Raw genomic sequence first — 62147 nt, forward strand, 5'->3', positions numbered from 1 at the left:
CCTTTTATCAAGTCATATTTTAATGAGTGCTCACAATTACAAAAGATGTCCAAGATAGTATATTTATATGTGAAATCTCTCTTCCTTCAATATTCTTTCATGAATTGTTCAAGTGACCAATTCTACGTTTGCTAACTTTCAATGAGTTTACTACCTATACTTATTATGTGTGAAGTCATTACTCCCCATGTTATAAGCATATGAATTCGGTTTTATGACATTCAATTCAATCACCCATTTACTCATAGGATATTCGTGAAGCACATGGGTAAATGACAAACTACTCTAAAAGATATAAGTGAAGAACACTGAGTAGTCAAATAATTAACTAGCCATGGGAGGATTCTTTTCATTCAATAATTCAGATCCAATGATTTTATTCAAACAGCAAGTAAAATTGAAAATACGCTCCAAGCAAAACACATATCATGTGACGAATAAAAATATAGCTCCGAGTAAGGTATACCGATAGTTTTGAAGACGAAAGAGGGGATGCCTTCCGGGGCATCCCCAAGCTTAGGTGCTTGAGTATTCCTTGAATATTACCCTGGGGTGCCTTGGGCATCCCCAAGCTTAGGTTCTTTCCACTCCTTATTCTCCCCATATCGATATCTCTCCCAAAGCTTGAAAACTTCAATCACACAAAACTTAACGGAACTTCGTGAGATAGGTTAGTATGATAAAGAGCAAACCATTCACTTTGGTACTGTCGAAGACAAGGTTCATAGTTGTTCTCACACAATTCCTACTGTACTTTATCATTTCTACAATTTATATGGAGAAATATAAGCCATAGAAACTATAAAACAAGCAAACTATGCAATGAAAACAGAATCTGTCAGAAACAGAACAGTCTGTAATGATCTGAACAGCAACCATACTTCTGCTACTCCAAAAATTATGAAATAAATTGGTGGACGTGGGGAATTTGTCAATTAATCGTTTGCAAAAAGAATGAACTTAAAATCGCTGTTCTGTAAAAAAAAAATGGCAGCTAATCTCGTGAGTGCAAAGTTTCTGTTTTTTACAGCAAGATCACATTAACTTTCACCCAAGTCTTCCCAAAGGTCTTACTTGGCACTTTATTCAAACAAAAGCTATAAAACATGATTACTACAGTAGCTTAATCATGTAGACACACAAAAATAGTAAGGGTAAATATTGGGTTGTCTCCCAACAAGCGCTTTTCTTTAATGCCTTTTAGCTAAGCATGATGATTTCAATGATGCTCACATAAAAGATAGGAATTGAAACATAAAGAGAGCATCATGAAGAATATGACTAGCATATTCAAATCTAACCCACTTCCTATGCCTAGAGATTTTGTGAGCACATAATTTATAGTAACAAGAATCAACTAGCATAGGAAGGCAAAACAAGTATAACTTCAAAACTTTAAGCACATAGAGAGGAAACTTGATATTATTGCAACTCCTATAAGCATATATTACTCCCTCATAATAGTTTTCAGTAGCATCATGAATGAATTCAACACTATACCCATCACATAAGGCATTCTTTTCATGATCTACATGCATATAAATTTTTCTACTCTCCACATAAGCAAAATTCTTCTCATTCGGAATAGTGGGAACACTAATTCCTAAAGTTGACACTCTTCCAAACCCACTTAAGATGATAGTATTATTCATACTCCAAAAGATATAAGTGAAGTTCATGGAGCATTCTTTAATTAATATATACTAACCAATATCCAAGCTCAAAATGTGTAAGTGAAGCACACGAAGCATTCTATAAAACCATACTCAAAAGATTTAAGTGAAGCACAAAGAGCAATTCTATAAGATCATACTTAAAAGATATAAGTGAAGCACATGAAGTGTTCTATAAATTTATGAAGGGACATATCATACTAGCATGGTTCTTAAAGAAAAAGAAAAACACAAAGGACACAAATCATGTGAACAAAACAAAAACCGAGGTATACCGATAATTGTTGAAGAAGAAAGATGGGATGCCAACCGGGGCATCCCCAAGCTTAGATGCTTGAGTATCCTTGGAATATTTACTTGGGGTGCCTTGGGCATCCCCAAGCTTGAACTCTTGCCTCTCTTTATTCTTCTCACATCGGTAACTCCTCGTTCTTCGAACACTTCATCCACACAAAACTTTAACAAAAACTTTGTGAGATCCGTTAGTGTAATAAAGCAAACTACCACTTTAAGGTACTGTAATGAACTCATTCTTTATTTATAATTGTCTTAAACCTACTGTATTCCAACTTCTCTATGGTTCATAAACTCCATTACTAGCCATAGATTCATCAAAATAAGCAAACAACACACGAAGAACAGAATCTGTCAAAAACAGGACAGTCTGTAGTAATCTGGAAGTTTAGTAAACTTCTGTAAGTCCTAAAATTATGAAATAGATTTGACAATTTGAAAATTTTGTACAGAAGTAATGTGCAAAAAGTTTCAGACCCATTTGACCTTCCAGTAAAAAAATGTAAATTCATGCACTACAGCCAAAGTTTCTCTTTTTGTTCTGCACATAGTAAATTAACAATCTAATCATCCTAAAACCAAAGCTTGGCTCATTATTTTTATAATACACAAGGGCATAATTATTTACAGAGAAACTTCCATGAAAAATTCTACATTGTTTCCGTGAGCATGAACACAAGTGCTCAAGGTCGACCCTCACTTCTTCAATGCATAACTTTCCAATCACTTCTCTTTTTGAAAAACTTTTTAGGCATGAGAGGCAAATAAAAAAATTTGTATTTTTATTATTTAAGAAAATTGTATGTTTCACCCACAACTAAACAGAAACAAAAAGGAAAAACCAAATCTGCTTAGTGGAGAAAGCAAACAAGCACACACGAGAATATCAACCCCACGCTATTGCTCCCCGACAACGGCGCCAGAAAAGAGCTTGATAATCCCCAAGTGCAGGGAATCATCGTAGCAATTTCCAAAGGTGGAAGTGATAAGTATGGAGTGTCGAACCCACAAGGAGCTAAAGGTAAGATCAATATTCTCTCAAGCCCTATCTGCCACTGATACGACTCTACGTACACTGAACGTTTGCTTCCAACTAGAAACGAGAAATAAAACTACATTGTGGGTATGAAGAGGATAACTTTGCATGGTATCGGAGAGCTAAAATATAAAAGCAGGTACTGTTATCATAAAGTTAAAATATATTACTAAATATTATAAATAGCGAGTGTGGAATAATGATGGATCGTTGTGCGGAATTGTCCTAGGCTACTGTTAACAAGACCGGTAGTCGTCATTGCAATTTCATATGAGGGAGAGGCATAACCTAACATACTCTCTCTACTTGGATCATATGCACTTATGATTGGAACTCTAGCAAGCATCCGCAACTACTAAAGATCATTAAGGTAAAACCCAACCATAGCATTAAAGCATCAAGTCCTCTTTATTCCCATACGCAACAACCCCCTTACTCGGGTTTGTGTTTCAGTCAGTCCCCAACCCACTATAAGCGAATCATGAACGTATTGCAACACCCTACAGCGGGAATCCCTCACGCTTGCGCGACACGGAGGGCACCATAGGACAGCACCAAAATAAAACATACAACTCATACCAATCTAGATCATCAATCAACCCAAAGACAAAGGATATCTACTCAAAACATCATAGGATGGCAACACATCATTGGATCATAATATGTGGCATAAAGCACCATGTTCAAGTTGGGATTACAGCGGGTTGCGGGAGAGTGGACCGCGTAAAAGAGATGAGGATGGTGATGGTGATGTTGATGAAGACGATCACCGCGGCGATGATTCCCCTCTCGATGGCACTCCGGTGCCACCAAGACAGAGGAGGAGAGGTTCTCCCCTTGTGCTTCCTCCTCCATGGCCTCCCCCTGGATGGGGAGAGGTTCTCCCTCTGGTCCATGGCCTTCATGGCGATGATGGCCTCTCCGGGATCCTCCTCCATGGCCACCGGTGATGATGGCCCCCTCCGGCAGGGTGCCAGAGAGGGCCTAGATTGATTTCTCATGGCTACAGAGGCTTGCGGCGACGAAACTTCCGATCTAGGTTTCTTTCTGGAAGTTTGGGTATATATGAGAGGTGTTGGCGTCGAGAACAAGTCAGTGGGGTCTCCGGGCTGTCCACGAGGCAGGGAGGCACGCCCAGGGGGGTGGGCGCGCTCCCACCCTCGTGGCAGCCCGGGACACTTCTGGCCCAACTCTTTGACACCTTGGCCTTCTTCTGGTCCAAAAATAAGCTCCGTCAAGTTTCAGGTCAATTGGACTCCGTTTGGTTTTCCTTTTCTGTGATACTCTAAAACAAGGAGAAAACAGAAACTGGCACTGGGCTCTAGGTTAATAGGTTAGTCCCAAAAATCATATAAAATAGCATATAAATGCATATAAAACATCCAAGGTTGATAATATAATAGCATGAAGACTTCATAAATTATAGATACGTTGGAGACATATCAGCATCCCCAAGCTTAATTCCTGTTCGTCCTCAAGTAGGTAAATGATAAAAGAAATAATTTATGAAGTGTGAATGCTAGCAAGTGCACAAGTTTGATCAATGATAATTTCAATCACTTTTTCTAGCATCAATACATGTCATAACAGTAGCTCATCTCGTAAAACTTTTCATGATCAAGTAACAAGCTATTCACATGTTAAAGTATAGATCATAAACTTTCTTGAAAACTAACAAACAGTGCTCTTAGTCATCAAACAATTGCAATTCATCTTATTTTCAGGAAGGGTCTATGTCAGAGCTTTGATTCAGCAAACTCCACATACTCAACTATCACTTAATCTTTCACAATTGCTAACACTCATGTGATATTTATGGGTTCAAAGTTTTAATCGGACACGGAGAAAGATAGGGGCTTATAGTTTCGCTTCCCAACCTTTTACCTCAAGGGTAATGTCAACAATAATAGTTCATGATAATTTATATCCAATTGGATATATATATCGGGATCTTTCCAACACAATGTGCTTGCCAAAGGATAAAATGTAAAAAGGAAAGATGAAGAACACCATGACTCTTGCATAAGGTAGAAGATAAAAGTAAAAGATAGGCCCTTCGCAGAGAGAAGCAGAGGTTGTCATGCGCTTTTAAGGCTGGATGCACAAAATCTTAATGCAAAAGAACGTCACTTTATATTGCCACTTGTGATATGGGCCTTTATTATGCAGTCTGTCGCTTTTATTTCTTCCACATCACAAGATCGTATAAAGCTTATTTTCTCAACATTAATAGATCATACATATTTAGAGGGCAATTTTTATTGCATGCAGCGATGACAACTTATTTGAAGGATCTTACTCAATCCATAGGTAGGTATGGTGGACTCTCATGGCAAAACTTGTTTTAAGGGATGTTTGGAAGCACAAGTAGTATCTCTACTTGGTGCAAAGAATTTGGCTAGCATGAGAGGGAAAGGCAAGCTCAGCATGTTGGATGATCCATGACAATATACTTTATTTCGGATATAAGAAAACATAACCCATTAAGTTTTCTTCCTTGTCCAACATCAACCTTTTATCAAGTCATATTTTAATGAGTGCTCACAATTACAAAAGATGTCCAAGATAGTATATTTATATGTGAAATCTCTCTTCCTTCAATATTCTTTCATGAATTGTTCAAGTGACCAATTCTACGTTTGCTAACTTTCAATGAGTTTACTACCTATACTTATTATGTGTGAAGTCATTACTCCCCATGTTATAAGCATATGAATTCGGTTTTATGACATTCAATTCAATCACCCATTTACTCATAGGATATTCGTGAAGCACATGGGTAAATGACAAACTACTCTAAAAGATATAAGTGAAGAACACTGAGTAGTCAAATAATTAACTAGCCATGGGAGGATTCTTTTCATTCAGTAATTCAGATCCAATGATTTTATTCAAACAGCAAGTAAAATTGAAAATACGCTCCAAGCAAAACACATATCATGTGACGAATAAAAATATAGCTCCGAGTAAGGTATACCGATAGTTTTGAAGACGAAAGAGGGGATGCCTTCCGGGGCATCCCCAAGCTTAGGTGCTTGAGTATTCCTTGAATATTACCCTGGGGTGCCTTGGGCATCCCCAAGCTTAGGTTCTTTCCACTCCTTATTCTCCCCATATCGATATCTCTCCCAAAGCTTGAAAACTTCAATCACACAAAACTTAACGGAACTTCGTGAGATAGGTTAGTATGATAAAGAGCAAACCATTCACTTTGGTACTGTCGAAGACAAGGTTCATAGTTGTTCTCACACAATTCCTACTGTACTTTATCATTTCTACAATTTATATGGAGAAATATAAGCCATAGAAACTATAAAACAAGCAAACTATGCAATGAAAACAGAATCTGTCAGAAACAGAACAGTCTGTAATGATCTGAACAGCAACCATACTTCTGCTACTCCAAAAATTATGAAATAAATTGGTGGACGTGGGGAATTTGTCAATTAATCGTTTGCAAAAAGAATGAACTTAAAATCGCTGTTCTGTAAAAAAAATGGCAGCTAATCTCGTGAGTGCAAAGTTTCTGTTTTTTACAGCAAGATCACATTAACTTTCACCCAAGTCTTCCCAAAGGTCTTACTTGGCACTTTATTCAAACAAAAGCTATAAAACATGATTACTACAGTAGCTTAATCATGTAGACACACAAAAATAGTAAGGGTAAATATTGGGTTGTCTCCCAACAAGCGCTTTTCTTTAATGCCTTTTAGCTAAGCATGATGATTTCAATGATGCTCACATAAAAGATAGGAATTGAAACATAAAGAGAGCATCATGAAGAATATGACTAGCATATTCAAATCTAACCCACTTCCTATGCCTAGAGATTTTGTGAGCACATAATTTATAGTAACAAGAATCAACTAGCATAGGAAGGCAAAACAAGTATAACTTCAAAACTTTAAGCACATAGAGAGGAAACTTGATATTATTGCAACTCCTATAAGCATATATTACTCCCTCATAATAGTTTTCAGTAGCATCATGAATGAATTCAACACTATACCCATCACATAAGGCATTCTTTTCATGATCTACATGCATATAAATTTTTCTACTCTCCACATAAGCAAAATTCTTCTCATTCGGAATAGTGGGAACACTAATTCCTAAAGTTGACACTCTTCCAAACCCACTTAAGATGATAGTATTATTCATACTCCAAAAGATATAAGTGAAGTTCATGGAGCATTCTTTAATTAATATATACTAACCAATATCCAAGCTCAAAATGTGTAAGTGAAGCACACGAAGCATTCTATAAAACCATACTCAAAAGATTTAAGTGAAGCACAAAGAGCAATTCTATAAGATCATACTTAAAAGATATAAGTGAAGCACATGAAGTGTTCTATAAATTTATGAAGGGACATATCATACTAGCATGGTTCTTAAAGAAAAAGAAAAACACAAAGGACACAAATCATGTGAACAAAACAAAAACCGAGGTATACCGATAATTGTTGAAGAAGAAAGATGGGATGCCAACCGGGGCATCCCCAAGCTTAGATGCTTGAGTATCCTTGGAATATTTACTTGGGGTGCCTTGGGCATCCCCAAGCTTGAACTCTTGCCTCTCTTTATTCTTCTCACATCGGTAACTCCTCGTTCTTCGAACACTTCATCCACACAAAACTTTAACAAAAACTTTGTGAGATCTGTTAGTGTAATAAAGCAAACTACCACTTTAAGGTACTGTAATGAACTCATTCTTTATTTATAATTGTCTTAAACCTACTGTATTCCAACTTCTCTATGGTTCATAAACTCCATTACTAGCCATAGATTCATCAAAATAAGCAAACAACACACGAAGAACAGAATCTGTCAAAAACAGGACAGTCTGTAGTAATCTGGAAGTTTAGTAAACTTCTGTAAGTCCTAAAATTATGAAATAAATTTGACAATTTGAAAATTTTGTACAGAAGTAATGTGCAAAAAGTTTCAGACCCATTTGACCTTCCAGTAAAAAAATGTAAATTCATGCACTACAGCCAAAGTTTCTCTTTTTGTTCTGCACATAGTAAATTAACAATCTAATCATCCTAAAACCAAAGCTTGGCTCATTATTTTTATAATACACAAGGGCATAATTATTTACAGAGAAACTTCCATGAAAAATTCTACATTGTTTCCGTGAGCATGAACACAAGTGCTCAAGGTCGACCCTCACTTCTTCAATGCATAACTTTCCAATCACTTCTCTTTTTGAAAAACTTTTTAGGCATGAGAGGCAAATAAAAAAAATTGTATTTTTATTATTTAAGAAAATTGTATGTTTCACCCACAACTAAACAGAAACAAAAAGGAAAAACCAAATCTGCTTAGTGGAGAAAGCAAACAAGCACACACGAGAATATCAACCCCACGCTATTGCTCCCCGACAACGGCGCCAGAAAAGAGCTTGATAATCCCCAAGTGCAGGGAATCATCGTAGCAATTTCCAAAGGTGGAAGTGATAAGTATGGAGTGTCGAACCCACAAGGAGCTAAAGGTAAGATCAATATTCTCTCAAGCCCTATCTGCCACTGATACGACTCTACGTACACTGAACGTTTGCTTCCAACTAGAAACGAGAAACAAAACTACGTTGTGGGTATGAAGAGGATAACTTTGCATGGTATCGGAGAGCTAAAATATAAAAGCAGGTACTGTTATCATGTAAAATATATTACTAAATATTATAAATAGCGAGTGTGGAATAATGATGGATCGTTGTGCGGAATTGTCCTAGGCTATTGTTAACAAGACCGATAGTCATCATTGCAATTTCATATGAGGGAGAGGCATAACCTACCATACTTTCTCTACTTGGTTCATATGCACTTATGATTGGAACTCTAGCAAGCATCCGCAACTACTAAAGTTCATTAAGGTAAAACCCAACCATAGCATTAAAGCATCAAGTCCTCTTTATTCACATACGCAACAACCCCCTTACTCGGGTTTGTTTTTCAGTCAGTCCCCAACCCACTATAAGCGAATCATGAACGTATTGCAACACCCTACAGCGGGAATCCCTCACGCTTGCGCGACACGGAGGGCACCATAGGACAGCACCAAAATAAAACATACAACTCATACCAATCTAGATCATCAATCAACCCAAAGACAAAGGATATCTACTCAAAACATCATAGGATGGCAACACATCATTGGATCATAATATGTGGCATAAAGCACCATGTTCAAGTAGGGATTACAGCGGGGTGCGGGAGAGTGGACCGCGTAAAAGAGATGAGGATGGTGATGGTGATGTTGATGGAGACGATCACCGCGGCGATGATTCCCCTCTCGATGGCACTCCGGTGCCACCAAGACAGACGAGGAGAGGTTCTCTCCCTTGTGCTTCCTCCTCCATGGCCTCCCCCCTAGAGGGTAGAGGTTCTCCCTCTGGTCCTTGGCCTTCATTGCGATGATGGCCTCTCCGGGATCCTCCTCCATGGCCACCGGTGATGGCCCCCTCCGGCAGGGTGCCAGAGAGGGCCTAGATTGATTTCTCGTGGCTATAGAGGCTTGCGGCGGTGGAACTTCCGATCTAGGTTTCTTTCTGGAAGTTTGGGTATATATGAGAGGTGTTGGCGTCGAGAACAAGTCAGGGGGGTCTTCAGGCTGTCCACGAGGCAGGGAGGCGCGCCCAGGGGGGTGGGCGCGCCCCCCACCCTCGTGGGCAGCCCGGGACTCTTCTAGCCCAACTCTTTGACTCCTTGGCCTTCTTCTGGTCCAAAAATAAGCTCCGTCAAGTTTCAGGTCAATTGGACTCCGTTTGGTTTTCCTTTTCTGCGATACTCTAAAACAAGGAGAAAACAGAAACTGGCACTGGGCTCTAGGTTAATAGGTTAGTCCCAAAAATCATATAAAATAGCATATAAATGCATAAAAAACATCCAAGGTTGATAATATAATAGCATGAAGACTTCATAAATTATAGATACGTTGGAGACGTATCACCAGCGCTCATGTAAATGGAGAGGCAACGAACGGCAGCAATAACGTCCTGTTCATCGACAGCCAACCGGCCGAGTCGGAATGGAGAAACTGTGCCGTGTTCATCGGGAGGCAACGAAATGCGTCCTGTTCATCGAGAGCCAATCATCTTGGACGGAACAGCCGAAACGGAGCCTGGCGTACCGCAGACGAAGGAAACGGCCTTCTGTTCGACCGCCTACGATCGAAATGGGATCCTATTCATCAGGAGGGGTCTGTGGTACCACAAAACGGAGGAAACAGACTTCTGTTCGAGCGCCTACGGTCGAAACGGGGTCATGTTGATCAGGAGGGGTCTGGCATACCGCAAAATGGAGGAAACAGACTTCTGTTGGAGTGCCTACGGACGGAGCGTGGTCCTGTTCATCGTGAGGGGTGTGGCGTACCGTAAAACGGGACTCCATGGGATACTGTTCATCCATCGTCTATACTGCCTCTCGCTCCAGCCTCCACGGGGTATTGTTCATCCACTGTCGTCCTCCAGGCTCCACCGGCTACTGTTCATAGAGCCTCCACGGGGTCCCTGTTCATCTACCCCCAACTGGCTAGGGTGTGGCGGCCTCCTCGGGGTCCTGTTCATCCAACGGCAACCACCTACTACCACGGGGTCCTGTTCATGCAACCCCCACCGGCTGGGGTGGGACGTACACGTACGTATGAGCGGGCGGCAGCAATGGGAACTATTCATCCACAGCCAACCAACCGGCTGGACTCACCACATGTCTCAACTCGTTTCTACGTATCGCGCGCGCGCCAGCAATGGGCACTGTTCATCTAGAGGCAACCCAACACACCGGCTGGCGACATCTCAATCGCACGGGGGCTCGATCGGCTTCACTAAGTAGCAAGAAGGATCGATCGGATTCAATTAGCAGCGAAGGAATCAGTCGGCTTCAGTTAGCAGCGAAAGAATCGCTCGGGTTCAGTTAGCAGCGAAGGTATGGATCGATCGGCTTCAGTACATAGTGGAATCGATCGCTCGTGTTCAGTACATAGCTAGCTAGTGCAATCGCTCGGGTTTAGTAAGTGAACGCCTCGCAAGGGTTCAGTTAGCGAGAGCCTCGCGCACATGCGCGTATGAGAGAAACGCGCAAACCACACTGCATCGCTCGGTAGCGACCACCCACCGTAACCAGGAAATCTCAATATTTTCCTCGCCCTCACTTCTACCGTGATTTTGTATGTCATGAAAGGCCCAAAGAATGTCATGCAGGTGCGTCTCCGGCTGGCCCAAGGCGAAAAGCCCATTTTCTGTCATGATTTTGTCAAAGAAGTATGAGCCCACCACATCAATGATGATACATGTTTTTGTCACAATTATCGTCATAGAAGTGTCATAACCATGACAGAAAAAATTGCATAATGTCACGGATGTGTCTTTTTTGGAGTGTAACGACTTACAGTTTCCGTTCATACATTCATTCCAATTGCTCTTGTTATTACAAGATACCCCAAGATACTCTTTGATATTCCGGGAATCCATTATGCCTATTGCCTTGCAGCTCCTTCCTGCATGAATACATCTATGAAAAATTCCTCGCACTTACCGGGGATTCGTTCATCCCTAGTTGGTCATGTGTTTTGCATAATTCTTAATAATGCTATCCGATCTTCCGAGAATCCTCTGCAGCCTATTGCTCTGGAAGGTCATGCCTGCCTGCATTATGGTTAATTCTATATGCCTAGCAGTATTCACTAATGTCCTTGGTCATTATCATCTTGAGTCCCTCGATTCAATATGTGTGTGATAATCCCCAAGTGCAAGGAATCATCGTAGCAATTTCCAAAGATGGAAGTGATAAGTATGGAGTGTTGAACCCACAAGGAGCTAAAGGTAAGATCAATATTCTCTCAAGTCCTATCTGCCACCGATACAACTCTACATACACCGAGCGTTTGCTTTCATCTAGAAACGAGAAATAAAACTATGTTGTGGGTATAAAGAGGATAGCTTTGCATGATATCGGAGAGCTAAAATATAAAAATAGGTGATGTTAACATAAAGTTAGAATATATTATAATATATTACAAAAAGCGAGTGTGGAATAATGATGGAACGGTGTGTGGAATTGTCCTAGGCAATTGTTAACAAGATCGGTAATCATTATTGCAATTTTATATGAGGGAGAGGCATAAGCTAACATACTTTCTCTACTTGGATCATATGCACTTATGATTGGAACTCTAGCAAGAATCCGCACCTACTAAAGATCATTAATTTAAAACCCAACCATAGCATTAAAGTATCAAGTCCTCTTTGCTCCCATACGCAAACAACCCCCTTACTCGGGTTTAAGCTTCTGTCACTCTAGCAACCCACAATAAGCGAATCATGAACATATTGCAAACCGTACAGCGGGAATCCCTCATGTGTGCACGGCACGGAGGGCACCATAGGACATCACCAAAATAAAACATACAACTTAAACCAAACTAGATCATCAATCAACCTAAAAGACAAAAGAAATCTACTCAAAACATCATAGGATGGCAACACATCATTGGATCATAATATGTGGCATAAAGCACCATGTTTAAGTAGGGGATTATAGCGGGGTGCGGGAGAGTGGACTGCTTAAAAGAGATGAGGAAGGTGATGAAGAAGGTGATGTTGATGAGACGATCATCACGGTGATGGTTCCCCCGGCGGCACTCCGGCGCCACCGAGAGAGAGGGGGAGAGAGTCTCCCCCTTGTGCTTCCTCCTCCATGGCCTCCCCCTAGATGGGGAGAGGTTCTCCCTCTGTTCCTTGGCCTCCATGGTGACGATGGCCACCTCCGGCTTCCTCCTCCATGGCCTCCGGTGATGATGGCCCCCTCCGGCAGGGTGCTGGAGAGGGCCTAGATTGATTTTTTGTGGCTACAGAGGCTTGCGGCGGCGGAACTTCCGATCTAGGGTTCTTTTCAGAGATTTGGGTATTTATAAGAACTTTTGGCATCGGTCTCACGTCAAGGGGGTGCCCGAGGGGCCCACAAGCCGTAGGGGTGCGCCCTACCCCCCAGGGCGCGCCCTGGCGGCTTGTGGCCACCTCGATCACTTCCTGGCCCAGCTCTGGTTCTTCGGGGGTCTCTTTTGGTCAATAAAAAATCACGTTAAATTTTAAGCCCATTCCGAGAACTTTTATTTCTGCACAAAAAACGACACCACGGTAGTTCTGGTGAAAACAGCGTCAGTCTGGGTTAGTTCTAATCAAATCATACCAAAACCATATAAAATTGTTGTAAACATGGCATGAATACTTCATAAACTATAGATGCGTTGGAGACGTATCAGTGTGTGAATGCTCACAATCATCAGTTGATCCTTAGGAATTATCTTTCTGGCTCAGACGTCATTCCGGATATGAGCTGATTTTCAGCCAATCAAAATTTGACTGATTGTGCCTCTAAGTCTATTCAACTTACTCGTATTTGATCAGAGCATCTATTCCTGATACACCGATCTGGAAATCATAATTTCTTTGTATTTAAACATCAACATATTCTGATGTTTCTATAATCCGATGCCTTTGCATCCTTTCTTCCTCTGATTGAGTATCGATACTCACATCAGATCCTTTTGTGGACCGCCAGATCCTTTTTTGGATTAATATCCTACCATGTCCTTCATATTCAATAACCTTGTGAGTTCTTCCCCTGATACATAATGCCTTTGATAAATTGTATCATCTGCTTTTGTCAACCATGCTCTACTATCGAGCTTGTGTATCTTACTCTTGAAGATTGTGGTATATGTTCCTAAGGTTCCCCGATAGGTTGAACCTATGCCTTCTCCAATCCGTGTGAAACCGAAAGTTTTCATGAGTCATACTCTTCTACTGTTTCGCCAGATAAAATTTCAACACTACAACTTCTTCGAAAACGAGAAATGAATGAAAGGTTATGTATTGAAGAAGTGGGAGTCGACCTTGAACCTTTGTGTTCATGCCCACGGGCATGATGTAGATCTTATCATGGAAGCTACTCGTAAAAATAATTATTCAGTTGGTATAAATTCATCTTGTATCCGTGATTTTGTCCTTTGCGATCGTGGTTCCAACCAGGTTGTTCTCCTTTGATTCCATTTCTCGCACAAGTTAAAGTGCTTGTATTTTGTAGATCAATACGCCTGTCCAACCTCTATTCTGATTTACCTTCGAGTATCGCCCCCTGTTATCTCGAGGATATTGTGCCATTGCACTATCTTATGAATTCTTGTTGGAATAATACTCTCACTGTTTTAGTCACTCCGCATGCTTTCATTGTCCATCACTCCAGAACTCTGACAAGTGACTCGAATCCACACTGTGATTCAGTACTCCTAGTACTTTGTTGTTGGGAAGTTTAATACTCCATCACGTCTTTCCTAGCCTGATCAGCTACCTCACTATCGTGCAAATTTTAACTATGCTACCTGGTCCTTCTTCCCGCTGCACATTTTTGAAAATGAGCTAAGCTTGTGCCAAACTTTCATCATCATATCATTTTGCTTACACAATATGATGTAATCCGAGCTTGCGTCATATCCGTGGTTCCATTGACCTTTAGCTTCACCATTCCATCTGCTTTGATCATCTTACTGATCGATTACTTCTTTCATGAAACCTCTCGACAAAATGTGTCTTGATCATCATCAAAATTTTGACTTCTTCCAATAGGTCGATTGAATTCATGATGAAAAATACCATCCTTGCTCTCGATGATTTGTGTTATCATCGACAACATTCTGGCCTTCCCTCCAACACAAAATTGTTCATGTTTTGTGTTGTCCTTGAGTTCCTTGCTATCCAGCTCATGTTATGTTCTACCTTGGAGTATTACCATCTTTTATGTCAAGGATATTGTGAGAATTGCTCCACCTCTTAATAATTCTTGATATAGTAATACTTCTCGCCATCTCCATTCATTTCTTGGTCCTCGTGTTGTTTCTAACCGGAATACCGACAAATGAACTATGATGTGTGAATTCAAAACTTCTAGCAGCCCTATTGCTTTGAAGTTAATGGTCGATAGCTTCATTCTAAGTCTGTTGGTTATTGAATCACCATTCTAACATTGACGTTCTACTTAGTCCATATTTCCGGGTGCACTGTCTATCAATGTTTAATTGTGGATGTTCTCCTCGAACATACTTCATTATATACTTTGGTGTGTCCATTGCTATCACCTTGTTCACTTAATTGTGGAAATCCATGTTTATGGAAATCTCGATGAATTGTTGCTAAGCCCATCGGCCACATCCTCATCTTATCCATGGTTCATGATGAACATTTAAGCTAGTGTTGGAAACTTTTGAAAGCATTATCTTTGTGCCTAGCTCATGAAGAATATGTTTGATACAAGAAGTGTCTTCTCTAAGTTCATGTGCATTTGATGCAAGTTTCCACCGTGAATATGAGAAAGTTTGTTTCGCTTCCCCTTGAATCATCCCAAATCAAGCCACTGGTTGATTTGTTCGAGGAAAAGGAGTTCATTCGTAAGAGATAATCCGGACTTACAAATGGACTTTAATATCCTCGATGATGGTTCCTAACCAGAACTCAGTTGCCTTTTCGCTGTAAGACTTCCATGTGGTCATGATTGTCTTGGGCGGTGTGCTCATGTGTGTCTTGCAATCCAGCTCATGTTTCGGAACTTGCTTCCATAGTTCATTTCCCAAGAACCTTGCAACGTCATCTCGTCAATTTGTGTTGCACCTTTTTCTTCTCAGGCATACTGAGTCTGAGGTATCGTGACACCAATAAGATCTGAATCTCAGGCAGATATGATGGTTGGAACATCTTCCAAGAATTATAACATTGGTCTTTATGTAACCCAGTAAGGTGATGTCATGTCTAGAACACGTGCCCAGAGGACCTATTATTATAGTATCTTCTTTACCAAGGTTAGCCATTCTTCCATGAGAAAATTGTATGACTTCTTTTATAAGTAGTTCCTGGTGGATCCTTTGTGTATCCAAAGTCTAATCTTTACGTGATGACCATGTCAATGCTATCCCGAAGCATGTCTGTGGTACTCCGATCATCAGCAAGAACATTGGAAGCGCAATGCAAAATGTTTCTTGATCGATGATCCAAACAGCGTTGTATGGGTAACATCATGAATTCCCTCACCCCTTTACCTAATTGGTTATCTACTTGCTATCCCGCCATGGATGGGAAGGAAATACTCATAATACTTGTGTTTAAACACATTTTCCTTTCCATTGGCCCGTGTAAATCTAATAATCACATTTTTTTCCTTTCCATTGTTTTGTTTAACCTTTCTTGTGATTTATATGACCTAACCAGTAATATCTCCCAGCTTATGTAGACACCTTGGTGTACAACTTTGTCAATAAGACCCTGTTACTATTGTTGCTGACATTCCGGAAACACCGGTGGGCAAGAACTTTGCCTATTGGTCAGCCTCGTTTCAATGAGAGGGAAAATGGTTCTCTTCGTTCCCCGCCCTTGGTACCGACGTTGTTGCCGACATAGCTGACAAGCTATCCTCTGACATGCCATGCTATCATCATCATGCAAGATGTCACCATTCTTCCTACTTTTAATCCACACTAACCACAGTTCCACGGGATTGAAACCTGACTCCCCTGTGCATCCCTGTTTCTAAAGTTATTCCACCTGCTTGGCTTCGTATGAGATTCACGAACCACCTTCCTAGAGATCTATTCTGGTATCAGATGCAATATTATTCCCGGTTGCTCTGAGCCCTCTTCACACTCTAGTTTAGGCATCGAATGACTGCCCCCTCCCTCCCGCTTGAAACTTCTTATTATACCTTCTTACTTCGCTCTCAATGTTTTCTTAAGTTCAATCGAGAGATACTTTCTGCCACATTCCCTGAGCTATCTACCAGATAATCAACCTTGTAAGGTCCGTTCTTTCGAAGTTACCCCTTGCCCTATTCGTAAGTACGATGGGGTTCCTGGAGAAAGGATGACGACTTCAACATGATGACCTGAAGTAGAGTATTGAAGACAACAACAAAAAGGACCAACCTCTTCGGGAAGAGCAACCAAGACCGAGAAGATTCGTTAGAATTTCGTAACCAGAACTTCCCCCCTTATTCTACCTCTTAATTCTCGGGACGAGAATTTGTTTTAGAGGAGGAGAGTTGTAACACCCCCATGTATTAAGCTACAGTAATCCATCTTGGTTATGCTATGACACTGTGATTTGCAATGCCTAATCACTTGGGTTCAAATCTCATTTCAAATTCCACCTCTGAAATCAATTCAAATTTAAAGTGAGAAATTAAGTTCACAAACATGGTGGGAAAATAGTTCACCATTTAGCAAATATACCAAAACAAATTATGGTTGAGGAAACCAACATCACTTGTTTGCTAAAATGAGCCCTAGCTTTTAAAACAGTGCCAAAACAATATTTTAAGTGCTTTTCTAAAATATGAAAAATCCAAACTATTTTAAATAGTTCCCATACTTTTTGTGGCATTGTCTAAATTTGCAATGTAATTTATGGACCAAGTTCCATATTTTACAAAACCTATTTGCTATTAAAAATAAAAGCAAAACAGAAACAAATAAAAGAAAACAGAAAAGGAAATAAAAGAAAAGAAAAGGCAAAACTGGCACTGTGCCACGGCCCAGCCGCGGCAAAAGTGCCAGGTCGGCCCATCTAGCCATCATCCCCCTTCCTCTTGTTCACATGGGGGATCGTGGCAGAGATCCCCCTACCATGGCCGGGGCATGTCGCCGTGGCGGCCATCCTCGCCTCCCCGACGGTTATTAGACCCCCCCGGACGCCCTCGCCTCTTCCCCCGAAACCCTAGCGCACCCGCTCCCCTTCCCCTCGCCTCTCCCCCTCGTCTCCCTCAAAACCGAGTGCCACCATGGGAGAGCTCCAATGAAACTCGCGGCCACCGCCATCCCCGCGCCTGGCCAACGCGTACACGGGCTCCGCCGAGCTCCTCTACGCCCCCTGGAGCCACTCATTAGAGCCAGGAGACACCGCGTCGACCACTATGTTGTCGTCTTCCTCCTCGGGCACCGCCGCCCTCACCATCGATTCCGTTAGTCCCAGGCCCTCCCCGAGCTAGCTTTGCACCACTACCAACTCACTGTGAGCTCCCGCTCCCCCCTCTCCGTTTATTCACGCGCTTCCCGTAGCCGCCACTGCCACCGTCATTGAAGCCCACCGCCACCCGCTCCGTCGCCGCCGTAGCTAGGGCCGCCATCGCCCGCGTCCCAGCACGCCGGAGTGCTCCTAGCGCTGCTAGGAGGCCGCCGAACCCTCCAGCTCCTCTCCCCGCGCCCCCAGCCTCCATTTCCATGTTCGCCTGAACGCCGCCGCCGCATCTGCTCAACACCGCTGCCGTTTTCGGCAGCCCCCGCTCCGGCCGACAGCACTACTTGATGCGGGACCCTCTTCCCGTTCGAACGTGACCCCTCGCGCTCGATTTGGTGGCCTCTAGCCAAATCCCGCAGCCTCCCGTGCGTCGCCGCCGTGTTTGTGGACGGCGGTGACGAACCACCGGCCGCTGCTGACATGGCTGGCCTAGGGTCCACCCCTGGGTCACTGCCAGTGGGTCCCAAGGGCTCATTTGGCCATGTTGACCTGGTCAATTGTGCTGCCCGGGCTGGGTCTAGTCACTGACGTGCAGGCCCCACCGCCTAGTTAACTAAATGTTAATTAATTTAATTAGTTTAGTTTAATATCACACTGACATGTGGGCCCTGCCCCCTTAATTAATCAAAGTTTATATTTAAACAGAGGGATTATCCCTAGACGCTGACATGTGGGCCTTGTCCACTGTTCCAGTGGATAAGGTTGACCCAGTCAGCCTGCTGACTGGGCAACTGGCCCCACTAGTCAGCCTCTGCTGACTGGGCTGTTGACCCAGTCAACTGGGCCCACCGGTCAGTCCCTGTGTGTGCTGACTGGGTACAACTCTGGGTGCACTTAGCATTTATTGTTTTGGATAATTCGAATTTAATAATTAAAATAAATTCAGAAAAATGTTTAAAACTTTGAAATTTCATATAAAATAATGTATAACTCGAATGAAAATAATTTATATATGAAAGTTGCTCAAAAAATGTGACGAATCCGAGTATGCTATCCACTCATCTGTCACATGCCTCTAACATGATGAACATGGATCCTTCCCCTTCGTTTCATTTGTCCGATAACCGCCGAAAGGCAGGAAAACCTTCCCAGATGTTTTCCCGCTCCGTCTGTAATGCGTAGCACTGCAATAGGTCGCCGCTAGCACAACATATTGCCATGTCATGCATCATGATGCATTTGTTTGCTTTATATTTATTGTTTCTTCCCCCTCTTCTCTCCGGTAGACCCCGAGACCGACGCTACTCCCGAGTACGACTACACCTCTGACGTACAGCCACTTGCAGTAAAGCTTCCAGGCAAGCAAAACCCCCTTGATCATCCATATATCGCCCATTCCTTCTCCTCATGCTTGCATTAGATTTTGCTACTGTTGTTCGATAGTTCATACTCTGATGCATAGCCTGCTTTTGTAACCTGCTATTGTTACCTTACCTGTTATCCTATATGCTTAGTATAGGTTGGTTAGTGATCCATCGGAGACTGCTCACCTTGTCCCTGTTGCCCCCGCTGTATTACCGGATGACTCGATCAACGTGATCGAAGTGCTGAGACCCTCACATCACCGACACCCCCTTAGTTGTACGACTCTGCAGAGTTACTATCGAGTGCCGAGGATACCTCGTAACACACTCCTAATGATATCTCTATAGTGTAGCTGATCGGTCGTGGATTACGGAGGGTGATTTCCTCCTTCACCACTCCGACAACGACTCTGTCATGCAACACCTCAAGTGTCAACCCTTCGAGGGTGATTCCTCCAAGGCCACCTTGACAGTTGCATCGAGTGGGAATCGGTGATTCCTCAGATTTCCCCCTTGATGTTATGGACACACGGATACCTTGACTTTACCTCATTTCCTTGTTGAAGTCGGGTCGGCCCAGAGGGGTACCCACGAGAGATACTGGAGTTGGGTTGACCAGGAGGGTACCCGAGAGATAATTACGCGGCACGACTGGCAGTCTTGGCCCTTGCCGTAAGTCCATGCGATGGGGCGACGGGACCACAGATCATGGATCATTGATCGTCTCCGCGCGCTCCCAAGGCACTAACGTGTTTGGATATGTGATCCGAGTAGGCCTCTGGCCTTTTCGCACTAACCACCACGCGGGAATAAGTATGGGCAGTCGGCGTCGTATGATTCTTCTGAAAGCTCACTAACGTCAGGAGTTTAGCGGCACGCGCCGGGGTGGTCCACGTAAGCACCTGCTTTGTATAAAGAGGTAGACAGGACTGATCCCAGCCGTCCTCGCAACGCGCAGGATTGCAAAGGACGATTGGCCCATGACCCTTTCGCATTTAGGATGTAGACCGGCGTGCTGACCTCTCTGTTGAGCCTAGGTAGGACTACGGTGTGTCGATCAACCGGGGTCGGGCATGACCTAGAAAAGTGTGTTCGGCCGGAGTTAATCGAGCGTGTTGGGTAAGTTGGTGCACCCCTATAGCGAAGTATATGATCTATTCGAATAGCCGTGTCCACGGTAACGGACGCTCGGAGTTGTATCCCGATCTATTACAACTAGAACTGGATACTGGAGACACTATATGGATATGATGGCTCCGGGATTGCTTTCTCGCAGGGAGTCGAGGAAGGATCTCTGGGAGTTGCTGCAACATACTTATTACTTACATTATGCTAATCTGCACTCTTCTAATGCTGCAAGATGCTAGTCTTCGATAGGCTAGGTATTCCCTTCTATTCTGACATTTCTGCAGTCTAGTCCAAAGATATAGCCCCATGCCTTTGATACCGATGCATACTTAGTATAGATCTGATGTAAGTCTTGCGAGTACTTTGGATGAGTACTCATGGTTGCTTTGCTACCTCTTTTTCCCTCTACCCGATTGTTGCGATCAGATGACGGAGCCCAGAAGCCAGATGTTCCCGCCAACGACTACTACTATCCCGACGGAGCCTACTACTACGTGGAGACCGCCGACGACCAGGAGTAGTTAGGAGGCTCCCAGGCAGGAGGCATGTGCCTTTTCGATCCAATTATCATTGTTATGCTAGCCTTCTTAAGGCAGACTTGTTTACTTATGTCTGTACTCAAATATTGTTGCTTCCGCTGACTCTTGTGTATTCGAGCCCTCGAGGCCCCTGGCTTGTAATAAAAAGTTTGTATTATTTTATTTGTGTCTAGAGTTGTGTTGTGATATCTTCCCGTGAGTCTCTGATCTCGATCGTGCGCATTTGCGTGTATGATTAGTGCACGATTAAGTCGGGGGCGTCACAAGGCGGGGTGCTGGATCTTGGTCGACACGCCTGTCGCACTGCTCTCTCTTGAGTATGGATTCTCTCCCCAACCTATGGGGTACCGGCTTCTTTCCCCATGGGAACAGCGTGGGTCGTGGTAGGGTTACCCCCGATCTGATCCAACCAAATGTCTCGGCCAGTCTCCCTAGGCCAACCCAACCCGTGGTTCTTCGACTCGGGGAAATAGCAGGGATCCCCCTGGGATCCTCCCTTGCAACCAAACAAAGCCCAAAAGAGCAATAAAGCCTTGAGATATGCAATAACCACACATAGCAAGGGCTATAATTGCAAGTTATCCATGAACAAGGGCATGATTGAGAATCAGAAGAAGGAAAATAGCATACGGTGGTTCCTATAACGAAGGGGCATAATGGTAATCTTGTTCCCGCAACAGTCCAATGGAAGCGATCGATGATTCGCAGCCCCTCCCTCCCTGCCCCCGTGTTCTATAACTCCACGGAATCGCGCTCCACCGCCGGCCGGACACCTCGCGCCGCCGCCGCCTGAGTGCGATCCATGGACGCCGAGGCCGGCGCCGCCGCCGCCCAGCAGCTTCCGGTACGCGCCCCCGCGGCTCCCTCCCTCTCGTCTCCCCCCGCTCTCAACATTTCTCTCCGCATTGCTCGTTGGCGCTGATTGGACCCGACGCGAACCGGGCGGAGCCCTAAATCAGGGCGCTCTCCCGGTTTCTCCTGCGCCTGGAATGGTTCCGGGGGTGAGATGTGGCGGGCCTGATGTGGATCAGGGATTCCGCGGCTCCTACGGAAGATCTTATGTCTTCGTTCATCCATCCATCCATCCATTTCGATTTAATCTTTCCAGGGGTTCGATTGGAATGGGTTCGCTGCAGCTAGCGTTTCGTTCTTTGTTTTAATCTTTCTCGACTAGATTTGGGTTTGGCATTCTTGTTTTTGCTGTGAATGAATGGTATGGGTTAGTGTTCACCACCTTTTGCAGAAGCAAATTATTTTGGGCAAGATTTGATTCTACAAGTGAGGAATGCCATTTCTATGACGAACCAAATGCCTCTGTGGGTTAGCAATCTCTTTGTAATCATAGTGAGGGTCTGATTGCCATCAGTATAGAAGAATGATTAAAAATACAGAGAAGTGGCAGTTTCCATATCTTCAGGCAGGACATTTATTCTTTTTAAGTCCCAGATGATAGAAAAGAAGATTTATGATCTCGCATATTGTAGTTATCAATCAAGGATAACTCATCTGAATCTATACTCTGCCACAAAATGATTTTTTTAACTGCTCTGTCATGCATTTTTTCAGTGGAGGCAGCACTACAGGAATCTACTACTGCTAGCATACCAGAGCTTCGGTGTTGTTTATGGGGACCTAAGCACATCACCTCTGTATGTGTATAAAAGTACATTCTCAGGAAGGCTCCGGCAGTACCAAGATGAACAGACAGTATATGGTGTACTTTCCCTGATATTTTGGACCTTCACACTTGTTCCTTTGCTCAAGTATGTCATTATCGTATTGAGCGCTGATGACAATGGCGAAGGTACACCATAATTCCTTTGTAAGAAGTTGTTTCTCTTTTATGCCTGTCATCGTGAAGTTCATATTGTTGTAGCTGGTTGGCAAATTTCTATAAACATGCTCACATGGAGATCATAATAAATCACCTTATGAACAAAAAATATTTAATCCATTTACACTTTTGTAGGTGGGCCATTTGCTCTGTATTCGCTCCTCTGCAGGCATGCAAAGCTTAGCTTGATTCCGAATCAACAAGCAGCGGATGAGGAGTTATCTACATACTACAGAGATGGGTTCGCAGCTCAGCATGAATCTTCACCCTGGCTAAGAAGGTTTCTAGAGAAGCACAAAATTGTCAAAACTGGACTTCTTGTTGTAGTTCTCTGTGCTGCTAGCATGGTGATCGGTGATGGTGTCCTTACTCCAGCAATCTCAGGTGGATACTACCATCATCTGTTGGTTACCTTCCGTGTCGATGCATGATTCTGATTATTAACCTCTGTGTATGCTTAGCGTGTTTTTTTGTGCTCCTTTCCTTGCAGTCCTGTCATCTATGTCTGGGCTGCAAGTTCGAGCTACTGGTTTACAGGAACGTAAGTACAACTCGTCTCTTTGAAATGTGAACTCGTAAGGCACAGTATTAGACACATGTGCTTGTGTGGAGTATTATGAGATATGGTACATGCACTTCCTTTGGTTATATTTCTGTATTACTACATATTTTGTCATTTGGTTGCACTTGATGTGCTACCCATAGCACATCATGTCTACAGCACGATGCACTGTATGGTGGAAAATTTAAGGTCTACTGTATTGCATATGTGCTGTGAGCAGGTGGCTGTCTCTTCAAATATACATTGTACATATATCTTTAGTTTTCAAATACTAGTCTGTGTATTTCAAAAACATTTTGTGTAATATATCTGGACATTAGATTCTGTTATTGTATAGTCAGATTATGCATCCTTATTTTCCAAACACTTCGTGGGAACTTTGGGCTTATTATATTCTTAGGCTTAACTGCTATAATCGCAATTTATTTCTATACAGGTTCTGTGGTGCTTCTTTCATGCATTGTATTGGTTGGTTTATTTTCCTTGCAACACCGAGGTACTCAGAAGGTAGCATTCATGTTCGCACCAATTGTCATCATCTGGCTCTTTTGCATTGGTGGAATTGGATTGTACAACATAGTTCATTGGAACCCAAACATATACCAAGCAATCTCTCCATATTACATTGTTAAGTTCTTTAGGACAACCGGTACAGATGGCTGGATTGCTCTAGGAGGAATACTACTTTCTATGACAGGTTAGTGACTGTCAACATATACAAGGGGTAAAATTGTGCGTCGCTTGTAACAATTTATGTTTTCTTTCCCCTTACAGGCAGTGAAGCTATGTTTGCTGACCTCGGTCATTTTACAAGTGCATCTGTCAGGGTAAGTTGAACTAGTGATGATCTTCTATCTATTAATTTCTGCAGTGAAAACTTCCCACTGAATGTATAGATCCTTTTATGTTTATAATTATATTTGGGTGTGGTGCTGTGTGACAAAGCAGCCATGAGGAAATAACTCTGGGAAAATATTTTTGCCAAATGCTTTAAGCTTAAAAGCAGCAGAAAAGTTTGTAATATCAAACAGCCTTTCTGTGAAAAGAGATTGATTTAACCTGCATATTTTAAAGAATGGATGACATTTCCCAAAGAACCTAGTTAAGTTCTTTGTTGTGTACCAAAAAATTGTTGCTTTCATCTAATGCTTTTGTGATGCTCTAATCGATTCCATGACGTTAAAGCATTGAAACCGCCTGGATAATACTAATGCCTGTCTTATTATACTCATAATTTACAATTTCTATTTGCTTAAACTATACCTGCCCTACTGGCACACTTTGCTGTTGAACCTGTATCTTTTTGGAGACATAACCTGGGTTTCTCCTTGTTGCAGCTAGCTTTTATTACCATCATATATCCATGTCTTATATTGCAATATATGGGCCAAGCAGCATTTTTATCAAAGAACATGTTTCACACGCGCACAAGTTTTTATGACTCCATCCCAGGTTTTTGAACTTGTCTCTCACTCATCTCCCTCACCTCCGCTCCATCCTCTCTCCAATGTTATTAAAGTTTCAGTTGTCATCCAGGACCTGTATTTTGGCCTGTATTTGTGGTGGCCACTCTTGCTGCAGTTGTTGGAAGCCAGGCTGTCATTTCAGCAACATTCTCTATTGTAAAGCAATGCCATGCTTTGGGATGTTTCCCACGAGTGAAGATTGTTCACACATCGAGGTGGATCCATGGGCAGATATACATTCCTGAAATAAATTGGATCCTTATGGTGCTATGTGTAGCTGTCACAGTTGCATTCGGTGATACAACCCTTATCGGAAATGCCTATGGTAAGCTTGTAATAACAGTTGACGAGATTAAGATCTTTCTTGCACATAGACCTTTTGATTTTTCCAGCATTCTCATTTACTGATAATCTAACCGTTGTCCATGGTTTATAATTTCAGGTATTGCTTGCATGACTGTTATGCTTGTTACAACATTCTTGATGTCATTTATCGTCATCTTTGTTTGGCAAAAGAACATAATATTTGCCTTGTTGTTTCTATTATTCTTCGGATCCATTGAAACCGTGTATCTTTCCTCATCCCTCATGAAGGTTCATCAGGGAGGATGGGTGCCTCTTGTGCTTGCTTTCATATTCATGTCTGTCATGTTCGTTTGGCACTATGGAACAAAGAAGAAGTACCAGTTTGATCTTCAGAACAAAGTGTCAATGAGATCAATCCTGTCTCTAGGTCCAAACCTCGGCATAGTTCGGGTTCCGGGAATTGGACTGATTTACACAGAACTGGTGACTGGTGTGCCTGCCGTCTTCACACATTTTGTCACTAATCTCCCTGCCTTTCATGAAGTCCTAGTGTTTCTTTGTGTTAAGTCAGTACCAGTGCCGTATGTTCAACCAGATGAGCGATACCTTGTTGGTAGGATTGGACCTAAAGCGTATCGGATGTACCGTTGCATTGTCAGGTACGGTTACAAGGATGTGCAGAGAGATGATGAAAATTTTGAGAACATGTTAGTTATGAGCATTGCAAGGTTCATTATGATGGAAGCTGAGGATGTCTCGTCTTCAGCAAGTTATGATATTGCTAACGAGGGAAGAATGGCTGTGATAAGAACCACCGACGATGCTGGCACCCCACTGGGCATGAGAGATCTGGGTGGCCTAGCTGAGTCCATTTCTACCACGAGGAGCAGCAAATCCGAGAGCCTTCGAAGCTTGCAGTCCTCTTATGAGCAGGAATCACCGAGTGCAGGCCGGAGGCGCCGTGTTCGCTTCGAGCTGCCAAATGAGGACGCTATGGATCAGCAGGTGAAAGATGAGTTATTGGCACTCGTGGAGGCGAAACACGCAGGGGTTGCGTATATCATGGGCCATTCTTACATCAAAGCTAGGAGGAGCTCCAATTTCGTGAAGAAGTTTGCGATCGATGTTGCCTACTCTTTCCTCCGGAAGAACTGCAGAGGCCCATCAGTCTCACTGCATATCCCTCATATTAGTCTGATAGAAGTTGGTATGATCTACTATGTGTAGCCTGGTGCTCTTTTGTTCACAATGTGGGCATTCGGTGGCAACAAAGCATGGTGAGTTTGCTAGTCACCGGTTAAAACTGACTAGTTTCCTACTCAGATACCATTTGGATAATGCCTTTTTTTTTGGGGGGGGGGGGGGGGGGGGGGGGGGGGAATCCATGTCATTGCTAAGATGCTTAATGTTTATGTTCCATCCCAAGGGTCATAAAACATCCTTTATGCCATTGTCATCTCCCTCCACTAGTTTCATCTGTCATTATTCCCCTTGCTTTTTGAAGTTATATTGGACATAAATTGTACTGTAAACTTTTGGCTCCCTGGAGCATGTGTTGCTTGGATGAAAAGGTAGCCTGGAAATATACTTTCTAATGTGAAAACATTGAGAAAAAGGTCACCTGCAGATGTTCAGTGCTTTATACATGTGTTAATTCTCATGGTGAAGAAGTAATATTTCTGTGTTCCTGTCCAAAAAGCAAACTAGTTGGAAGTCAAAAAAAAGCAACTATGTTGCCCCTAAATTTGCGTTTCCTCTCACTAAGTACTTTTAGTAAAAATCTGTAGGTATACTATGCTAGGTGCTCAAACAATTATATGTCTCGATATTCTAGAATATTCTAGACTCTGTGACTTTTGTTTCTTGTACCTGAGAACATGTGTTCCCGGTGCCCCTTTTCGACTCGTGATTTCGTAGTCAGATGATTGTCATTTCGGATATTGCTGTTGCTTTTGAAAGTATTGTCATTCTGGCACTGTTTCTTCTTTCTTGAACTGAATTGAAGGTGTCTGATTAGAAATATTTTCCTCCCTTTTCCAGTGCTACCTGTGAAGCCCTATTGCTTTATGTCTGGAGTTCAAGCTGCAATCTCTAGGATGGAATGCTGCACTGCATCTAGCTGTCCAAATGGTCTCAGTTTCAGTCTGGTGGAGATGAAGGCGCTGTGCATGTTAATATCACTTGTCAGCCCTAATAAAACGCCATACTCCTAACAGTGATCGTAGCTTCTTTTTTTTTTTGTTATATTTACTGTTTTACATACTTGTACTTCTTTTGTACTTCTTTTTTGGGAACGATGTGAAGTAAATCGATTTTGTCGCATAAATTTTGCCGCTTTCCCCCTTAATCTGTATAAATTTTGCCGATTTCCCTGTAACCTATCTGCGATGAGAAGCCTAGAATGGTGTCATCCAAATTCCAGTGAAACCATTCACCGTACTGTCTTTTATTCTATCCTTTATTTATAAAGTGTCATGTATACAAAACAAAGCCTCCCCGTGCAAACATATGAAATGCATGCACACAAGTGTGTGACGTACAAGTCTAGCCTTGTATCTTACTGGGAACATCTATATACAACTGCCAACTGAAAGGTCTCGAGAGCTTTGTCGATATGGCACACACATGAACTACATAAGCTCTGCAAAGATGTAAATGTCGACACAAACTTGAGGGAACAGACTGTTAGTAACATGCAGCAAGGCGGCGGAGCATCAAACAGCTGAACCCGCAGCAGCCACCGTCTTGCTGAGCAGCTCACGGAGCGCGCCAGGAGAGGTCACCGGAGGACTGCACTTGAACTCTTGGCACACATGCGCCACCGCTGGCTTCCCCGATGGGCTGCTCCGTGCCATCTGCGCGATGTTCGCGTTGTTGCTCTCCCAGAATGCCATCTCTTCCATGTTGCTGGCATCTATCTGGATCACCTGGAGCAATGAAAGATGTATCCTGCTCAGTAAATGTATAACAGGGGTGCTATGTCAAACATATGATACAACCACTTAGTTCATCACTCACGGTTCTGTTTGGGTCGTATGACGAGAATGCAGCAGCGACCATGTCTTGAAATTCTGGAGATGCTTTATTCCCCACCAGCACTACCTGCTTCCTTGACGGAACAGTGAGCATGTCTGCTGCGCAGCACATCAGTGGCAATGCTATGCCAAGTTCTTTCAGTCTAGTCTCAAAAACCGCCTACAAAGCAGCAAATCCATTTGCAAGCATAAGCAGATATCCTGTCAATGTTACTCATCTCATCTCTGATGGGTCTAGGGCAGGAAAAATGACCATGGTGAAGCATAAACCTTATGGAATGAAACCAAACTACTGCTGTAATGTAGTGCATACAAATGTAAAATAGATAAGTACATACCAGGAGATGTTCAACATTACGTTTGTAGCCTTCAGATTTTGCAGCATCAAATATACTGGACAATCTGACCATGTTGATCGCTGCCATCGAGTTTCCAGAAGGCTCTGCACCATCATAATCTTCTTTAACCCGCAAAAGGACAGAAGGGTCTTCTCCAGGTGTATTGAAATAGCCACCCCCTTGTTTGTCCAAGAACAATTCATCCTGTAAATGTATGTAGTCATGGCAAAGTATTATGCAAGGGGCGTGAAATATAACATCGATGCATTTAACAAGTGTGTTTCACTTGCCTGAATGACTTGCAGCTCGACAGCCCACAGAAGCCACTCTATCTTACCACCATATTCATAGAGATCCAGCAAGGCATTGATTAAGAAGGCATAATCATCTAAAAATCCTGGTGCTTTTGCTGGGCCATTTCGATAACTATGATGCAGCCTTTTTGAGCTTGCATCATAGAGTTTTTCCTTTATAAAGTTTGCTGCCTTTTCTGCAACTTGAAGATATTCTACTGGCTGCAAAAATATCCACAAATATGGGTGGTCAATAAACAAATTTATGACTAGCAACGGTTGGACAGTGAATAAACTTGGTGATGTAAAGCAGGTGAACGCAAAAAATCCAGCACATGGATTCTTCCACTCCGCGCGGAGGGGAGATAGCTTTTTAGACCTGATACAAAGCAACATAAACGGCTACTGCTGCAGAAGAGGTCCACATACAACATCATGGTGCTTTCTTTGTCATGCACGGCGTAACATAATACAGTTTCATTTTAACAGTTTTGAACAGATGTATGGGTCTGCATTCCCAGGGATAGGTTTGAACAATGAAGTCTGGAGTAGAAACGTATGACAAAGACTTGAAGAAAGCAGGGACGGATAAAAGCTCCTGCCATATTGATTGGCTGATCATGCACATAGTCACATAACTAATGACACGAGTTCATGTCAATGACAGAAAATAAAAATGCAATATTCAGAGGATGGAGCACAAAACTTACATCGCATCCTGCTACCGGGAAATAAAATTTGGTTCCAGGTGGTCCTGACTTCAAAATTTGTGAAGCTCTTGCAAAGGCAGATATTGCTAATCCATTCCATGAAACAATAACCTAAAACAAATCATATTTAGTAGATTATTATGTAACCAGATTAAAAACAAGCTGCTGTCAACATGTGGACAAGAACCTTGTCGTCCAAATGTGGTCTTGGCCTTTTTGATCGGACATCAAACAACTTTTGTCTGCATTCCCCCAGGATTCCATAATATTCATCAACAGACTTGCCATACTTCGATGCCATCAATGAACCCGGTTTTCTTTCTATTAACACATTTTTACCACTGAACTCATTGTGAGGATCACTCATCCCCGAAAGGTCACAATTGCCAGATGATTTAACATAGTAGTGGTTCTTGAACAGCTCCGCATTCTCCCCAAGTGTGTCTTCGATCTATGAGACAAATATTAGACAGCTTGAACAATATACCAGAAGTTGAGGCCAATGAATAAATCAACAAATATAAAATATATAGCTGCCCGTGATCCTGGTCTTTGTTTCAGTGGCAGGAGCATATGGTGGCTGGTAGCAACAAGTTGGGCACGCTACAACCTTATAGGGGATCTATCACCAAACATGGTTGACAGTTTAGCGATAGGCTTTGTACTGACGTTTTTAGTGACTTGACAGCCTGTTGATTTTAGTTTATTCAAACTTTGGTGACCTTCTAATAAATTGAGTTGTGTGCATCTTCAGCTGCAGAGTCTGTGTGAGTTATTCTTCTATTTTGAATGAAATATAGTACTCCCTCCATTCCCTTATACAAGGCCACAAACTCAAATTACAGGTACCTAGGTAAAATTTAATGACTACTTTACAAGCCAACTTTTCTTCTTGTTATCTGGAATCATTAATACGTCTGCATGCATGCAAGGAAGGAATGAGAAGGAAGTAGCACACTGTCATTATGACTACATGCATGCAAGTATTAAACAAGTTGCTACTACGAGAAAACATCATTAAATTTTGCCTCGGTTACTGTTAGTGGCCTTGTATAGATGCAAAATGTATTTTTCATAGTGGCCTTGTATAAGGGAATGGAGGGAGTAGAACTATTCAATAATTCTGCATAGCAGATAGCACCAAGTAGGTACCAACTACATGAGAACAGCTTACATAAAATTATTGATTATTAGGAGGTAGGCATCAGACTAGCCGGTCTTTAGAGCCGGTATGTATAAGACTAGGCAATTGCTACAGATTCCAATCGCTAATGGTATGACTTGAGTCCTATTTGTAAGTACATTTATTGTGGAACAAGAGCAGAGAAGACTATAATTGTCTTCTCAACTTGGATTATCATCTAGCTGAAGTGCAAGCCTGTGTAAAGAGCTCCAATATGTATAAAGTTTTTTCGAGAAACTAGCAAGAGTGTATAAAGTGGCTACGATGTAAACTCAAAGTCAACAGCAGGTGGACTTACATGATGGCATGCGACAGTTCAAACTTAAAGGCCATTTTATAAGGAGCGGGCAGGGGTATGCATTAAATCGGCGAATAAATAGAAAAGGCTTACATATGCACTACTAAGCATGTACCTCTTGACTTGTCCACACGTAGAAAGAACCCTCTTTTTTTCGTGGAGCACCTTCATATTCTGCACTGTCAGCATCTTCTGCTGAGAAAATTTCACCATCTTCCCCAATCATGTCTCTCCTCAAGTAATCAAGTATATCACGTGCAACTGAAGAATAATACTCATCTCCCGTGATAACATATGTATCCAAGTATACATTGGCTATCTGTCCCTGGTCGTACAGCATCTTCTCAAAATGTGGAACTGCACACACAGAGAAGATATAAGAGATGAATTCTGCAAATACGTGAAAAAAATGTCTCCTTGAGCTTAAAGTGAACTTACCATGCCAGCACTCATCCACACTATATCTATGAAAGCCACCTCCAACATGGTCATGAACTCCACCTCTAGCCATACATTGCAGTGTATGAGTTACCATCTTCATTATGTTTTGGGCTTCACTCTCCTGCCTAGCTTCCATGTGTTTCCGGAATTTATAGAGCATTATGCAATCTTCAACGGGTCTTGGAAACTTGGGAGCAGAGCCAAATCCACCAAACTTTGGGTCGTAACTGCTTGCTAACTGCATGGATATAAGGTGCAGGGTTATTAAGGCAAATAAGCTAGCTAGTTAAGAAAAATTAAAATCTGAAAAAGGTAAGTGAGATCCTGATAGGCTATGACTAAGCTAGTGGCACTGAGTTAAGGATGTTTAGTGCCCTAATAAGACGTGAAATAAATCAGGAACCAGGATACGCCATCCAGGAAAAATGCAGTTTAGCTACTGCACTGTTATTAACTCAATCGAGCAATCAGTTCACTCAGTCAGTCTCGCCAGCTGTTCGTGTAGAAGTTCATAGTAGTAGCATACAGAAAAATAAAGTTGGAGTACTTCTCAAACCTTTTCAACACATTGATCTACATAAAGAACAGCCACATCATTTGGCACATCTTGAAAGTTAGCCTTGGCAGATAATGCATCTCTAAGTTGCTCGATGACCACATTTCCTGACTTCTCAAGAGCATCACGTTTAGTATCCCAGGCTTCCTTGACCTTCCTGAAGAGAAGTTATGAGCACAACTGTCAAATCATGTATGAGTGATCAACTTCAGAAATGAGGTATTTGAGCTGATACCTTAAAATAGTCTTGAACCCAGGTCTTCCATACTTATCATCTGGTGGAAAGTATGTACCGCCCATCAAAGGTTTTAAGTTGGGTGATAAAAAGACGGTCAAAGGCCAACCACCACCTCCGTACAGCGCTGACACATATGTCATATAAACCTAAAGAAGGTGACAGTGTCGTCAATCAAGAACTGGTGTAAGTCAAAATCACTCAAAAGTGTGACAATACAAAAACAGGAAAACAAAGCCTGCGATCCACAAGAAACAGCATATTTTTTTTTTACATTTGATCACTAGAAAGCAGAGTACCTTGTCAACATCTGGCCGCTCTTCACGATCCACCTGTCAAAACTAATAATCAGAAAGAAGAATTGCAGTTACATTGCATGTGCATAACTTCCACACACCGAAAGACATGTAATGAGTGGGAAGTAAAACAATTAGCAACTAGTGCTTATAAACACGACACTACCTTGATGCTAACAAACCAATCATTTAGAATCTTAGCAACTTCTTCATTCTCAAAAGACTCCACCTCCATTACATGACACCTTTAACATTCAGCCAATAATAAAAACTGCGGTTAACATCTTTATACTGTGCAAATAAGTCACGAGAAACACAAAGAACGAGAGATGCTAAAGACAACTCACCAATGGCATGTACTATAGCCAACTTCACGGACACATCCACATTTCCCATGCAGCAAAAGAAGGATGTTAAGATAGAACAAAGGACTAACTAATTTTGGATTACACAAGTCAAAAGTTTGGATTCCACTGAAATGAAATAGACGAATTTGACTGAATCTAGCTCTAGTTTGAACTTGGCAACACCCATCCATTACAGAACTATTAATTGGAAATTTTACAGAGCCGGATTGGCAGCCATTCCTCTGCCCCGAACTATAGCACCAGCAGTTGGTAATTGATCTAACACAATTGTTCACGAAAATACCACATCAAAGGAATCAGTCCACTACGCAACGGTATCATAATTGTCCCATAATCCAATCGATTATATCGGTATTAAATGAAGCACTAGAGTATACTCGTATTTTGGAGAGTGCATTACTTGACAGAAAGATGGGGATGTCCAATTTGCGAGCCTTCTCGAAAGCCTCATCTCCCCAAGGATACCAGTCAACCTGCATATGGAATCAGTAAGTATGCCAGTTCAGTAGTGGTACCTATAATCCACGGAATCCAAAATCCACTGGAGAGCGAAAGGCAAGCAAACATTTGTCTCGGCTAGCTGTTCCAGAAGGATCTGAATTTTCAGGATAAACTCGCAACATAGCTCGACAACGTCTGTAGCCGAGCACTCCTCAGTCACACGCAGCCGAAAAACACAGTAAGTGCTCCCCGAACAGGCGGACGCGAAGGAGCACGCGCGCGACCGCAAGGTGCTCGGCGGAATCCCCCCGCGGGGGAGGGGAACCCACGGCGCGAGCGCGAGCAGACGGAAGCAGAGCCTCGGTGGGGTGGAGTGGAGTGGAGGGATCGCTCACCGGGTTGTGCGCGTGCTGCAGCAGGTACGGGCTGTGCTCGGCGGCGAGGCGGTTCGGCTTCCGGCCGCCGCCGGGCGCGGCGGAGGAGGAGGACATGGCGGCGGCGACGAAGCGGAGGGGCGAAAGGGAGGAGCTAGCGGCGGCGGCGAGGCGGTGGCGGAGGAGACGCGTGGAGAGCATGGGAGGGGGGTGGAGGGGCGGGGGGAGGAGGCAGGATATGACCCGGGCGAGAGCGGCGGGCGGCGCCATGCGTCCTCTGCTTAGCGGCGACACGTCCACGCCCCACAGCGGCAGGTCGGCCTGCCAGGCCACGGTGTCACTGCGCTCTGGGCCCACCACCGCTCGTCAAAACGATGGTACTGCTACATCGCGAGAGCTATGCCTCGCCTATTGCGAGTGCTAAGTTTTTTCTTTATATGCATGTGAACATTTTAGCAGAGCAGCAAGGCCGGAGAGCCAGATGCGAGCCTTTCGTGTAACTCTTGTTGGAATATTAGGCAAGTTCATGATTAATTCCAGTAAATAATTCATTACTAGAAGAGATACTGGCATGCAAAAATCTAGCAAACTAGAAGAACAGCAAGACATGCATAATAGCAGCAAACACGTAACAATAGCAGTAGAAACAGACATGAACAGAGGATGTTGGACGTATTGATCGTTAGCTATTATGGGTGCGACAGGGTTGATGACGATGTTGGCAACGATCTGCTGCTGACGGCGATGAATACGACGATGAGTAGCACCGCCCGACTTGGACGGAAGACGACCCGTGATGACGAATTTGAGCAGTCGCGCACAGCGCTTCCCAAAAACCTAATTCGTCCTCTCCCGGTGCAGGATCGCAAAGACGAACGGTTCCGGAGACCTGCTCTCCACGCGCCGATGCACGCCGGCGTTTGGGATGGAGTAGACTACGATGGCGGCGCGAGTTGTGAGATGAGGCAAAACCCTAGGTGTTTTTCGGTGTGTCTCTGGCCGCAGCCGGTAGCTGTATATATATTAGGACCAGAGGCGGTATTGTGTCGCGACCACAATCTCAAACCGACTCGGTTTCTAATTCGTATACTTACCGGACAAGAAATCAAAAACTTGTCTGCCAAGACATAAAAATAAAACGGCAAAAGGAAGCTGCGCTCCTGCAAGGAGACGGACCGGATTTCGGCGGACCATTCACGCGCATGTACGCCTCGCCTCGCCTCGCCAGGCCAGGCGAGGCGAGCGAGCGCGCGCGTGTGGTTTTCCCTTTCTCTTCTCGCACACCACTTAGAGTGGTGGAGAGAACCCACTATATAAAGAGGTCCAACTCTTCTTCAACTTCCAAGGTGGGACTAAACTTAGCACCACCACTTGCCATTTTACACATGGGCTTTGAGATTTCAGAAATTGCTATGGGCCTAGCCCATTAATTCTAACAATCCCCCACCAGATCTGAAATACCCATTTAGAGATTTGCCTTCTCTCACCACTTGTTTAATATACCAGTGTTTCAGCAGAGACTGTTAAGTTGAACTTCTACCTAGAACTTTAAGCTACATCCATTCACAACTTGACAATGGACTATGCCTTGAATTGCTAGTTTTGTGTGAACAGGTTTCACTCAAAGTCTTAACCAGTACCTGACCGCCAGTAGGCTACCCCGCGGTTTGGAGCTTATACGTCATACTCCCTGGTCTCTTCGTGAGCTTACTAGAGATCACCCAAACCTCATAGACTGCGACGTTTACAGTCATAACTCATATAGGTGTGTTCTTTCAAGACTGCTCTGTAGGACAGCATCTTTGCTAATTATAGCCAATAGAACCACATTAAGGCATGTTGCCAACCTGCCTTACAGATCTGAGCCTTACAGCTCTGAGAGTTTTGCATCTTCACTTGGAGACGATCATAAGTTATTACTCTCCTCAGTTAACCAATAGCTTGTTCTTCCCAGATCCTAATTCACGGGATCTCCGATCACAAAGGTTGGGTTACTACTATGGTGTAACATCTATGGGTCTCATACCCATCTCCCTCGATGCAATATCTATCACATTTCGTGATAGTCCCTTTGTAAAGGGATCTGCCAGGTTTTTGTCTGTTTGTATATACGTAACAGTTATTACTCCGGAGTTTCTCAACTTCCTGACAGACTTCAAACGTCTTTTCACGTGTCTTGATGACTTTGCATTATCTTTAGAATTGTTCACTTTAGCGATAACCGTTTGGTTATCACAATTCATAAGAATAGCCGGTACAGGTTTTTCAACAACCGGCAAGTCCATCAAGAGCTCACGCAGCCATTCTGCCTCAACAGTAGCTGTGTCCAAAGCAGTTAATTCTGCTTCCATAGTTGACCTCGTCAATATGGTTTGCTTGCAAGACCTCCATGACACTGCGCCACCACCATGAGTAAATACATACCCACTTGTTGCGTAAAGTACATCAACATCGGAGATCCAATTTGAATCACTATATCCTTCTAGCACAGCAGGATGCCCTGAATAAGTAATTCCGTAACTCATAGTACCTCTCAGATAGCGCAAGACCCTTTCTAGTGCATGCCAATGATCATCACCCGGGTTGGACATGAACCTACTCAGTTTGCTCACAGCAAAAGAGATATCTGGTCTTGTAGCGCTAGCTAAGTACATGAGTGAACCGACAATTTGAGAGTATCTTAATTGATCTCTCGTTTCTTTCTTGTTCTTTCTGAGTGTCACGCTGGGATCATAAGGTGTTGGAGAAGGCTTGCTATCCATAAAACCGAATCGGTTCAAGACCTTCTCAACGTAGTGAGATTGCGTTAATGTAATCCCACTCTCATCCTTAATAAGTTTGATGTTTAGAATTACATCGGCTTCTCCCAGATCTTTCATGTCAAAACTTTTTGATAGAAAAGACTTGACCTCATTAATTGCATTAATGTTTGTACCAAAGATCAGTATGTCGTCCACATACAAACATAATATGACACTATTGCCCCCACCATTGCGATAGTAAACACACCTATCAGCCTCGTTAATGACAAATCCTGCAGAAGTCAGAGTTCTTTCAAACTTCTCATGCCATTGCTTAGGTGCCTGTTTCAGACCATACAAAGATTTTAACAACTTGCACACCTTTCTCTCTTCACCCTTTACCACAAACCCGTCAGGCTGATCCATATAGATCTCCTCTTCCAACTCTCCATTGAGAAAAGCTGTCTTTACATCCATTTGATGAATGATAAGACCATAAGAGGCAGCCAAGGAAAGTAACACTCGAATGGTGGTCATTCTAGCAACGGGTGAATAGGTGTCAAAGTAATCTTCGCCTTCTTTCTGAGTGTAGCCCTTGGCCACTAGCCGCGCCTTGTACTTATCAATAGTACCATCAGGCTTTAGCTTCTTTTTGAACACCCACTTACAGCCCACAGGTTTACAACCATATGGTCTATCAGTTAGTTCCCAAGTTCCATTAGAAAGAATTGAGTCCATCTCATTATGAACAGCTTCTTTCCAATCATCTACATCCGGAGATGCATATGCTTCTGCAATCGTCTTGGGTGTGTCGTCCACAAGGTATACAATGAAATCATCACCAAAGGATTTTGCAATCCTTTGTCTCTTGTTCCTTCTAGGAACTTCATTGTTATCCTTCTCAAGGACTTCCTCATGTGATTGTTCGAAATATTCATCAGTTGTACTAGATTCAGGAATTATCTCAGAAGAAAATCTAGCAATGCTATGCATATCTTTCATAGGAAATATGTTCTCAAAAAATGTTGCATCACGAGATTCCATTATAGTATCAACATGCATATCAGGTACTTCAGACTTTACCACTAAAAACCTATAAGCAATGCTCCGTTGAGCATACCCTAGAAAGACACAATCCACTGTCTTTGGTCCAAGTTTGCGTTTCTTAGGAATAGGAATATTGACCTTTGCTAAACATCCCCAAGTGCGCAAATAAGGAAGTGATGGTTTTCTCCCAACCCACTCCTCATAAGGGGTTTTCTCTTTATTATTGTTGGGAACTCTATTCAGGACATGACATGAAGTCAATAGAGCCTCCCCCCACCATGCCTTAGATAAACCAGCAGTGTCTAACATGGCATTCACCAAGTCAGTCAATGTGCGGTTTTTCCTCTCGGCCACTCCATTTGATTGAGGTGAATAGGGAGGCGTCCTCTCATGAATAATACCATGTTCCTCAAAAAATTCATCAAAAACTTTTGGAAAATACTCTCCACCACGATCGGACCTAAGACGCTTGATCTTTCTCTCTAGTTGATTTTCAACTTCAGCTTTATAGATTTTAAAGTAGTCTAACGCTTCATCTTTAGTTTGCAACAAATAAACATAGCAAAATCTAGTCGCATCATCAATCAAAGTCATGAAATATCTCTTTCCACCTTTTGTCAACACACCATTCATCTCACAAAGATCAGAATGTATGAGTTCTAGAGGTGCCAAGTTTCTCTCCTCGGCAGCCTTATGAGGCTTTCGAGGTTGCTTAGATTGCACACAACTATGGCACTTAGAACCTTTGGCAACTGTGAAGTTCGGAATTAAACTCATGCTGGATAGCCGAGACATTAAACCAAAATTAATATGACATAAACGAGAGTGCCAAATACTTGCATCATCATTAACACTAGCACAAATTTGGTTTATTGACTTATTGCAAAAATCTGAAAGAGAAAAGCGGAACAAGCCTCCGCACTCATAGCCTTTTCCTATAAATTGTCCAAATCTTGACACGATTACATTATTGGACTCTAAAACTACCTTAAATCCATCTCGACATAGAAGGGAGCCGCTAACTAGATTCTTGTTCATAGTAGGGACATGCTGCACGTTCCTTAGTTGCACGATCTTTCCCGAAGTAAACTTCAGATCCACCGTGCCAATGCCACGAACAGAAGCATGTGACCCATTCCCCATTAGGACGGAAGAATCCCTTGCGACCTGATAAGAAGTAAACAGGGAGATGTCAGCACACACATGAACGTTAGCACCCGAATCAATCCACCACGAAGATGATTGAAATACTGAAAGCACAATAGGTAAATTACCATACCCATCAGTATTGCTAGCGGTCACCATGTTGACAGTCTTGGAGCTTGTTTTCCCTCTGCGGTCTGCACGTTCAGGGCATTCCTTGGAAAAGTGTCCAGGCTTCCCACAGGCGTAGCACTCTAGCTCAGCCTTGTTGAACTTCTTCTTCTTGAAGGTAGTAGTCTTGGTAGGCTTGTTGAAAACAGGTTTGTTCTTCTCTTTGTTCTTGTTCTGTGGGTACCTCTGCACCATGTTAGCAGTAGGCTGAACCTCACCTCCTTTTTCAGTAGTATCTTTAGCCCGAGCTTTTTCCTCAACATCAAGAGATGCAATCAGATTTTCAACTGATATCTCCTGTCTCTTATGCTTCAGAGTTGTGGCGAAATTCCTCCATGAAGGAGGCAACTTTGCAATCATGCACCCAGCCACGAATTTGTCGGGTAGAACACATTTAAGGAGTTCAAGTTCCTTCACAATGCACTGTATCTCATGAGCTTGTTCAACCACAGAACGGTTATTCACCATCTTGTAGTCATGAAAACTCTCCATGATGTACAGTTCACTGCCTGCATCTGTTGCTCCGAATTTTGCATTCAGTGCATCCCACAGAATCTTTCCGTCATTTATGTGCATGTACACATCACACAGACGGTCAGCAAGAACACTCAGAATGCATCCCACAAACATAGTATTGGCTTCCTGGAATTTTCTCCGATCTTCGTTGGTCATTCCCTCTGGAGCACCAACACTAGCATGGAAAACTTTCAGAGCAGTAAGCCAGAGCGTGGTCTTCACCTGCCACCTCTTAAAGTGCACACCGGTAAACTTATCCGGCCTCAGTGCATCAGCGAATCCAGCCATAGTTAACTCAGGAAATTGCCTATAATTAGGTTTTTGGATTGTTGGAATATTAGGCAAGTTCATGATTAATTCCAGTAAATAATTCATGACTAGAAGAGATACTAGCATGCAAAAATCTAGCAAACTAGAAGAACAGCAAGACATGCATAACAGCAGCAAACACGTAACAATAGCTGTAGAAACAGACATGAACAGAGGATGTTGGACGTACTGATCGTTAGCTATTATGGGTGCGACAGGGTTGATGACGATGTTGGCAACGATCTGCTGCTGACGGCGATGAATACGACGATGAGTAGCACCGCCCGACTTGGACGGAAGACGACCCGTGATGACGAATTTGAGTACTCGCGCACAGCGCTTCCCAAAAACCTAATTCGTCCTCTCCCGGTGCAGGATCGCAAAGACGAACGGTTCCGGAGACCTGCTCTCCCACGCGCCGATGCACGCCGGCGTTTGGGATGGAGTAGACTACGATGGCGGCGCGAGTTGTGAGATGAGGCAAAACCCTAGGTGTTTTTCGGTGTGTCTCTGGCCGCAGCCGGTAGCTGTATATATATTAGGACCAGAGGCGGTATTGTGTCGCGACCACAATCCCAAACCGACTCGGTTTCTAATTCGTATACTTACCGGACAAGAAATCAAAAACTTGTCTGCCAAGACATAAAAATAAAACGGCAAAAGGAAGCTGCGCTCCTGCAAGGAGACGGACCGGATTTCGGCGGACCATTCACGCGCATGTCGCAAGTACGCCTCGCCTCGCCACGGCACGGCCCGGCCAGGCCAGGCCAGGCGAGGCGAGCGAGCGCGCGCGTGTGGTTTTCCCTTTCTCTTCTCACACACCACTTAGAGTGGTGGAGAGAACCCACTATATAAAGAGGTCCAACTCTTCTTCAACTTCCAAGGTGGGACTAAACTTAGCACCACCACTTGCCATTTTACGCATGGGCTTTGAGATTTCAGAAATTGCTATGGGCCTAGCCCATTAATTCTAACAATCCCCCACCAGATCTCAAATACCCATTTAGAGATTTGCCTTCTCTCACCACTTGTTTAATATATCAGTGTTTCAGCAGAGACTGTTAAGTTGAACTTCTGCCTAGAACTTTAAGCTACATCCATTCACAACTTGACAATGGACTATGCCTTGAATTTGCTAGTTTTGTGTGAACAGGTTTCACTCAAAGTCTTAACCAGTACCTGACCGCCAGTAGGCTACCCCGCGGTTTGGAGATTATACGTCATACTCCCTGGTCTCTTCGTGAGCTTACTAGAGATCACCCAAACCTCATAGACTGCGACGTTTACAGTCAGAACTCATATAGGTGTGTTCTTTCAAGACTGCTCTGTAGGACAGCATCTTTGCTAATTATAGCCAATAGAACCACATTAAGGCATGTTGCCAACCTGCCTTACAGATCTGAGCCTTACAGCTCTGAGAGTTTTGCATCTTCACTTGGAGACGATCATAAGTTATTACTCTCCTCAGTTAACCAATAGCTTGTTCTTCCCAGATCCTAATTCACGGGATCTCCGATCACAAAGGTTGGGTTACTACTATGGTGTAACATCTATGGGTCTCATACCCATCTCCCTCGATGCAATATCTATCACATTTCGTGATAGTCCCTTTGTAAAGGGATCTGCCAGGTTTTTGTCTGTTTGTATATACGTAACAGTTATTACTCCGGAGTTTCTCAACTTCCTGACAGACTTCAAACGTCTTTTCACGTGTCTTGATGACTTTGCATTATCTTTAGAATTGTTCACTTTAGCGATAACCGTTTGGTTATCACAATTCATAAGAATAGCCGGTACAGGTTTTTCAACAACCGGCAAGTCCATCAAGAGCTCACGCAGCCATTCTGCCTCAACAGTAGCTGTGTCCAAAGCAGTTAATTCTGCTTCCATAGTTGACCTCGTCAATATGGTTTGCTTGCAAGACCTCCATGACACTGCGCCACCACCATGAGTAAATACATACCCACTTGTTGCGTAAAGTACATCAACATCGGAGATCCAATTTGAATCACTATATCCTTCTAGCACAGCAGGATGCCCTGAATAAGTAATTCCGTAACTCATAGTACCTCTCAGATAGCGCAAGACCCTTTCTAGTGCATGCCAATGATCATCACCCGGGTTGGACATGAACCTACTCAGTTTGCTCACAGCAAAAGAGATATCTGGTCTTGTAGCGCTAGCTAAGTACATGAGTGAACCGACAATTTGAGAGTATCTTAATTGATCTCTCGTTTCTTTCTTGTTCTTTCTGAGTGTCACGCTGGGATCATAAGGTGTTGGAGAAGGCTTGCTATCCATAAAACCGAATCGGTTCAAGACCTTCTCAACGTAGTGAGATTGCGTTAATGTAATCCCACTCTCATCCTTAATAAGTTTGATGTTTAGAATTACATCGGCTTCTCCCAGATCTTTCATGTCAAAACTTTTTGATAGAAAAGACTTGACCTCATTAATTGCATTAATGTTTGTACCAAAGATCAGTATGTCGTCCACATACAAACATAATATGACACTATTGCCCCCACCATTGCGGTAGTAAACACACCTATCAGCCTCGTTAATGACAAATCCTGCAGAAGTCAGAGTTCTTTCAAACTTCTCATGCCATTGCTTAGGTGCCTGTTTCAGACCATACAAAGATTTTAACAACTTGCACACCTTTCTCTCTTCACCCTTTACCACAAACCCGTCAGGCTGATCCATATAGATCTCCTCTTCCAACTCTCCATTGAGAAAAGCTATCTTTACATCCATTTGATGAATGATAAGACCATAAGAGGCAGCCAAGGAAAGTAACACTCGAATGGTGGTCATTCTAGCAACGGGTGAATAGGTGTCAAAGTAATCTTCGCCTTCTTTCTGAGTGTAGCCCTTGGCCACTAGCCGCGCCTTGTACTTATCAATAGTACCATCAGGCTTTAGCTTCTTTTTGAACACCCACTTACAGCCCACAGGTTTACAACCATATGGTCTATCAGTTAGTTCCCAAGTTCCATTAGAAAGAATTGAGTCCATCTCATTATGAACAGCTTCTTTCCAATCATCTACATCCGGAGATGCATATGCTTCTGCAATCGTCTTGGGTGTGTCGTCCACAAGGTATACAATGAAATCATCACCAAAGGATTTTGCAATCCTTTGTCTCTTGTTCCTTCTAGGAACTTCATTGTTATCCTTCTCAAGGACTTCCTCATGTGATTGTTCGAAATATTCATCAGTTGTACTAGATTCAGGAATTATCTCAGAAGAAAATCTAGCAATGCTATGCATATCTTTCATAGGAAATATGTTCTCAAAAAATGTTGCATCACGAGATTCCATTATAGTATCAACATGCATATCAGGTACTTCAGACTTTACCACTAAAAACCTATAAGCAATGCTCCGTTGAGCATACCCTAGAAAGACACAATCCACTGTCTTTGGTCCAAGTTTGCGTTTCTTAGGAATAGGAATATTGACCTTTGCTAAACATCCCCAAGTGCGCAAATAAGGAAGTGATGGTTTTCTCCCAACCCACTCCTCATAAGGGGTTTTCTCTTTATTATTGTTGGGAACTCTATTCAGGACATGACATGAAGTCAATAGAGCCTCCCCCCACCATGCCTTAGATAAACCAGCAGTGTCTAACATGGCATTCACCAAGTCAGTCAATGTGCGGTTTTTCCTCTCGGCCACTCCATTTGATTGAGGTGAATAGGGAGGCGTCCTCTCATGAATAATACCATGTTCCTCAAAAAATTCATCAAAAACTTTTGGAAAATACTCTCCACCACGATCGGACCTAAGACGCTTGATCTTTCTCTCTAGTTGATTTTCAACTTCAGCTTTATAGATTTTAAAGTAGTCTAACGCTTCATCTTTAGTTTGCAACAAATAAACATAGCAAAATCTAGTCGCATCATCAATCAAAGTCATGAAATATCTCTTTCCACCTTTTGTCAACACACCATTCATCTCACAAAGATCAGAATGTATGAGTTCTAGAGGTGCCAAGTTTCTCTCCTCGGCAGCCTTATGAGGCTTTCGAGGTTGCTTAGATTGCACACAACTATGGCACTTAGAACCTTTGGCAACTGTGAAGTTCGGAATTAAACTCATGCTGGATAGCCGAGACATTAAACCAAAATTAATATGACATAAACGAGAGTGCCAAATACTTGCATCATCATTAACACTAGCACAAATTTGGTTTATTGACTTATTGCAAAAATCTGAAAGAGAAAAGCGGAACAAGCCTCCGCACTCATAGCCTTTTCCTATAAATTGTCCAAATCTTGACACGATTACATTATTGGACTCTAAAACTACCTTAAATCCATCTCGACATAGAAGGGAGCCGCTAACTAGATTCTTGTTCATAGTAGGGACATGCTGCACGTTCCTTAGTTGCACGATCTTTCCCGAAGTAAACTTCAGATCCACCGTGCCAATGCCACGAACAGAAGCATGTGACCCATTCCCCATTAGGACGGAAGAATCCCTTGCGACCTGATAAGAAGTAAACAGGGAGATGTCAGCACACACATGAACGTTAGCACCCGAATCAATCCACCACGAAGATGATTGAAATACTGAAAGCACAATAGGTAAATTACCATACCCATCAGTATTGCTAGCGGTCACCATGTTGACAGTCTTGGAGCTTGTTTTCCCTCTGCGGTCTGCACGTTCAGGGCATTCCTTGGAAAAGTGTCCAGGCTTCCCACAGGCGTAGCACTCTAGCTCAGCCTTGTTGAACTTCTTCTTCTTGAAGGTAGTAGTCTTGGTAGGCTTGTTGAAAACAGGTTTGTTCTTCTCTTTGTTCTTGTTCTGTGGGTACCTCTGCACCATGTTAGCAGTAGGCTGAACCTCACCTCCTTTTTCAGTAGTATCTTTAGCCCGAGCTTTTTCCTCAACATCAAGAGATGCAATCAGATTTTCAACTGATATCTCCTGTCTCTTATGCTTCAGAGTTGTGGCGAAATTCCTCCATGAAGGAGGCAATTTGCAATCATGCACCCAGCCACGAATTTGTCGGGTAGAACACATTTAAGGAGTTCAAGTTCCTTCACAATGCACTGTATCTCATGAGCTTGTTCAACCACAGAACGGTTATTCACCATCTTGTAGTCATGAAAACTCTCCATGATGTACAGTTCACTGCCTGCATCTGTTGCACCGAATTTTGCATTCAGTGCATCCCACAGAATCTTTCCGTCATTTATGTGCATGTACACATCACACAGACGGTCAGCAAGAACACTCAGAATGCATCCCACAAACATAGTATTGGCTTCCTGGAATTTTCTCCGATCTTCGTTGGTCATTCCCTCTGGAGCACCAACACTAGCATGGAAAACTTTCAGAGCAGTAAGCCAGAGCGTGGTCTTCACCTGCCACCTCTTAAAGTGCACACCGGTAAACTTATCCGGCCTCAGTGCATCAGCGAATCCAGCCATAGTTAACTCAGGAAATTGCCTATAATTAGGTTTTTGGATTGTTGGAATATTAGGCAAGTTCATGATTAATTCCAGTAAATAATTCATGACTAGAAGAGATACTAGCATGCAAAAATCTAGCAAACTAGAAGAACAGCAAGACATGCATAACAGCAGCAAACACGTAACAATAGCTGTAGAAACAGACATGAACAGAGGATGTTGGACGTACTGATCGTTAGCTATTATGGGTGCGACAGGGTTGATGACGATGTTGGCAACGATCTGCTGCTGACGGCGATGAATACGACGATGAGTAGCACCGCCCGACTTGGACGGAAGACGACCCGTGATGACGAATTTGAGTACTCGCGCACAGCGCTTCCCAAAAACCTAATTCGTCCTCTCCCGGTGCAGGATCGCAAAGACGAACGGTTCCGGAGACCTGCTCTCCCACGCGCCGATGCACGCCGGCGTTTGGGATGGAGTAGACTACGATGGCGGCGCGAGTTGTGAGATGAGGCAAAACCCTAGGTGTTTTTCGGTGTGTCTCTGGCCGCAGCCGGTAGCTGTATATATATTAGGACCAGAGGCGGTATTGTGTCGCGACCACAATCCCAAACCGACTCGGTTTCTAATTCGTATACTTACCGGACAAGAAATCAAAAACTTGTCTGCCAAGACATAAAAATAAAACGGCAAAAGGAAGCTGCGCTCCTGCAAGGAGACGGACCGGATTTCGGCGGACCATTCACGCGCATGTCGCAAGTACGCCTCGCCTCGCCACGGCACGGCCCGGCCAGGCCAGGCCAGGCGAGGCGAGCGAGCGCGCGCGTGTGGTTTTCCCTTTCTCTTCTCACACACCACTTAGAGTGGTGGAGAGAACCCACTATATAAAGAGGTCCAACTCTTCTTCAACTTCCAAGGTGGGACTAAACTTAGCACCACCACTTGCCATTTTACGCATGGGCTTTGAGATTTCAGAAATTGCTATGGGCCTAGCCCATTAATTCTAACAATCCCCCACCAGATCTCAAATACCCATTTAGAGATTTGCCTTCTCTCACCACTTGTTTAATATATCAGTGTTTCAGCAGAGACTGTTAAGTTGAACTTCTGCCTAGAACTTTAAGCTACATCCATTCACAACTTGACAATGGACTATGCCTTGAATTTGCTAGTTTTGTGTGAACAGGTTTCACTCAAAGTCTTAACCAGTACCTGACCGCCAGTAGGCTACCCCGCGGTTTGGAGATTATACGTCATACTCCCTGGTCTCTTCGTGAGCTTACTAGAGATCACCCAAACCTCATAGACTGCGACGTTTACAGTCAGAACTCATATAGGTGTGTTCTTTCAAGACTGCTCTGTAGGACAGCATCTTTGCTAATTATAGCCAATAGAACCACATTAAGGCATGTTGCCAACCTGCCTTACAGATCTGAGCCTTACAGCTCTGAGAGTTTTGCATCTTCACTTGGAGACGATCATAAGTTATTACTCTCCTCAGTTAACCAATAGCTTGTTCTTCCCAGATCCTAATTCACGGGATCTCCGATCACAAAGGTTGGGTTACTACTATGGTGTAACATCTATGGGTCTCATACCCATCTCCCTCGATGCAATATCTATCACATTTCGTGATAGTCCCTTTGTAAAGGGATCTGCCAGGTTTTTGTCTGTTTGTATATACGTAACAGTTATTACTCCGGAGTTTCTCAACTTCCTGACAGACTTCAAACGTCTTTTCACGTGTCTTGATGACTTTGCATTATCTTTAGAATTGTTCACTTTAGCGATAACCGTTTGGTTATCACAATTCATAAGAATAGCCGGTACAGGTTTTTCAACAACCGGCAAGTCCATCAAGAGCTCACGCAGCCATTCTGCCTCAACAGTAGCTGTGTCCAAAGCAGTTAATTCTGCTTCCATAGTTGACCTCGTCAATATGGTTTGCTTGCAAGACCTCCATGACACTGCGCCACCACCATGAGTAAATACATACCCACTTGTTGCGTAAAGTACATCAACATCGGAGATCCAATTTGAATCACTATATCCTTCTAGCACAGCAGGATGCCCTGAATAAGTAATTCCGTAACTCATAGTACCTCTCAGATAGCGCAAGACCCTTTCTAGTGCATGCCAATGATCATCACCCGGGTTGGACATGAACCTACTCAGTTTGCTCACAGCAAAAGAGATATCTGGTCTTGTAGCGCTAGCTAAGTACATGAGTGAACCGACAATTTGAGAGTATCTTAATTGATCTCTCGTTTCTTTCTTGTTCTTTCTGAGTGTCACGCTGGGATCATAAGGTGTTGGAGAAGGCTTGCTATCCATAAAACCGAATCGGTTCAAGACCTTCTCAACGTAGTGAGATTGCGTTAATGTAATCCCACTCTCATCCTTAATAAGTTTGATGTTTAGAATTACATCGGCTTCTCCCAGATCTTTCATGTCAAAACTTTTTGATAGAAAAGACTTGACCTCATTAATTGCATTAATGTTTGTACCAAAGATCAGTATGTCGTCCACATACAAACATAATATGACACTATTGCCCCCACCATTGCGATAGTAAACACACCTATCAGCCTCGTTAATGACAAATCCTGCAGAAGTCAGAGTTCTTTCAAACTTCTCATGCCATTGCTTAGGTGCCTGTTTCAGACCATACAAAGATTTTAACAACTTGCACACCTTTCTCTCTTCACCCTTTACCACAAACCCGTCAGGCTGATCCATATAGATCTCCTCTTCCAACTCTCCATTGAGAAAAGCTGTCTTTACATCCATTTGATGAATGATAAGACCATAAGAGGCAGCCAAGGAAAGTAACACTCGAATGGTGGTCATTCTAGCAACGGGTGAATAGGTGTCAAAGTAATCTTCGCCTTCTTTCTGAGTGTAGCCCTTGGCCACTAGCCGCGCCTTGTACTTATCAATAGTACCATCAGGCTTTAGCTTCTTTTTGAACACCCACTTACAGCCCACAGGTTTACAACCATATGGTCTATCAGTTAGTTCCCAAGTTCCATTAGAAAGAATTGAGTCCATCTCATTATGAACAGCTTCTTTCCAATCATCTACATCCGGAGATGCATATGCTTCTGCAATCGTCTTGGGTGTGTCGTCCACAAGGTATACAATGAAATCATCACCAAAGGATTTTGCAATCCTTTGTCTCTTGTTCCTTCTAGGAACTTCATTGTTATCCTTCTCAAGGACTTCCTCATGTGATTGTTCGAAATATTCATCAGTTGTACTAGATTCAGGAATTATCTCAGAAGAAAATCTAGCAATGCTATGCATATCTTTCATAGGAAATATGTTCTCAAAAAATGTTGCATCACGAGATTCCATTATAGTATCAACATGCATATCAGGTACTTCAGACTTTACCACTAAAAACCTATAAGCAATGCTCCGTTGAGCATACCCTAGAAAGACACAATCCACTGTCTTTGGTCCAAGTTTGCGTTTCTTAGGAATAGGAATATTGACCTTTGCTAAACATCCCCAAGTGCGCAAATAAGGAAGTGATGGTTTTCTCCCAACCCACTCCTCATAAGGGGTTTTCTCTTTATTATTGTTGGGAACTCTATTCAGGACATGACATGAAGTCAATAGAGCCTCCCCCCACCATGCCTTAGATAAACCAGCAGTGTCTAACATGGCATTCACCAAGTCAGTCAATGTGCGGTTTTTCCTCTCGGCCACTCCATTTGATTGAGGTGAATAGGGAGGCGTCCTCTCATGAATAATACCATGTTCCTCAAAAAATTCATCAAAAACTTTTGGAAAATACTCTCCACCACGATCGGACCTAAGACGCTTGATCTTTCTCTCTAGTTGATTTTCAACTTCAGCTTTATAGATTTTAAAGTAGTCTAACGCTTCATCTTTAGTTTGCAACAAATAAACATAGCAAAATCTAGTCGCATCATCAATCAAAGTCATGAAATATCTCTTTCCACCTTTTGTCAACACACCATTCATCTCACAAAGATCAGAATGTATGAGTTCTAGAGGTGCCAAGTTTCTCTCCTCGGCAGCCTTATGAGGCTTTCGAGGTTGCTTAGATTGCACACAACTATGGCACTTAGAACCTTTGGCAACTGTGAAGTTCGGAATTAAACTCATGCTGGATAGCCGAGACATTAAACCAAAATTAATATGACATAAACGAGAGTGCCAAATACTTGCATCATCATTAACACTAGCACAAATTTGGTTTATTGACTTATTGCAAAAATCTGAAAGAGAAAAGCGGAACAAGCCTCCGCACTCATAGCCTTTTCCTATAAATTGTCCAAATCTTGACACGATTACATTATTGGACTCTAAAACTACCTTAAATCCATCTCGACATAGAAGGGAGCCGCTAACTAGATTCTTGTTCATAGTAGGGACATGCTGCACGTTCCTTAGTTGCACGATCTTTCCCGAAGTAAACTTCAGATCCACCGTGCCAATGCCACGAACAGAAGCATGTGACCCATTCCCCATTAGGACGGAAGAATCCCTTGCGACCTGATAAGAAGTAAACAGGGAGATGTCAGCACACACATGAACGTTAGCACCCGAATCAATCCACCACGAAGATGATTGAAATACTGAAAGCACAATAGGTAAATTACCATACCCATCAGTATTGCTAGCGGTCACCATGTTGACAGTCTTGGAGCTTGTTTTCCCTCTGCGGTCTGCACGTTCAGGGCATTCCTTGGAAAAGTGTCCAGGCTTCCCACAGGCGTAGCACTCTAGCTCAGCCTTGTTGAACTTCTTCTTCTTGAAGGTAGTAGTCTTGGTAGGCTTGTTGAAAACAGGTTTGTTCTTCTCTTTGTTCTTGTTCTGTGGGTACCTCTGCACCATGTTAGCAGTAGGCTGAACCTCACCTCCTTTTTCAGTAGTATCTTTAGCCCGAGCTTTTTCCTCAACATCAAGAGATGCAATCAGATTTTCAACTGATATCTCCTGTCTCTTATGCTTCAGAGTTGTGGCGAAATTCCTCCATGAAGGAGGCAATTTGCAATCATGCACCCAGCCACGAATTTGTCGGGTAGAACACATTTAAGGAGTTCAAGTTCCTTCACAATGCACTGTATCTCATGAGCTTGTTCAACCACAGAACGGTTATTCACCATCTTGTAGTCATGAAAACTCTCCATGATGTACAGTTCACTGCCTGCATCTGTTGCACCGAATTTTGCATTCAGTGCATCCCACAGAATCTTTCCGTCATTTATGTGCATGTACACATCACACAGACGGTCAGCAAGAACACTCAGAATGCATCCCACAAACATAGTATTGGCTTCCTGGAATTTTCTCCGATCTTCGTTGGTCATTCCCTCTGGAGCACCAACACTAGCATGGAAAACTTTCAGAGCAGTAAGCCAGAGCGTGGTCTTCACCTGCCACCTCTTAAAGTGCACACCGGTAAACTTATCCGGCCTCAGTGCATCAGCGAATCCAGCCATAGTTAACTCAGGAAATTGCCTATAATTAGGTTTTTGGATTGTTGGAATATTAGGCAAGTTCATGATTAATTCCAGTAAATAATTCATGACTAGAAGAGATACTAGCATGCAAAAATCTAGCAAACTAGAAGAACAGCAAGACATGCATAACAGCAGCAAACACGTAACAATAGCTGTAGAAACAGACATGAACAGAGGATGTTGGACGTACTGATCGTTAGCTATTATGGGTGCGACAGGGTTGATGACGATGTTGGCAACGATCTGCTGCTGACGGCGATGAATACGACGATGAGTAGCACCGCCCGACTTGGACGGAAGACGACCCGTGATGACGAATTTGAGTACTCGCGCACAGCGCTTCCCAAAAACCTAATTCGTCCTCTCCCGGTGCAGGATCGCAAAGACGAACGGTTCCGGAGACCTGCTCTCCCACGCGCCGATGCACGCCGGCGTTTGGGATGGAGTAGACTACGATGGCGGCGCGAGTTGTGAGATGAGGCAAAACCCTAGGTGTTTTTCGGTGTGTCTCTGGCCGCAGCCGGTAGCTGTATATATATTAGGACCAGAGGCGGTATTGTGTCGCGACCACAATCCCAAACCGACTCGGTTTCTAATTCGTATACTTACCGGACAAGAAATCAAAAACTTGTCTGCCAAGACATAAAAATAAAACGGCAAAAGGAAGCTGCGCTCCTGCAAGGAGACGGACCGGATTTCGGCGGACCATTCACGCGCATGTCGCAAGTACGCCTCGCCTCGCCACGGCACGGCCCGGCCAGGCCAGGCCAGGCGAGGCGAGCGAGCGCGCGCGTGTGGTTTTCCCTTTCTCTTCTCACACACCACTTAGAGTGGTGGAGAGAACCCACTATATAAAGAGGTCCAACTCTTCTTCAACTTCCAAGGTGGGACTAAACTTAGCACCACCACTTGCCATTTTACGCATGGGCTTTGAGATTTCAGAAATTGCTATGGGCCTAGCCCATTAATTCTAACAATCCCCCACCAGATCTCAAATACCCATTTAGAGATTTGCCTTCTCTCACCACTTGTTTAATATATCAGTGTTTCAGCAGAGACTGTTAAGTTGAACTTCTGCCTAGAACTTTAAGCTACATCCATTCACAACTTGACAATGGACTATGCCTTGAATTTGCTAGTTTTGTGTGAACAGGTTTCACTCAAAGTCTTAACCAGTACCTGACCGCCAGTAGGCTACCCCGCGGTTTGGAGATTATACGTCATACTCCCTGGTCTCTTCGTGAGCTTACTAGAGATCACCCAAACCTCATAGACTGCGACGTTTACAGTCAGAACTCATATAGGTGTGTTCTTTCAAGACTGCTCTGTAGGACAGCATCTTTGCTAATTATAGCCAATAGAACCACATTAAGGCATGTTGCCAACCTGCCTTACAGATCTGAGCCTTACAGCTCTGAGAGTTTTGCATCTTCACTTGGAGACGATCATAAGTTATTACTCTCCTCAGTTAACCAATAGCTTGTTCTTCCCAGATCCTAATTCACGGGATCTCCGATCACAAAGGTTGGGTTACTACTATGGTGTAACATCTATGGGTCTCATACCCATCTCCCTCGATGCAATATCTATCACATTTCGTGATAGTCCCTTTGTAAAGGGATCTGCCAGGTTTTTGTCTGTTTGTATATACGTAACAGTTATTACTCCGGAGTTTCTCAACTTCCTGACAGACTTCAAACGTCTTTTCACGTGTCTTGATGACTTTGCATTATCTTTAGAATTGTTCACTTTAGCGATAACCGTTTGGTTATCACAATTCATAAGAATAGCCGGTACAGGTTTTTCAACAACCGGCAAGTCCATCAAGAGCTCACGCAGCCATTCTGCCTCAACAGTAGCTGTGTCCAAAGCAGTTAATTCTGCTTCCATAGTTGACCTCGTCAATATGGTTTGCTTGCAAGACCTCCATGACACTGCGCCACCACCATGAGTAAATACATACCCACTTGTTGCGTAAAGTACATCAACATCGGAGATCCAATTTGAATCACTATATCCTTCTAGCACAGCAGGATGCCCTGAATAAGTAATTCCGTAACTCATAGTACCTCTCAGATAGCGCAAGACCCTTTCTAGTGCATGCCAATGATCATCACCCGGGTTGGACATGAACCTACTCAGTTTGCTCACAGCAAAAGAGATATCTGGTCTTGTAGCGCTAGCTAAGTACATGAGTGAACCGACAATTTGAGAGTATCTTAATTGATCTCTCGTTTCTTTCTTGTTCTTTCTGAGTGTCACGCTGGGATCATAAGGTGTTGGAGAAGGCTTGCTATCCATAAAACCGAATCGGTTCAAGACCTTCTCAACGTAGTGAGATTGCGTTAATGTAATCCCACTCTCATCCTTAATAAGTTTGATGTTTAGAATTACATCGGCTTCTCCCAGATCTTTCATGTCAAAACTTTTTGATAGAAAAGACTTGACCTCATTAATTGCATTAATGTTTGTACCAAAGATCAGTATGTCGTCCACATACAAACATAATATGACACTATTGCCCCCACCATTGCGGTAGTAAACACACCTATCAGCCTCGTTAATGACAAATCCTGCAGAAGTCAGAGTTCTTTCAAACTTCTCATGCCATTGCTTAGGTGCCTGTTTCAGACCATACAAAGATTTTAACAACTTGCACACCTTTCTCTCTTCACCCTTTACCACAAACCCGTCAGGCTGATCCATATAGATCTCCTCTTCCAACTCTCCATTGAGAAAAGCTATCTTTACATCCATTTGATGAATGATAAGACCATAAGAGGCAGCCAAGGAAAGTAACACTCGAATGGTGGTCATTCTAGCAACGGGTGAATAGGTGTCAAAGTAATCTTCGCCTTCTTTCTGAGTGTAGCCCTTGGCCACTAGCCGCGCCTTGTACTTATCAATAGTACCATCAGGCTTTAGCTTCTTTTTGAACACCCACTTACAGCCCACAGGTTTACAACCATATGGTCTATCAGTTAGTTCCCAAGTTCCATTAGAAAGTATTGAGTCCATCTCATTATGAACACCTTCTTTCCAATCATCTACATCCGGAGATGCATATGCTTCTGCAATCGTCTTGGGTGTGTCGTCCACAAGGTATACAATGAAATCATCACCAAAGGATTTTGCAATCCTTTGTCTCTTGTTCCTTCTAGGAACTTCATTGTTATCCTTCTCAAGGACTTCCTCATGTGATTGTTCGAAATATTCATCAGTTGTACTAGATTCAGGAATTATCTCAGAAGAAAATCTAGCAATGCTATGCATATCTTTCATAGGAAATATGTTCTCAAAAAATGTTGCATCACGAGATTCCATTATAGTATCAACATGCATATCAGGTACTTCAGATTTTACCACTAAAAACCTATAACCAATGCTCCGTTGAGCATACCCTAGAAAGACACAATCCACTGTCTTTGGTCCAAGTTTGCGTTTCTCGTGAAAGTTTGCGTTTCTAACTCGCGCCGCCATCCCCTAGGTGTTTTTCGGTGTGTCTCTGGCCGCAGCCGGTAGCTGTATATATATTAGGACCAGAGGCGGTATTGTGTCGCGACCACAATCCCAAACCGACTCGGTTTCTAATTCGTATACTTACCGGACAAGAAATCAAAAACTTGTCTGCCAAGACATAAAAATAAAACGGCAAAAGGAAGCTGCGCTCCTGCAAGGAGACGGACCGGATTTCGGCGGACCATTCACGCGCATGTCGCATATACGCCTCGCCTCGCCTCGCCTCGCCTCGCCTCGCCTCGCCACGGCACGGCCCGGCGAGGCGAGCGAGCGCGCGCGTGTGGTTTTCCCTTTCTCTTCTCACACACCACTTAGAGTGGTGGAGAGAACCCACTATATAAAGAGGTCCAACTCTTCTTCAACTTCCAAGGTGGGACTAAACTTAGCACCACCACTTGCCATTTTACACATGGGCTTTGAGATTTCAGAAATTGCTATGGGCCTAGCCCATTAATTCTAACAACTCTTTCGTGAAGTTACAGATGATGTGGCCTTCCAAGATCTGGGATGGTCCGGCACTGCGTACACTTGGGACAATCGTCAAGTAGGTGTAGCAAATGTAAAAGCAAGGCTTGATAGAGCTTTTGCTAATGAAGAATTCCGGCTACACTTTGGGCATATCAGGATTAGACATCTTCCATCCATAGAGTCAGATCATTGCTTTGTTGTAGCAGAAATAAAAGAGAATTTTCCAAACATGTCAAGAGCTAAGAAACAATTCAGATATGAAAACGTATGGGCTTCGCATGTGGATTATGATCAAATAGTCGCAAGAACTTGTTGTTAAGAAGGACGCTGGAACCATGGGGCGCGCGGGAATTGGCTGCCTCACACGTAAGGTGAGACAGCTCCATAGAAGACTTGAGAAACTACGATGCCGATCAATTGGACGTGGACCGACTGAAGAGGAGCGGGCACTACTAGGAAAAGGGCTATAGATGATATGGCCACTAATGGCGCACCAGACATGTGGTGCGCCATTACTATATACTAATGGCGCACCATGTGTTGGTGCGCCATTAGTGTGAAAATACTAATGGCGCACCACATCCACGGTGCGCCATTAGTAATTTTTTTTTTATTTTTTCAAAACTACTAATGGCGCACCGTGGGATGGTGCGCCATTAGTAGTTCAACTAGTAATGGCGCACCATCCCACGATGCGCCATTAGTAATTATGTTTCAAAAAAAAATTCAAATTTTTTTTATTTTTATTTTTTAAACTACTAATGGCTACTAATGGCGCACCACTCCCACGCTGCGCCATTACTAGTTGAACTACTAATGGCACACCACTCACAGGTGCGCCATTAGTAATTTTGTTACAAATTTTATTTTTTTTAAAGTACTAATGGCGCACGGTTGGGGTGGTGCGCCATTACTAGTTGAACTACTAATGGCGCACCACCTCCACGGTGCGCCATTAGTAACTTGGCCCATTCCACCGAATGCACCCCCCTGGACCGCCTTTTCAGTTTAAAAAAATAAAAAAATGATGGAAATGTCAAAAAAATAAAATGAAACAAGTTTCCCATGTGATATGTGGTCTAGTTGTTGGGAAAATTAACAAATATGAATTTCGACTTTATTTGCAAAATCTCTCTGGAATTTCTTAAAATGGGCATAACTTTTGCATACGAACTCGGATGAAAAAGTTTTTTATATGAAAAATCATCTACTCGAAAAGTTACATCCGAATTTAACTGGGGGAACCCCATTAAACATTTTCAAAATCCTCAAAAACCTCACAGAAAAAAGATACGGGGCTTTTAAGATCTGGAGAGGCAAAAAAATTCAAAAAAATCAAACTTACTAATGGCGCACCTGCCCGTGGTGCGCCATTACTATCTTCCCGCCTTCAAAATTCAAAATAAATTAAAAAAATAAAAAAAAGTTACTAATGGCGCACCTGCCCATGGTGCGCCATTAGTATCTTCCCGCCTTCAAAATTCAAAATAAATCAAAAAAATAAAAAAAAAGTTACTAATGGCGCACCTGCCCATGGTGCGCCATTACTATACCATATATATGGCTGGGCGTGTCCTCTCCTCCTTACCTCTTCATTCTTCTCCTCCACTCCACCTCTCCTCCACTTCATCTCCTTCTCCCTCCTCTCCGGTGAGCTCCTCCTCCCTCCTCTCCGGTGAGCCCCTCCTCCCTCCTCTCCGGTGAGCTCCTCCTCCCTCCTCTCCGGTGAGCTCCTCCTCCCTCCTCTCCGGTGAGCTCCTCCTCCCTCCTCTCCGGTGAGATCCTCCTCCGTCCTCTCCGGTGAGCTCCTCCTCCCTCCTCTTCGGTGAGCTCCTACTCCCTCCTCTCCGGTGAGCTCCTCCTCCCTCCTCTTCGGTGAGCTCCTCCTCCCTCCTCTTCGGTGAGCTCCTCCTCCCTCCTCTTCGGTGAGCTCCCCTCATGGTTTCTCCTTCCTCCTCTCCGATGCTCCGGTGAACTCCTCTCCGGCGACCTCCTCCTCCTCTCCGGCGATGTAGGCGAGCACCTCTCCGGCGACCTCCTCCTCCTCCTCTCCGGCGAACTCCTCTCCGGCAAAAGAACACGGCAAAAGAACGTACAAGATCCAAAAACAGGAACAAAATTTGAAATAATATCATGCAAAAAAACGAGCAAAAAATGGGCAAAAAAATCGCGATCCAGATCCAAATTCAAAATTCAAAAATAGCAATGGCACACGGTGGGGGTTAGACGGTGCGCCACTACTATTTTCCCGCCTTCAAAATTAAAAAATACTAATGGCGCACCGTGGCCTATACTAATGGCGCACCAGTGGCCTATACTAATGGCGCACCATGGCATATACTAATGGCGCACCAGTGGTGCGCCATTAGTATACCAGATACTAATGGCGCACCACTGGTGCGCCATTAGTAAAAAATACTAGTGGCGTGATGCTAGTGGCGCACCAGTGGTGCGCCATTAGTAGGCAAAACTGGTGTGCCACTAGTAAGCCTTTTTCTAGTAGTGGGGCTACTGTTGGTAGCTTGCGGGAGGCGCTCCAACAGGAAGAAAAATTTGGTTACGGCAACGTTCGCGGGTGCCGTGTCTTCGGGAAGGAGACCGCAACACCTCTTACTTCCAGGCTCAAGCAGCGCAAAGACAAAGACTTAACAGGATCCAAGGCCTGCGTCGTCAGGATGGTTCACTTTGTGCCACTGAAGCCGAGGACAAGAGTGAGGTGCAAGTTTTCTACGAGAACATTTATGAGTCTCAAGGTTACTCGGATGCGACCGATCTGTTGAACCATGTTCCAGCCAAGGTTACTTTGGATATGAATACTGAGCTCACTAAACCGTATACTGCGGCTGAGGTTCGTACAACGTTATTTCAAATGGCCCCGTCTAAAGCACCAGGGGTAGATGGTTTCACGACTGGTTTTTATCAGCGGCATTGGGGTTTAATTGGTGAGGATGTAACCCGAGCAGTGCTAGATTTCTTGAATGGAGGTGAACTACCAGCTGGGTTGAATGATACTTCGATTACATTAATTCCCAAGGTACGACACCCTCAGTCAATTGCTCAATATCGGCCCATTGCTCTCTGTCCGGTTCTTTATAAAATTGCAGCCAAATGTATTACAAACCGGTTGAGACCTGTAATGGACTTGATCATTAGTGAAGAGCAAAGTGCTTTTGTCCCTGGGCGTCTTATAACTGACAATGTACTAGTGGCATATGAAAGTGTGCATACTATGAAGAGGAGGAAGAAGGGGAACAATTTTGCTTGTGCTGTCAAGTTAGATATGATGAAGGCCTACGATCGAGTTGAGTGGCATTTCCTTGAAGCCATTCTAACAAGACTAGGGTTCAACATGATCTTTACTCGTTTGATAATGAAGTGTGTTACTTCAGTCAGGTTCTCAATTCGTTTTAATGGAGAACTACAGCCTTTCTTCACACCTTCACGTGGATTTAGGCAAGGAGATCCAGTGTCTCCATATCTCTTTTTGATATGTGCAGAAGGCCTCTCTTCGTTGCTCAAGTCTCATATTGGAGGACATATCGACAGAGGTATTCGAGTAAGTTACAGATCACCTTGGGTGTCAAATTTATTGTTTGCAGATGATAGTTTGATTTTCATCAGTGCAACTAATCAAAGTGCTATTCGACTGAATGAGATCCTTAGAATTTATGGTGATGCTTCGGGGCAGTGTGTCAATCACGATAAAAGCTCTATCTATTTTAGCTCCAACACACCAGCACACTTGAGACAGCAGCTGAAAACAGTTCTGAACATTCCCGTGGAGGCTTTCAGCGAGAGATATCTGGGCCTGCCTGTTGGAGATCGTTGCAGAAATTAAAAAAAATTCTACGCATCACCAAGAACAATCTATGGAGTCTTCTAGCAACGAGAGGGAAAAGAGTGCATCTACATACCCTTGTAGATCGCGCGCGGAAGCGTTCAAGAGAACGGGGTTGATGGAGTCGTACTCGTCGTGATCCAAATCACCGATGATCCTAGCGCCGAACGGACGGCACCTCCGCGTTCAACACACGTACGGTTGGGGAAGACGTCTCCTCCTTGTTGATCCAGCAAGGGGGAGGGAGAGGTTGATGGAGATCCAGCAGCACGAAGGCGTGGTGGTGGAAGCAGCGGGGATCTCGGCAGGGCTTCGCCAAGCTCAGCGAGAGGGAGAGGTGTCACGGGAGGGAGAGGGAGGCGCCAGGGGCAGGGGTGCGTCTCCCATGCGCCTCCCCACTATATATAGGGGTGGAGGGGGCTGGTTTCTTGCCCTCCAAGTCCATTGGGGCGTTGGCAAAGGTGGGGGAAAGAAATCCCATCATTTCCCTTCCCCACCAATTGTTATCCCCCTTTTTAGGGATCTTGATCTTATCCCTTCGGGATATGATCTTATTCCTTCTAAGGTGGGATCTTGGTGCGCCTTGACCAGGGGTGTGGGGCCTTGCCCCCACTACCCACGTTCATGTGGGTCCCCCCATGCAGGTGGGCCCCACTTCGGAACCTTCTAGAACCTTCCCGGTACAATACCGAAAAATCCCAAACATTTTTCGGTGGCCAAAATAGGACTTCCCATATATAAATCTTTACCTTCGGACCATTCCGGAACTACTAGTGACGTCCGGGATCTCATCCGGGACTCCGAACAACTTTTGGTTAACCGCATACTAATATCTCTACAACTCTAGCGTCACCGAACCTTAAGTGTGTAGACCCTACGGGTTCGGGAGACATGCAAACATGACCGAGACGACTCTCCGGTCAATAACCAACAGCGGGATCTGGATACCCATGTTGGCTCCCACATGTTCTACGATGATCTCATCGGATGAACCACGATGTCGAGGATTCAATCAATCCCGTATACAATTCCCTTTGTCAATCGGTACGTTACATGCCCGAGATTCGATCATCGGTATCCCAATACCTTGTTCAATCTCGTTACCGGCAAGTCACTTTACTCGTACCGTAATGCATGATCCCGTGACCAAACACTTGGTCACATTGAGCTCATTATGATGATGCATTACCGAGTGGGCCCAGAGATACCTCTCCGTCATACAGAGTGACAAATCCCAGCCTCGATTCGTGCCAACCCAACAGACACTTTCGGAGATACCCGTAGTGCACCTTTATAGCCACCCAGTTACGTTGTGACGTTTGGCACACCCAAAGCACTCCTATGGTATCCGGGAGTTGCACAATCTCATGGTCTATGGAAATGATACTTGACATTTGGAAAAGCTCTAGCAAACGAACTACACGATCTTGTGCTATGCTTAGGATTGGGTCTTGTCCATCACATCATTCTCCTAATGATGTGATCCCGTTATCAATGACATCCAATGTCCATAGTCAGGAAACCATGACTATCTGTTGATCAACGGGCTAGTCAACTAGAGGCTCACTAGGGACATGTTGTGGTCTATGTATTCACACATGTATTATGATTTCCGGATAACACAATTATAGCATGAACAATAGACAATTATCATGAACAAGGTAATATAATAATAACCATTTTATTATTGCCTCTAGGGCATATTTCCAACAGTCTCCCACTTGCACTAGAGTCAATAATCTAGTTATATTGTGATGAATCGAACACCCATAGAGTTCTGGTGTTGATCATGTTTTGCTCTAGGGAGAGGTTTAGTCAACGGATCTGCTACATTCAGGTCCGTATGTACTTTACAAATATCTATGTCTCCATTTTTAACATTTTCACGAATGGAGTTGAAGCGACGCTTGATATGCCTGGTCTTCCTGTGAAACCTAGGCTCCTTGGCAAGGGCAATAGCTCCAGTGTTGTCATAGAAGAGAGTCATCGGGCCCGACGCATTGGGAATAACTCCTAGGTCGGTAATGAACTCCTTCACCCAGATTGCTTCTTGTGCTGCCTCTGAGGCCGCCATGTATTCCGCTTCACATGTAGATCCCGCCACAACGCTTTGCTTGCAACTGCACCAGCTTACTGCCCCCATTCAAAATATACACGTATCCGGTTTGTGACTTAGAGTCATCCAGATCTGTGTCGAAACTAGCATCGACGTAACCCTTTACGACGAGCTCTTTGTCACCTCCATAAACGAGAAACATATCCTTAGTCCTCTTCAGGTACTTCAGGATATTCTTGACTGCTGTCCAGTGTTCCATGCCGGGATTACTTTGGTACCTTCCTACCAAACTTACGACAAGGTTTACATCAGGTCTGGTACACAGCATGGCATACATAATAGACCCTATGGCCGAGGCATAGGGACGACACTCATCTTTTCTCTATCTTCTACCGTGGTCGGGCATTGAGCCGTGCTCAATTGCACACCTTGCAATATAGGCAAGAACCCCTTCTTGGACTGATCCATATTGAACTTCTTCAATATCTTGTCAAGGTACGTACTTTGTGAAAGACCAATGAGGCATCTTGATCTATCTCTATAGATCTTGATGCCTAATATATAAGCAGCTTCTCCAAGGTCCTTCATTGAAAAACACTTGTTCAAGTAGGCCTTTATGCTTCCCAAGAATTCTATATCATTTCCCATCAACAGTATGTCATCCACATATAATATGAGAAATGCTACAGAGCTCTCACTCACTTTCTTGTAAACACAGGCTTCTCCATAAGTCTGTGTAAACCCAATTCTTAGGATTCTTAGGATCTTGCATACCTTGTTAGCATTCTTAGGATCGACAAAACCTTCCGGCTGCATCATATACAATTCTTCCTTAAGAAAGCCGTTAAGGAATGCCGTTTTGACGTCCATTTGCCATATCTCATAATCATAGTATGCGGCAATTGCTAACATCATTCGGACGGACTTCAGCTTCGCTACGGGTGAGAAAGTCTCATCGTAGTCAACCCCTTGAACTTGTCGATAACCCTTAGCGACAAGTCGAGCTTTATAGATGGTAACATTACCATCCGCGTCTGTCTTCTTTTTAAAGATCCATTTGTTTTCTATCGCTCGCCGATCATCGGGCAAGTCTGTCAAAGTCCACACTTTGTTTTCATACATGGATCCTATCTCGGATTGCATGGCTTCAAGCCATTTGTCGGAATCTGGGCCCGCCATTGCTTCTTCATAGTTCGAAGGTTCACCGTTGTCTAACAACATGATTTCCAAGACAGGGTTGCCGTACCACTCTGGCGCGGAACGTGTCCTTGTGGACCTACGAAGTTCAGTAGGAGCTTGATCCGAAGTACCTTGATCATCATCATCATTAACTTCCTCTCTAGTCGGTGCAGGCACCACAAGAACATCTTCCTGAGCTGCGCTACTTTCCGATTCAAGAGGTAGTACTTCATCAAGTTCCACTTTCCTCCCACTTACTTCTTTCGAGAGAAACTCTTTCTTCAGAAAGGACCCGTTCTTGGCAACAAAGATCTTGCCTTCGGATCTGAGGTAGAAGGTATACCCAATGGTTTCCTTAGGGTATCCTATGAAGACGCATTTTTCCGACTTGGGTTCGAGCTTTTCAGGTTGAAGTTTCTTGACATAAGCATCGCATCCCCAAACTTTTAGAAATGACAGCTT

The 62147-nt window shown here is 43.5% G+C and overlaps 2 protein-coding genes across 2 annotated transcripts; one reads left to right on the forward strand and one right to left on the reverse strand.

Annotated features, from left to right (window-relative positions):
* The first annotated feature begins 21705 nt into the window (after nucleotides 1–21705).
* On the forward strand, nucleotides 21706–27526 carry LOC109750457 (probable potassium transporter 2). Its single transcript, XM_020309417.3, has 10 exons — nucleotides 21706–21876; nucleotides 22599–22836; nucleotides 23002–23250; nucleotides 23357–23407; nucleotides 23865–24125; nucleotides 24203–24255; nucleotides 24766–24880; nucleotides 24965–25219; nucleotides 25337–26477; nucleotides 27241–27526. The coding sequence occupies exons 1-9, from the start codon at nucleotides 21835–21837 to the stop codon at nucleotides 26425–26427; spliced, it is 2355 nt and encodes a 784-aa protein (XP_020165006.1). The 5' UTR covers nucleotides 21706–21834; the 3' UTR covers nucleotides 26428–26477; nucleotides 27241–27526.
* Nucleotides 27527–27607: 81 nt separating this feature from the next.
* LOC109750456 (uncharacterized) lies at nucleotides 27608–34177 on the reverse strand. Its single transcript, XM_020309416.4, has 15 exons — nucleotides 33790–34177; nucleotides 33354–33426; nucleotides 32933–32954; nucleotides 32752–32830; nucleotides 32589–32621; nucleotides 32290–32438; nucleotides 32055–32211; nucleotides 31496–31736; nucleotides 31173–31414; nucleotides 29764–30027; nucleotides 29577–29687; nucleotides 28864–29088; nucleotides 28574–28777; nucleotides 28219–28395; nucleotides 27608–28127 (listed from the first exon to the last, which is right to left on the reverse strand). Exons 1-15 carry the CDS (start codon nucleotides 34036–34038, stop codon nucleotides 27915–27917), a joined length of 2439 nt encoding a protein of 812 aa, XP_020165005.3. The 5' UTR covers nucleotides 34039–34177; the 3' UTR covers nucleotides 27608–27914.
* Nucleotides 34178–62147: the final 27970 nt, after the last annotated feature.

This window comes from Aegilops tauschii, chromosome 3 (genome assembly GCF_002575655.3).
Source record: "Aegilops tauschii subsp. strangulata cultivar AL8/78 chromosome 3, Aet v6.0, whole genome shotgun sequence".
NCBI classification, from domain to species: domain Eukaryota; kingdom Viridiplantae; phylum Streptophyta; class Magnoliopsida; order Poales; family Poaceae; genus Aegilops; species Aegilops tauschii.

Coding starts and splice junctions, on each gene's coding strand:
- LOC109750457 (XM_020309417.3), top strand. CDS start 21,835: ATGGACGCCGAGGCCGGCGCCGCCGCCGCCCAGCAGCTTCCG. Junction 23,251..23,356: donor CCTTACTCCAGCAATCTCAG/GTGGATACTACC, acceptor CTTTCCTTGCAG/TCCTGTCATCTATGTCTGGG. Junction 23,408..23,864: donor AGCTACTGGTTTACAGGAAC/GTAAGTACAACT, acceptor ATTTCTATACAG/GTTCTGTGGTGCTTCTTTCA.
- LOC109750456 (XM_020309416.4), bottom strand. CDS start 34,038: ATGGCGCCGCCCGCCGCTCTCGCCCGGGTCATATCCTGCCTCCTCCCC. Junction 33,427..33,789: donor TGCAGCACGCGCACAACCCG/GTGAGCGATCCC, acceptor TTCCATATGCAG/GTTGACTGGTATCCTTGGGG. Junction 28,128..28,218: donor CATACGACCCAAACAGAACC/GTGAGTGATGAA, acceptor TCATTGCTCCAG/GTGATCCAGATAGATGCCAG.